The sequence below is a fragment of the Elaeis guineensis genome, chromosome 4 (assembly GCF_000442705.2).
Source record: "Elaeis guineensis isolate ETL-2024a chromosome 4, EG11, whole genome shotgun sequence".
Lineage (NCBI taxonomy): Eukaryota > Viridiplantae > Streptophyta > Magnoliopsida > Arecales > Arecaceae > Elaeis > Elaeis guineensis.
Genome location: NC_025996.2, coordinates 16,249,115 through 16,310,062, shown reverse-complemented (window position 1 = coordinate 16,310,062; position 60,948 = coordinate 16,249,115). Strand labels below are relative to the sequence as shown.

Genomic DNA, 60,948 nt, shown 5'->3' with positions numbered 1-60,948 from the left:
AAGCAAGAGGGATCGCATTAACAAGGGACACCATCCCAGCAGAAAATAATGATGCAATTCGGTTCCAATTCCAGGTTCTGACATCATTTATCAAGTTTGCCAGTGGACAACGCACAAGCCAGAATTCGAGAAGTTATAAATGCCTGATCTGAGCTATCCAGGAAACATGCACTGTTACAAGCTGCCACGGTAGGATAACATAGCTGCATAAATTGGACAAATCTAAAAGGACATTAGATTGTGAGAAATTTAAATCACAGGTTCTTAGTCATATCACTGCGGCCCATAGGGCATTACATGGTGGCTTCTCGTTATTGTTGGTACTATTGTTTCTGCTGTCCCACCCAAGCTAAAGCCTAAACCCTCGACAGACTGAAAGCTCACAAAGCCAGGGCTTTGCTAACAAACCTCCAATACCAGGACTTTATTGATCAGAGATGGAAGCAAAGACTGACATCACTCAAAAGAACCCCTCTTGTACCATCAAAGTGCTTTACGGTCCAGCAAAAAGTCAGGTAAGTACCCCAAGAAAAGATGAGGCATCGATAAGCAAAATTTGAGTCCAGGGATCATCAGAAAGTACCAGTTACATGATTTCAAATCAGAGTGCAGTGTGGTAGACATCAAAAGTTAGCCGATTAAGAAGAATTTATCACCGTGGAAAGCATGTACGGATTCTCTGTCTGATCTTCTCAGTTCTCACCGCACCTTCGGCATATAAATATAGCAGGGTTAACATTTACATAATTTTAACCACGTTCGTTTCATTTGCTAAGCTCACCCTGCTTGTCCAATGGATAGCAGGAATAAAAGCTGATTTCAAGAGTATAGAGATCAAAAATGACTGCATACATCAACTGTGATCCCATGCCGTTTCCAAATAATACAAGTACCAAACGGTATTGCAACCAAAAAGTACCAAACGGTATACAACTCATCCGTTTCTCACATATCAGCATCGCTTGATCTAGCTTGACAAGCATAAGCCACAATAGTTCACTTCCACCAATCATGTTGCACTGGAGTTGCTAGCAGCCTCAAAACACCAGATGATAGAAGCACAAGAATCAAATAGCAAGATGGAAAAACTCTGTTTTGAAGGTCCCAAGGATTTGAGTGAACAATCAACTCAGAAGGTTCTCTTAAACAGAACACCTATTAAATTTAAATTATGATGCTTTCTCAGGGATTTGACTATAGGAATAATTCTGATTTCTGGAAACCAAACCAGCAGTCTCGTTGACTAATCACCTGTCACCTGGTAACCTTGTAATTCTGCAACACGAAGAAATTACATTAACATTCTATCTTAAGAGCATGTTAGGTAGGAATATACATCCACAAAAAATAAACACTTGAGAAACATCGATTGTAGACATTTACTCAAGATTATTGTGCACAATTTCCTTGACAATCAAGATACCAAAAGCTGCTTCAATTTTAAAGTAGCATAACATCATACCTTAATGGTTTTCAGAAGTTCTCTGGCCTCATTATCGTTTTTGAAGTGATCACGGACAGGCTGTGAAGTGGAATGAGCCACAGAGTAAGAAACAAGAAAGAAAAGCAGTCTATATGCATCCAAGGCAGAGAATAATTAGATTATATACACAGTAACTAATACACAGCTGCCACAATTACTGTCAAGTTTTTCATGAGCAAACCTAATTGTAGCAAAAAGTCAGCACAGCATCATCCGGGAGTAGACTACTAATACTGAAACAAACAAGTGAATGCCCTGATATATTGCCAAGGCAATTATGAAGCTTCCTTTTTCTACTGTAAAATACATGGTTTAGGGTTAACTGCAGGCTGGCATGTACCCATTTTTAGGTTTTTAGCATGTGGGCATTAAAGTATTTTTGCAACTTTTAAAGCAAAAAAATGCTTCCTGGAAAAAAAAAAGGTATTTGGTAACAATATCCGAAAAGTGCTTCTACAAGAGGAGAAAGTCAAAAAGCACTTCAGCAGATGCTAGAAAACCTAAAAACCATCCTCCTGCCTCAACACATACTTCCAGGTCTTCTTTACAAAACCTCCAGAATCCTAACAGAAAACCAGTCCTGACCTGTCATCCAAGATGTGCCAGTCACAAGTCCGGCTACATGCAAGGGTTCGTAGTTGGAAAAATGGTTCCATGCCTATCTGTCTTGACATGTGCCATTGAATGCTGGACCAGCATAGATTAATAAACCATAACTCAAGGTTCCATACTTTGATCTCATGCTAGGATGTTGCTGGCATAGTTCGACATGATCGACATGCATGATACAACACACTAACTTCAATCATGCTCAGGCATTCTAAGTTGCATATAACTAAGATATCTCGATTTGATCAAAATGGATTGATCCGCTTATAGAGCAACTTTTAGACTCAAGAACGAAAATAATCATGTATTAAACTATATATGTAAGGTTTGAGCATCAGTCAGCCAACATGCCCATTCTGAGGCTTTTTTTATCTTTGATAAGATCTATGGAATTATTATCTAAGAAACTACATGGTAATTGTTCCATTGGATATATTCAAATTAAAACATCATTTTCAACAATCATGAGCAAGCTTTAACTATTGATAGTGGCTTTAAAGTTTTCTCCGCTATCAGTTCATTAAAGGGCATAATCCTTGGTCAATACATGTTCATCATTTTTATCCATAAAACTTGCATCCATGTGCCCTTTACCATTACCTGAACTTTCATATCTATGTATCACTCCTCACTTCAAACAAAATTCTTTTAGGGGTCGTTCTTTTGTGGGTAAATACCATAGGAAAGTTGATCAATTTTTTCATTGACCAACTTACCCATGTTCTCATATTTTTCAAGATAGGTAAGTTACTTTACCATGAGCAACATTTACCCATAAAATGGGGGAAAGTTTTACCCATCTAGAGAGTGGCTAAATCATTTTCCTATCAGCCAGTAAAGCAGGCATTTAATGCTGTACCTAAAATGCCCATCCTTATTTCCAATGTCTCCATCATTCAATGCTTAATAACTTAGTCAAATCTAAAAAGTATAAGGATATCATGGGAAATATGGATAAATTTTACCAACTTATCCAAGAAAGTAGTAATGTAAAAGAACATGGATAACAAATTCCAAAGCTACTTTCCTATATGTAAAAGAACATAAATAAATTATTTTTCTTTCTAAATATTGTCTGAAAAATATTTATCTAGGAATTATTTTCCTTTCTAATATTGTCTGGAAAATATTTACCCAGGAAAGTATGGATTCTCGGATAAATCTTTTACCTGCAAAAGAACGGGCCCTTTTGGTCCCAACATAATTAACTAAACACCTCAATGCACCTCCATTAATATATACTGCATGGTGCAACTTCTAAGCTCAAGAATGAAGTAATCATATTCATGAAATCAAAAGGCTATATATCATGAATCTCTTATCAAGCATTAAGGAGTTGCATGAAGAATATGAAAAGTGCTATACTGTGCAATGTAAGTGTTTAGCATGCTTGGCATGCACTGGACCGTGGTGTGTTGAGCACTAGCACACAGCTATTACCATGATAGTGACACACGCCAATAAGGCAAACAGTACATACAGTGCTGTATCAACTGTGTCAATAGTCGCTTTGATCCATACAAGGTTAACACTAACCATAAACTAACATGAAAAAACACAAATACTGTAAAAAGATATACTGTCAGCGTGCAATGAAACAGCAGGCAAACCTCTCTTAGCATGTAGGTTAATTTTAGTTGACATATGGTAGGAGTTGAGATACTATGAATACTCAAACAACAATCTTCAGTTTTATGTATTAAACTGGTAATTCAAAAAGACTACAAACGTTATTTAAAAATATGCATTAAATTATATCCAATGTATTTCCACAAAATAACACAATATAAGATCAAAAAAAGAAAAGAAAAGAAAAGAAATGCAATGCAAAATAAAGATAGCGAGCTCAGAATTTCAAAATGCAAGGATAGTAATTAAAACTCTTTTATTAATTAGTAATATTAATTATCATAAGCATTATCCTGTGAAAAATGTAAATTAACATTAAGTTTTAAGTGCTAGTTAGAATATGACTCATAATACCAGCCAATATGGACCAATGTATAAAATATAGGAGATGCAAACCCAAAAACCATGTCGGCAACTTTGCAACATTACAGTAATTATATAATCAAATATGCAACAGATATCTAAATCCTTGATAAGTTGCAGTCGTTGATGCACATAATTCTAAAGCAGCTTTTCAAGATTCTCAAATACACATCCAAACTTTATTTCCATTATGCTGATATAAATGCACACGCCTTTTCTCATCATATCTCACAGAATCCAAAAACTATGCCTTCTAGTATGTTACTGAATGTAGGCCAAGCATACTCAAATCCCATGCTCGACAAGATTTTGTTATCCATAGCTAAAGGTACGGTCTGCTTACTGCTTCCTATACTGATAATTAAAATCAAATAGGTGAAAGGAAAAAAGAAACATTCTGCAGCTCTCTGTTTACCATATTTCAATCGTGCAAAAGCTTAAAATTGATAACATAATAAAAGCAAGAAAAAAAATTGACCAGAAAATAAAGACGACAAAGAAAAACACATATTAACAAAACAAGATGCATCCACATGAAACAAATCAACAGATCTGAGACATTGCCACTTCCAGGGGAAAATAATTTCAGTGCTTCTATTTATTGAAGTGAGAAGAATGAAACAACAAACAAAAATTACCTGCAATATCTGATTTATTGCTTTCGCAAGAGCTGGTTTTACATCAGCTGGATGCAAAGCCCCACTTTCATAGTCCTTGATTAGTTCTTCCATGCTAGTGAATGTCCTGGCAAAAGGAGATATCATCTATGAATCAGCCTTAGACCTTTCAACAACTCCAAAACTATGGGCAGACATTAAGAAAAATTCAACCGAACCAATATCATGTATTCTAAAAAGCATAAGCAGTTAACTTCTAACAGCAATAACACCTGAACAAGATTGGCCTCCATAAGGAATTACATGGCATTCCTATTAAATGAAAAAAAAATAACTGGAGATTTGATTCCTAACAGGGAAATACTATGAGAAAACTTTAATAAATTCCACAGATCCCATAAAATTCGGCCCATAGGTTCCAACTAGGCACATCATCTTTTCTCAATCTTTACATGGACAGGTCACGGGCTAATGTGGTTCAGTGAAAAGAACTCATAAATCATCTTGTCATGTCATTCTATGTCCACATAGATGCAGAAAAAGTCATGAAGCTACAGAAAAAAAATGTGGCAGTATAAATCATTAAAGATCTGACCACAAATACTTGTTTCAAGGATATGGACATCTTCTAGACAAATTATCTCAAAACTAAATTTAATATAGATACATAACAGACAAAAAGATAAAAAGAGATCAATTAACTCACCTGTCTCCGCCATTTTCTGCAGTTCGTACAACCACAAATTTACCAAACCATGGGAAGATGATGTACTTAATGTATTCTAGACACGGGTTTCCTTCCACAATCTTTGGTGGGCAGTAAGCTTTCTTTATCTTCAAATTCACTTCAGCCTACAACAAAGACAACCAACTAGCAAATTGGTCGCAAGACCATGCAACATGGAGAAAAAGGTGACAGATGCGAGAATGTACTCAAACAGCAGTTTTATTACAGCTCGAAATGAAGATAGTAAACATCAAAACAGGAGATTGTAGTCTACCAATGTGGAAAAATGGCATGCTTTTTGTCATCTAAAGCTGAAATCAATATGAAACTGAAACACCAGCAAACTAAGAGGCAGATTTAATATAGTAGCTATTTAACGCTTAAAAATTTGTGGTAACCAAAATGGATAGGAAGATTAAAGTTACTAAGACAAGGTACAAGAAAGAACACTCATTATGGCAAATAATTGGATAATAATGATCAACCATGCTTAAGAAGAGTTCGGGCATGAGTGCATGTGAATTGCATGCAAGCGACATAAAATCCCCAGATAACCTTAAGCATAACAAATTTACTCAACCATTGAGGAGCACCTACCTCCTCATCTTCCATGTAAATGGAAGAAGATGGATCACTTTTTGACATCTTCTCCTGGCCCTGCTGTAAACCAGGCAACATGTCTGCATTTCATCAACAGTTGAGGCCCAGCAGACATTCATTTAATATTGATCTAATAAACTATTGAGCATTGATAGATAAGAAATTAATAGCAAGTAGGATACGATGTGACAGAATAATGGGCTTGTTTTTTCTTTTGATATCATCACAGTACTCTCTTGCAAGCACATTCACTTTTCGTTGATCCATGCCTAACTGGCAGATGTCAGCCTGAAATGACATTTCAATAAAAAGAACTATGTAATATGCTGACAAATCTTGCACTTGTTAGACAACTGGAAGGAAAAGTAAACAAGGAAAAAAGAATAAAAAATGCAACACAATATAAAAATCTATAATCTAGCTAATCTTGCAACTCTTGACATCCATGCAGTAATTCACATGGAGGTAAAGATGTCACATAAGTACACAGTTTTGGATGAAAGGAGCAACCTTCAGGAAGAATATGTCAGCACACTGCATGCATGGATAAAATATCTGAGCTGCAGTCAACTCATCTTGTTCACTTCGACCCATAATCTGACTACACCTGCACAAAAATGTGGCTTATCAATTAGATTTTCATTGAAGTAGGGTCTTGTAAGACTTAAAACAGTTTTTACATACTCCAACACATATTATGATATAAGGCCCGGAATACATGCTAGATGTACCTTATGATCCGTGGAAGTGTATTTCGTCGAGCTATGTCCATTACAAGAGGCCAATATTCATGTGCTCGCCCATTAATTTGATCTGAGGACCACAGAAACTCAACCCTGTCAAGATTCATCCCAACAGCTTTCCAAATCTCAATAAGATAACGACCAACTGTTCGGATTTTCTTCAGATCACCCCCCATTTTATTGTTTAGCTGAGCAAACCAATCTGCGATCCATATTTTTACAGTGCACCCAGCTGATGTCAGCTTATTCACATTTATTGTCTTCAATACACCCTGATGAGAAGCAAAGTACCATAAGCAGAAGAGTGCAAGAACACTTTAAACTTTTCATCTCCAGTAACTTGGATGAACATCCAGAACCAGTTAATCACTTTACAAAATTGAAACAAATAAGGTCTTGCCATACTGCCTTTCCAATAAAAAAAATATAAGTAGAAAATGTCCCGTGAAGGATCAAAAATGGAGGGAAAAAATTATAGGAAAACATAAAACTACAGAAGAAATAATCATATCAAATGCCGTACTGGTCTTCTCATATCAACTTACCATCATTATGTATCCTCAGAACTATATAAAAGTACCAATGTTCCTCAAGTGAAAACTTTCACATTCAACATTCTCAAAATGCAATTATATTGCATATAATAACTATCACGCCAAACACTTTAAACTAAATTTACCAATCAAACCATATGACCTCCCATATCTAATACAGCCTAACTAGACGATCATGGCCAGTGATTTAAATTCTAATGGACTATTCTTATTCAATAACTTGCATTTGTTAAGACTATTTCTACGTTTTACATCTCACTAAAAACACAACCCTTCGGCGCCCATCTCTAAATAAGATATCAATAGTTGACAGGCTTCTGCTTTGCACTCAGACTTTGAAGTATAACTCATGCAGCTTTCAACCTCTCCATATATCCCATCTCTCTTCTAAACCAACATCATAATAAGATTACGCTTTGTCTCTTCCATGCATGTTTCCATGGGACTCTACCCCAACCATGCTGAAACCAAAGTCTGCCAAACAAATACCACTTGCAAATTTTGTACTCCAGTCATAATGTTTAGATAATGTTAGTCTCCAATCATGCTGAACTAATCAGTTAATTTATACCATGTTTTTATTGCTCTCAAAGCATGTCACATGCAACCAAGATTGCTGCTACCCCTTCATGAATCACATCTAGCTTCCCTATATCAACCTTAATTGCCCGTACATTATCAATCATCTTTTGGGGGGCATGGCTCCTTTTTATGCACCATGCTACCATCCTTTGAAACTATGAACGTACTTTAAAGGATAACTAGGATACCCAAACTCAACCTCCAACTGGTCATGAATTCAGAATAGCAGACCTGTTTCACTTTGATGCTTCTTGCTATTGATCCAATCTCCTATTAAAGCAATAAAAAGAAGGTTACAGTCATATCCTAGGATAAAATAATTCACTAGGAAAAAGTATATGATTAGTTAGGGACCAAACTGCACCAAACAGATATATGAATGGGTTTTTTTTTTGTTGGACATAAAAATACGTGACCCCTTTAATATTGGGACCAAACAAAATTGAATGAGCATATTGTGGCAATAAAAGTGCCAACTAGTACTTAATGACAAATAGGACCAATTATGACCAAGTTTTCAAGTCCAGACCCACCAATGCAGCCCTTCCATCTCTGTCCCTAATTTATTGTGGGAGAGGAAAACAAGTATATCAATCGAAAAATGAAGGTATGTTTAATTTTTCCAAGAATGAAAACAGATAAGGAATATGATGAAACCTTCTGAAAAAAATCATCTTTGATTGTAGTACTTGGATGCCCAAAAAGAAGTTTTCACTTTCTGTCCAATAGAACTATTAGCTTTGTGAAATTAAAGTTAAAAAAAATCTCTCAACCAGTACGAGAAGCAATAAGTAAATAAGTTGGACTATGTTTGACTCACCTATTCACTAACACCCAATCTACCTATTTGTTAATACTATACTTTGATCCATAATTATGTTCCAATCTACATGAAAAGAAAATCTACAATTTATTGGTGCAGTATTTTTCACCTAAATCTCATCAAGTTGAGCAAATTTACCCTTCAAGTCTAGGGATTGGCCAAAACCATCCATTCCCCCTAAATGGTTGAATTTTTTAAAAAATACACCTTGAGTTGTAAAAAGAGTTCTGATAGGTGAGTTTGCTATTATATCACAGGAAACACATCAAGAGATGATGGCATATCATGTGAAGGACAACAATACACATGGCTGCTTCCCGAAATTCACTCCAAGTTCAGTAATTATCTATTCAAAACAATTATCTTTCAGAGAACAAGATTCCTTAGCTGGGTATTCAGGCCCTTGAGGGTAGGGAGCAGTTCATTAAGCCCACCACAAATAGCATGGTCCCATCCCAATACCTCAGTGTCACTCCACGTTTCTCCCCAAACAAGTTGGAACAAGATTTGAATTAAGAACTCAAAGGAGAGTATTCGTTCCTCATTTTCATTTTATCCTTTCAGAAGCTATCTAATGGAGTATGACAATCAGTAGGTAGTAGCCCAAGTCGTGTGCCAAATCTGGCACTCCAATGACTACCTATCCCTAACCGCTAGAACAGCCCCATCCCTTCATCATTGATGCCAAGGGCCTCCAACCCCAACAAAGATTCATTACTATCCTAGCCCTTAAGACTTCAACTAGGGAAATGTGGTCCTTGTTGCGCCTTATTCATAACCTAAGGAGGCTCAAAAATGATGGTAGCAACATATACAAGGGGTAGCAATATCCTGCTAATTTAAAGATAAAAGACTAGACTTGTGCAGCTTCAGAGTGAAGGTGATCTTGCAACACGGTGTTGAGCTTGTGAGCTCTGGACCCATGCATGTACATTTGATTTGTATCTCTGGTTCTTCTTTTTTAGTAATTTAAAGAACCCTTTTCAGTGTGGATTTTATCTCATGCCAAATCTGTTCGATCTTTAAGGTTGGCATGCAAGATCTCACAACAAATATTGCCACTTCCTCCAATAAAATTGTAATATTTCTAGAATAATGCTTAAACCTGAAACAATCTATATAGCATGAGATAAAATCCAAACAAGAAAAAGCTTTCTTTGAATTTAAGAAAAAAAAGAAATGGGAGAGAACTGACAAATGAACACAGAAGGGTCCAACAAATAATGGGCTCAACCCTATGCTAGGCATCAACTAATTCATTATAAGTTATACAGGCCTAGACTTTTTACCATGATAACTGTAGAATGAGGCAGCCTCATCTTCTGCCTTTGCCAACAGTGTCAAACCTCTCCAAAGTATGAGTTATGCATGGTGAGAAATATGTGTACCTAATGAGGTTGTTATGCTTGGGCTTGGGATAGGTTGGGAAGTTAAGGCTGTCTTTGGTTCGAGAATAAGAAAAAGCAGAATAGAAAAGTCATGCCTATTAGGATAGTTATGTCATAAGTTATTCATGTTTTTGTTTAAGGTAAGGAACAAGTCTTGACTAAAGGTGCTTTTGTCCATAAAAAATTAGGAGTTGGGAATAAAATAATCGCCTTATGTCAAGATTTACTTATGACAACTTTCTCTTAGAATACTTATATATGGCATAAGCAAGTTTGACCAGCACAGCTATTCCTTATTCCTTTCTTTTGTATAGTTGTTTGCAGGCACAAAATTTCTTCCAAACCTATCATGTACTTTCTGCCCAAACAAATGATACTAAAGAAGTAGTTTGGAAGTGGTTGAGGTTGCTAGTGGGACTGGAACAAGATAGGGTTGTGGTGGTGTAGGCATCCGACAATGCAATGTAAAGATTGGGTCCAAAGTGATGTTGTGGCAACATCACAACTTGGGCTTCCACCTAAAATTGTAATAATCATCAAATATCTTGAAAACAGCAATGATGGGGAAGTCTCTTTGGCAAGCATCCTCCATCTTTACCCAATGTTTTGGTGCATGGATATATGATGCATGATGGGCTCGGTGAACCCCCTTTCCATCCTCAAGGTGGCCCAAAGATCCTCATTTTCTACAGATAATCTTTAAAAGATTATTTCCCATCTTGTAGAAACAAGTCATACGCAACTAGGAAGAAAATAAACATAGAATTATATTTCTCATGAATCAATGTCATCTCTTGCTTGGTCTAGATTGCCAGCATGTCAAATATACCGTTAACATTCTAATCTAATTAAAATAACTATGACCAACAAGCCCTACCCTATCAAGTTGGAATCGTGGATCTTCTGTTTTCTTCATAATTTTCTCTTGCAAAGGACTATATTCCTGGTTAACTTAAGCTTTTCGAATCCATTCTGTATTCTACATTTATTCCTACTTTCATTCCTTCATAGTAGGGAAAGAAATCCAAGTGCCTCTATGAAGAGGTTGCTTTTGTTCCGTCTCTAACCACATCTCCATCTTATGATGGCACATGCTAAATATAGTAGAGCCACACTAAAATCAAAAACCTAGGGCCCATTCGGTACTGTTGTTGTTCCTATGCTTTTGTTTCCCTACAAATTTATGAAACATCATATTGTGATTGCTGTTGGAAGCAGTAAATCTTTGTTGCCAAAAGCTTCAAAAGTGCTACAAGCAATTTAAAAAACAAAAGGGTTTTATGGTACATATTCGTTCGGTCTAGTTCAGTTTTCGTCTTAAAATTTTGAAAAGCAAAAACACAAAATGATAAAGCAGTACCAAACAAGCCTTTAGAAATCAGTCACAACATAATACATGACAACTCAACTAATTTTCCAACCGCAGAAATTTTCATCTCAAATAAAAGTGATGATAAAACAATAGCAAGTTGCACCTGACCTAAAATTTCCTTACAGGTGCAAATATGAGCAGCAATTTAAAAAAAAAAAAAATCAGAGATACCATTGGGCATCACTTTCATTTTTTTTTCTATTTTCAGAAATAGAGCAATAAAAATTATTTTTTTTAATTCTAAAAATATAAATACATTCAGTATGGTCAGTTATTTTAAAAATAAATATATTGATGGAGATGGACACTGTGATAGTTGTAGCAAATGGTGAGGTTGGTGGGTGGCACAATGGCAGTAAAGTGGGAATGATGATGATGGTGGTGTGTTGCCATGTTGGAGGCGAGAGAGCAGTGGTAGCGGTGGTGGTTACAGCAATGGTGGTGAGAGCACCAACACTGTGGCTAAGACAAGGGCTATGGCAATGGTGGTGTGGTGGAGGTGGTGATATTAGTTACAGGATGGTGACGGTCATGGTTGTGGAAGTAGAAACAAAAACAATAGTGCCCAACTTTTTTTTTTTTTTTTTGTCTCGATTTCCATTATCTGTCTTTAAACATAAAAAAACAAGATATAAAAGTGATGCGAACTAGGACATAAATTGCTGAATTATCGCGACATCTTGAACTAGTGAACATAACCATGGTAATGGTAGAAGCCCTCTATACACATTAGTTGTGATTTCTGAAAAAGAAAGCAAAAAGATAAAACATCAAGCCATCTCGAAAGACAAAACCTGGGCTATGTGCATTCTCCCCGATGGTTCAAATCCATCATAGCAGATTGGATTCGGTTTTTTCTCGAGAAGGTTACGAAGTTCATCTTCCTGAATGCATTCCTCTCCCACGCTCCTCACCAGCGCGTACTTCTCTTCCAACGTTAACCTGGAGCCCAAATAGGCGCAAAGAAAGAGAAGAAAGATCTCAATTTTGTAGCAGTTGCCGAACGTAAAGATTTAGATTGGCTTGTTTCCTCTCTCTCTTTATAAAAGAGATTGGATTGCAAGCAGCAAAAGATTCCAAGATCCTTACGGGGCCTGTGCCGGAACGGAGGAGAAAGGATCTAGAGATAGAGAGGCGATATTGGGAGAGGATTCGGCGGCTGAGATCTGCTCGTTTGTTCCTTCCGCCATGGACGTCTCGCAGGAGGGGTGGCGGCAGCTTTGGCCAGGGTTAGGGCTTTGGATCGTTTACAGAGGAAAAAGTCGACAAGAGTCGAGAGGGTCGCGGTTTAGTCCCCGAGGGAAACGTATTTTAGGAAAGCAAGTCTTGAAACGATAAAAATAGAAAGGCTTTACTTACTTGCACATGATGCGCTTAAGATCAATCGGATTTAGAAATCTAATCAGATTTAGATTAGACCATTAAAATTTAATGTTAATAATCCAAATCATTAGATATGCTCTGCTATTTTAAAATTATTCACACATCAGAAATTTGGAGATGTTTAGTCTATATATTAAATAATAAAATATATATATATTTAATTTTATTTAAATTATTTAATTTTGATTAATTGATATATAAATTAAAATTTTTTAAATTATATATTTTTTTTAATTTAAAAAATTTTAATATATTAGGACACATAGATTTGGATCATTGGTGGATTTTTATTATAAAATTTAATCTATTCGAATTTAAATTCAAATTCAATCAATTTGATCCCAACCTGATTACACATATATAAAAATATCATTATATGAATATATCTATCTTGTACATTTAAATATAATAAAATAATAAATAAAATAAATAATTTAATTTATTATTTTATCATAATTAGTATAGATATTAAAATTAAAGTTAACCTTTTGTAAATCTATGATTGGGCAGATTTGTTTTAGATAAAATAAAAAATAAATTAGTAGGTCTCCGTGAAAGAAAGAAAAGGATATGACAAAATTTATTGCCAATCACATGCAGGAATGTTATACCTAGCAGCAGTCAGCATTTGGTTATATTCATCCATAGTGATTATTTTTTCGGACTCCGTGATTGCTGATTTTATTTGAAGTTAGCATTGAAAACCACACATCCACAAATTCGTAGTCGTCAAACTATATTTGACTCCATGATCATGACATTCCAAGATATACTTGGCAACAGCATCAACTCCACCAAACAGATCAACCTTCAACTGGCATAGCCGCGAGATGTCATCAACCAGCAATAGTGTATGCCTCCTCAGTGCACCAATAGCCCAACCTAGACCGACGGATCCAGTGAAGCCGATACAAACAGTTCCTCCTTTACATGGAAAAAGGCACACATGACATGGTGGTTGTACCCTATTAACACGGAAATGCCGGTGCTAGACTACTATTCCAGATTCTATTACTTTGAAGATCACTAGATACTCATCATGAAATTGGAATATAAGAATGTAATCTTGATGACCAAGAAGGTTAAATAGGCACTGATGGATCTTGTAATTCCAGACCTTGTTCTTCTTATCATGTCCTGGAATAATGTAGCATGAGTGCTATCATCAACAATTGTGCAGCCACTGGAAGTGAATGCAGAAATTTGGTTCTCTAAACTGTACAACTTCCAAGAAAATTTGGAAATTACCATTCATCTCATAATATTTAGGATCTCCAAATATCAGATCAAAGTAAAACCAAGCCAAGTTGGAATTTAAGTCATCTATGGGATGATTAATTTATTTAACCATAACACCCCTGACTATTCTAACTAGATTCTTAGTTGTTTCATGTATAAGCCACGACAACCTCACAAAGATGCAGCTACTAAGATAGCTACTTAAAAAGGGACACCGAACCAAGGGATATTTCTTTCAAATACCCATTACAATTGCATGCTTCGATTCCGATTGGGCAATTTTTTGGTGTACCATGACATGGCCTTCAGCTGGAGTAACTTGGTTGCTTTATCTTTTGCAAGATCTAAAAATCTCATTCTTAAGCTGTATCACTATATTGCTATAACAAGCTAGCTTTACTACACACACTGCAGCAAATCCTGTAATTCATGAACAAACAAAGCATATTGAAAGAGATTTCCATAAGCGAATGAGAAGTTGCAAGTTGGAGTTACTGACACAACATGTGTCCAAGTGCTAATGAAGTAGCAGACGTTCTGACCAAGCTTTAAGATTAGTTCAATTTAGTCAGTTGATTAATAAGTTGTGTATCATATATGACACACACCAACTTGAGGGTGTTGAGAGAGGTCAAAGGCAAGGTTGTTTGCTCTGGTTCTACAGTTGTGTTTGTCTGTTTATTTTGTTTTTATTCCCTTAACGTGGCTCTGTTATCCCCAAAATCATAGAGTTGTTATACTTGTAAGCTTGTATATACAGCAGCAACATGCATGACTGGGATCATCTCTTCCACCAATTCAGATTTTAGAGTACACTATAATGCAGTATATCATTAAGACGAATCGAAGTTTGTTATGGGGAAGTCATAAAAGAAGAAAAACCCCAGATTTAGCCAGATTTTTTTTGGTTAAGGTAATGTCATCTGATCGATTCACCACAAAATCAACACAGGCACCATGACCAGTTCCCTATAATAAGTAGCACATGCTCAATGGGTCTCACAATTGCTAAGAACAACTCCATTTACCAATGACTTCTCCAACCTTGATCTTATCCCCACTTTTGACACAGAATTTGAACTCTGAGGAATGATCATCTTTTCCTGGTGATTCTGAAACAGAAGCTTGAAATACAAGAACCACAGTTGACCCCATGTTGAATGCTGCCAACTGCAAGAGTGGGAAAAAAATGAAACCACAATGTAATGCAGTAGAGAGAGGAGAGGAGAGAGAGGAGAGAGGCAGATTTATTGAGACATATCCTACCTCTTCACCCTTCTTAACCATCACACCAACACCTTCTGGTTCATATACTCGTTCATCTGGAGGCTCTGAGTGCAGCAATCGTTTTCTTGGCCGGTTTGTCTTCAACTCTGGTTCAATGAAGAGCTGCAAGATAAAAATATCAGGTAAAAGTACACACGACTAGGGAAAGAGGTAAAAGTTTATGGAAATCAGGCATCATGACAAAAGGGAGACAAAAGATTGTGGAATCAGACACTTTGGAAAAAGGCATGCCATGAAATATCAGGTAAAAAATAACATACTAAATGGTTTGATTTCTGACTCACTGGTTTAATAGCTAAAGGTGATGACATTTTAATTTTGCCTTTCTAACTATTAACCCTGAAGAAGTAAAATGCAGTCACATGATAATGAAGATTGGCGAGATTAACTTTTCCACTTTAAAATTGGAGACCGACGCAGCAAGGTCTTTAGTTCCAGTGCTGCCATACCCAAAGTTGACTTCAATAGGTGGCTGTTCAACAGTTCAAACTCAGGCTATTGTCCATTTGAAAACCTTTCAGATTCACAAGGAAAGATTTTTTTTCCCTTCATATTATTTTCCATAGCCCTGACTTGCTATAACTAAGAATAATGATGTGCCAGCTTTCTGGGCATTTTTTTAGAGAAAGAGAGGTGGGAGACCAAGAGAGAATATATATTCCAAAAGTCTTGATATGTCAACTATCTTCTACTACTTGATAGCTAAACAAATACATGATACAGGTACTTAGAAAATGATAGAATTTAGATACTAAAGTTTTCTGAACTCTGGCTGTATAAGATGCTTCACTAGATCACAATTAGCATCCACTGCATTGCATTATATATGCCACAAATTGCATTCACAGTTGATTGGTATGCATAAACAAGCATAAGCACAATGGCTAGCGATCACATAATGGTAAGTGTGGGAAAAATTGCAACGAACTTTGATAGATCCGACATTTGTAGCACCAATTGCTGCCATAGCTATAAATCCTTCTTCCCATCGACCTTCTAGAACAACCTAGTGGGAAAAAAAATAAATTATAAGAAAATCAGCAATAGACCAGGAAATCAAGCTTATATGCATAAGTTGAAATAAATTAAACAATATTGATTGTGTTTGCTTTGTTGATGAATTAGATAAAGAAAACTGAGTGAAACAAGGTGAACAAATTTCAAAGTCAACATCCCAGAACAGAATGTTGCTGTTGTTGTAGTTTAGCACTTCAATGAATATGTCATGCATTACAATCCCGGCAAGTTCTTTTGCATAAAGGAATAAGTGACTTTGTGATTTTGGCATGAGTTAAAGCAACAGTATTATGCACTACTCCAAAAAGAAAAATCACTATGCTAGATGAAACAAACATGTTTCATACAAGCTAGAAAATGAGGAGGAAAAAGATGTAGTGTTATCGGCAGACAATTAAGACCTTTCAAAAGATAAAAACAGAGATCAGATGATACTTGCTGACCAGCAACAGGAGAAAACGACATACCAGTCACTAGGTGAAGCAGATTGTCTTGTGGTCATTATGTGAATCTAATTTTGCATATCTTTCATCATTGGCATGTCAAAAGATAAATCATGCAAGTTGTCTAGCATTCTCTAATAAAAAATTTGAGCAGGAAGATGTACAGATTTAAAAATGCAAAGACTTTTGAAGGAAGTGAGATGACAAACAAAAGACAATCCAAAAGCTTTGACTTCTGTAGGACAAAGAAAACATTGGTGCACATCAGTTAAAACAATGATATTGTAGGGCTTTTCCTGTTAACTGTTCATTTTTTAAGAATACAGATATGACATTGAAATTGTATTTTTCCGGGATAGTTTTGCATCTTGGATCAAGGAAGTTAAGCCCTCAAGCTTATTCTCTCTCTCGCTTATACATCTTTAGCAAGCAAAATGCACCACCTCCAGCAAGGCTGGTCTCTTATCCATATATATTCACATACATGCATGCATATATAATCAATAGCAATGTCACTGCTGGTTGAGGTACTGGAAGTTTATACATGGTATTTTGTGTCTACCAAAAAAACACACTTTGCATTTTGAACGGTCATATGTTCACCATTTACATCATCTCACTATGATTTTGCATATGCCAATGTTACCCAGGCTGGTGCCTCCGGTTCAGCAAACCATGTCCATTAAGAATAAGAAAATCAAGATATGTGGCAAACTTCTGTGCCAGATTACAAAGAGCAATGAAGAGTCAAACTCTTTGAACATTATGGCACAACAGATAAATTGGTATATCAGCCAAGCTAATAAGGGAAATCTCAAAAATTCTAAATTTCCTTCCTGGCTGAGATAAACCGTTATCCCAGTTCACCTTGGTTGGACCTCACCCACTAAGATGACAAGATCTTGGCTCTTGAAGACCTTGAATTCCATTCTTTTCTTCCTCAGAATTCAATTTCTGTATAAAACAAGCAAATTAAATTAAAAAAAGCATGTCATGGAATATTTCTAATTCTTTTTCTTTTGAAGCAATTATAAATCATCTTCAGAGAGCATTTTTTTGATGTGTAGCAACTTCTTTAAGGGTATTGCAATGACAAACATGCATAAATCTCTATCAGCATTTCATTCTATTCATGTTTCCTAATTCTTTTAGATTGTCCTATTTTGTATTGATTTTATTCAGCTTGTTTTCTGGATGCCTTCTAAAATTTTTTCATTTTAGACATTTCATCAAAGCACACTGTGGGACCAGCAATAATGCTAAACCTTGTCATACACAAGTTTACACAGAACAAGTATATATTTGACAGTTAGAGAGTAATGAATGATTAGTCCAACAGCTGCTGGAAGCTGGATAGCACTACTTGACACTTCTTATGCATTCATTTGCTGACCCAGTGACCCAGAAAAACTGTTAATGCACCTTTCTTCCTCCATACCCATTAAATTAAAATGCATTCTGCAAGTAATTAAAAACTAGGAGTATGCTTTTACTGGATTTATTAAAAAAAAAAAAAAAACTAAGAGTAGGCCTCTCCTGAAGTAATTTACACATTGCCAAAACCAAAAGAGAGCCATAATGGCAGATCTAGCAAAAAGGTAAATTAGTTCTCAGAGATCTTTGATCTAGTAGTTCCCTTTGTTCAACAACTACCATAATAACTCATCATGTAGCTCCTGACCTCCCAGACGACTGAAGCATGTATACAATACCTTACTCTAATGGACCTTATAACGGCTTATCTCAATTTTGACCAACTGATCTCGAAGTCTTATGAACAAAAGCACTTTTCTCCTGTAAACTTCATACCTCCCATCAGTATTTCATTTGACCCACACCTAACCATACTGCACTTCTTGTATTTACCATCATACAACAAGAATGAAGTTTCACCACATTTCATATGCTTAACATGATCTAAATCCCTAATTGTCCTCTATATCATCTGGAGTAGTTCACAGATAAAGTTTTCACTTTTCACCTTCTCTCAGCTTTATTCATTGTATAGTCTACCAAACGTCACAAAACAATACTAAAGCATAAAACTTTCTTTCCACAGCTTTTTTTGATCAATGCAAGTATTCTGTTTATTTATTCTTCATCTTGCACCAGGTATTTTTAACTTCATCGCTCTTATTTTTGACTTTCCAAGAATTTCTCTAGTCAGTCTCTATACTTAAATCCATCATCCAATCATATACCATATTTTTGTACCCCCAAAAAAAAAAAGAAAAAGGAAAATCATACACCATATTTAGTATAGCTCTTAGGTCTTGGCTTCCTGCAACAACAAATCCCTAAAAGATGCTAAATTTTCTTCTTTTGACTTTCACCACCTTATGGTAGATATCTCATTGGCAGTATAGCACACGGGAAAAATGATGTGTAAACAGCTCTGCACAAAAACACCTATATCAATCTGCCTCCTGTTCTACTGAAAAATTGCCAGCTGATATACAAGGATAATTGTCTTTACAGTATTTCTAGTTGTTCAATAGATCTATAAAGAACTGAACATCTGCATTAGGTTAGATGCACCTGACAAACAAAATTATGCCTAATATCATCTCTATTGAAATTCCACAAAATGTTACATAGAAAATATTTAAAAGAGAATCACAGAAAACTCCACAATTCCAAATACTGTTATCTATTTGAAGTTCTCTACAGGAGCTCCAATGAAAAGTCAGAGTTACCCTTTCATTCTCAACATGTAGGTTTCTAATTGTTCGTGTCGCACGTTCATTCAAAGGAAATAGACGGCCTGCAGACATATTAATAGGATCAAAAAATGACGATTATGTAATGAATAAGCACAAAGCAGGTAAATTAGCTATATTGCTTTTCTCCATTGATAAGTGATTCACAAAAGGAACAATTGAACAAAGGAGACATGCATAAATAAAACTAAAGATACAAAAATTAGGCTCCTTAAGAAAATGAAACCAATTATGGAGCCCATCAAGAAAACTGAAACAACACAGAAATGCTTTTGAATATATGAATGACATGACTTTCATTATCTCCCAAAAATAAGCCAAGAGGTCATGGTACACCCACTAACTTCAAATAGCCATTCCTCAAGAACATCCACTAGATGGTAACAGAATTTGCAAAAACAACACCATCAAAATATGGTTATTCAACAATTCCCTGGTCACCTCAGCCACCTCAGGTTCACAATTTATGATACTAACCTCGTGTATGCTGGGAACAAACACAAATACAAAAGAAACAAAAGATACCTGAGAAATGCCGGCGTATTAATACATGCCAATCAATGGGAGAGTGCACTCGATGATAGTCACCAGGCTTTAAATATATCACGCAATAAAAGAGACCTTTCTTTGGGCTGCCAAGAACAATTCAGGTGGCATTGATCAATTGTGCATACTAATGGCAAGTCTTACTTCAAACTATGCTCATAAGAAGAAAATGCTATTAGTTTAAATGATTCCACTAATTAGGCTAGCTTGCACAAAGTAACTAGTAGAGTATCCAATTACAACTTTATAAGATCATAAAAAAAAAAGGGTCTTGAAAGGCATAAAATAGAAAACTATTTGTTAATCAAGTATTGATGTTTTCTTATAATAGCAACAGCATCCTGGATAGCTTGTGGCCCAGTCACTGATTGATGAAATTCTCTAGTTGTGTTCAAGATACACCCTTACAATTTTGAGGTATCAAAAGTTTATGAGCATTTCTCACCTCATGGGTTGGCGCGGTAATTGTCTGAAAGAAGGAAACAACAAACACTATTATGGCTATTCTACAGAGGGATTCTGCAGTGCTAGAGTTGTCAAAATAGTTGATTAAAGAACAGCTAAGCAAAGATGTGCAATGAATAAATAGATAAGGCTTGCGAATCATAGTTTTGATTGCCAGTAGGACTATCTTTTCATATATGAAATATTGAAACCTAAATATTGCTATACATAGATGTCATCACCAACTATATTTAGGCCCCAACCTACCACAAATATAACCCTGTAACATTGACAAATTTCTTGCTTTTGACTGCAAAAATTACCAACTAGGCATTCATAAAGCCAAATCCAATTAGTTAAGAAATGATTTGATGGTTATGGTTACATTTAGATGTCATGTATGTAACTATCTATATGAAGATTTCTGAATTCTGTAGTTATTCAGGCTTCCTAATTAAGGGTTCCAGCTCTATTTGCTAACATCAATCAATGGTAGACTTTCAGATACACAAATAAAGAGCACCAATATAGATGACCCTTGTTCACGTCAACTTTGCGGAATGACTACAATCCTCTACCCCCCTCCTTGCAAAAGTGGCAAAATTACTGCACCTAGAAGTTTGAGATTCCCAGATGATTCACAATTTTAGTATTAAATCAAGTTGCACTAAAAATATCTTGGGAATGATAAACTTGTGTTGTCTAATTGTTTTGATACCACGAAATGCCGCATCCTGTCACATAAAAGAATATAGTTTACTTTTGGCCAACAAAAGATGGTCTTCATTTCTAATTCTAATAATTACCCTTATTTAGAAGAATCCATATTAAGACCCCACCCAATTCTCTTCAATTCATTTTATATCTTCAGCATATTTTGTCCTTTTAACTATCCAATTGACAATGAGATGGTTTATTTCTTTGGTGAATCTGCATTTAATTACTAATAAGAGCAGAGATTAATAGGATTCTTACAACTTTCCCAACTGATCAAAATCTCCAACAACGTATAGCACCGTAGTCAAATTAAAAAAGAATATGTAATCAAAAATCATGGTTAATCTTCGCCAACAGTTTTTTTCATGAATCTTTAATATATTAACCTAAATATATTTAGGAGGATGACAGATAAAATTTCGCTTAAACGCATTATATTATAGGAAACAAACCAACCTGGAATAGCAAAGAAAGAATGAGTATGACTGTCAAGGAAGCTATAAAGGTAAATATATGAAACTTCCAAAATGCATGGGTAACAAGAAAGTACCTCACGGAAACAGGGCCTCGCAATTTAGGTGAAGCAAACGATATTCGCCACCATGATTTTCTGCTTGAATGTTCAGTTATACTCTGTTCAGAATGTTCTTTGCATGTCTCCTCATCAACAGCATCATGAAGCAATGAATTTGCACCAAGAAGAGAAGCAGCAGAATATGAAAATCCTTTGACTTGTTCAATCATAGCCCCTGATCCTCTGAGCTCTCCAAGGCGCAAGATTTTACCATCCACAGGACTGACCTAATAATTCAACCAAATTGAATTTTATTGAAGCCATCCTTCAAAACATTGTTGCTAGAGAGCAAATGATACAGAATCTAGAAACAGCAGCCAGTTACCAGTTACCAGGCAGTTTGGATCTGGATCAATAGGTCTGGACCCTTCTTTGAGAGTGCGGATAAAAAATTCCTGTAGCGAAACATAGTTTTCCAGTGGCAAAGCAGCTTCGTCCAAATCTATAATAAAATAATAATCCTCCATACTTCATTTTGGCCAGTAACAATTTCATGATATTGGAAAAAACACAAGTTTACAGTGATATGAGAATTAATCAATGAGATAGTGCCAAAATCTTAAGAATATTTCGCTCTTAAATTAAATAATCAACAATCATGCATACTTAGTAGCAGTCAATACTCATATTCATATGCAGTAATCATTTTTCTTTCGAACTCAGTGGTTGCCATTTTCATTTGAAGCCAGTATTTGAAACAACATATCTATGAATTTGGTCATTAATCTATATCAAGCGCTGAAATTGATAAGCTTATTTGCATTAAAATCCATTCACATTCTGCTGTATCAAATTTACATTCTAAAATGTCCAAAACTCTGATTAGACAACAGAAATTAATGCCACAAGCTTATGAGGATGTGTTCTCCTGAACCAACCAAAATTTAGATATGCATCAACAATATAATATGCAAAGAGTGCCTTCCTTCACAATTTCTTTCCTTATGATGAAAAACAAGTCACAATTTAGAACTACTATGGTTGACGGTCCAAGTTGAACAACTAAATTTGTAATCTTAATGACATACAAGTGCATCATAGGTGATCACCTCCTGCCTATTTCAAGTGGTCTATCATTGTCACCAATGGAGACATTTAAAGATGTAGTTCTTTACTTTCAACCAAGGTTACAACTACTGCCAGAATGGGATGGTATGAATGGTACTGTTACTACTGTACTATTCCAGTGGGTTACCAGCATTGGTACACAATTTGTCAATACAGGACACAGTCCCATAGCATGTGCTAATACCAGGTACCATACCATCCAAAAAAAAAAACAGTATGAGGTCTGATAAAGTAAGCTCGAATGCACAATAGTGTCATTATACACTACTTCGTGCTACCTGAAGATCTACATTGCCCAAAAAGGACTGCTACATGGTGAAGATCCTTGCACAACTGGAAGTTCAAAGAAAGGGCTTTCACTTACATATACGGTATTTACTGACTGCAATCATTGATATGCCAATCCTCTATTTCTTCATCTTATTCTTGCCCTCCTCAGGCTTCTTAAATAAAATCATGGACAATTTAAGCAGATTCTTGAAAGTGCTCTTAAAGCAAATACAATCCTTCAATAACTGATGGATAAATAATGATAGTTGGTTTGAGCACTACAATGAAGAAAGATATCATTTACTCATAGTTAAGAAAGATAGTAAATTAAACTAACATTCTGCCTATTGATCAAAACATGGATTAAAATCAAATAAATGGCAAGTTTACATGATCTAGATGGTACTATGCAGTTATTTCTAGTTGCCATATGATCAAAAAAATCAGAGTGAGAACTATGGTTTGAAATGTCAGCCCTTGCTGATTTGTGCTGACTGGTATGTACAATGCCAAGCCAGGACTGCCCCCAGCACAGGTTGAAATGATATTTATTAAATCCTTATTTAGAATTTTCATTTCAAAAACGAGCTTTTCTAAATCTTTTTCTCATTTTGCACAGAACAACATGCCCTGTGCTACCAGCACTTAAAGCCTTGCTGAGAACAAACATATCAGTCATGCATATAACACATCATTCTCAAAAAATAAGAAAGGTCACTTGAATCAGACATTAGAAATGCAAAAGTACCCACTGCTTTATGGAGAGCATTATTTTTCAATTATATAATGGAAAGACTCAATCCACCTCAAATCTCTATTTAAATTGCCACCTGACAAACTATTTAGTCATCAAATTTCTAGGCATTTCAGTTCTTTCACTTCATACCACTAGTCACAGGAGATCTTACCCAGTAGTTAGAATTAAAATGGTGGACAAAATGAAGAAGATATGTGAAGAGAAATATAGTTAATAAAAGGTAGAGGGGGAAAAGAAACGAGATAAGGAGGTGATGTCAAACGAGAAGTGGGGAAAGATTGTAGCCAAAAAAAGGGTTAAAAGAAACAAAGAGGAAAGAAGGAAAGAAACACATGAGAGAAAGGGAGGAGAGGGGGAGAGAGGGGCGAACAGAAAAATAGAAAATGAAGTATGTTAACTTTAGCATGTTGTTTTCCAGGATATATCAAATATATATTTTTTTAAGCTTCCTGGTGGCAGTAGTTTATTGTTGCAGTTCAAATTGGCCAAAGTAGTAGTTGACATGTACTGATATGAGTCAGCAGAAATACTAGTTCCATGCCCTGCAATCTTTAGAAAACAATCACAAGAAGCTGGTTGTTACCTCTAACCAGAACATAGAGCAATAATTGGTTATAGAATTCTGTTTAACTAACATATACTTTGACTGGTTGACAACATGGAAAAAAAAAAGTTTTATGCTTTTTTATTGTAGTCAGAGTGGAGTTATTTCTTTTTCCTTTTCTGCAATTGTATATGCTAGTTTATATGGTAACCAGAACATAGAGCAATAACGGGTTATCAATTCATTTTAATAAATCTATATTTCAGCTGTTTGACAACATGGAGATAAAAAAGTTTAATGCTTGCTTTTTTGTATTTGGGTTGGAATCATTGCTTTTCCTTCTCTGCAATTGTATATGCTAACTCATATTATAACTAGTTATATAGATCAGATTGATTAATTCTACTTCTCTTTTTAAGATGAACCTATTTATGAGCTGCACTAATGCCACAACCAATTCTGAGAGCATTCTCACTGATTTATAGTTGTTATCAAGGTTTAAAATCACAGTATGGCCTAGTATGCTTGCTGGCCAATGTGGTCCATAATATGGAGTGTACCAACAGGCCAGCACAGGTTCGATTGGAAGATGGTTCAAATGAGCTGGGAAAAAAAGGAAGTTGTAAACTTCCCTTTAAGCTCAGTACCAGGTAGTACATTGATTCAAAGGCAATGTGGCCAATTCGCTAGTGATTTGTGCTAGGTACCAATTCCTGGCCAGTGCACCAAGTATTTTAATCCTTAGTTGTTGCTCAGCACAAGGGTCTCATCATTTTGCTGAATTATAATAGACTTTGACCAACTGCATAAAAGCTATTAGCATGTCCAAATAAGTTTTCCCTCAGAACTAGACAACTGTTTTTTTCCAATAATAGGTCATACGAGACTTTATGAACCATAAAAGTAAATTTCATTAACATAAATAATCTGCATATTTTCTACCCATGTAGGGTTTGTTAATGAAGGAATTTCTAAAGCAAACCCATACTATGATCTTGATCAAATCCATAACTAGTTCCACTTTTATGAATTGAAGGAGACCCCTCAATCACTAGGAAGCAAAAGAGAGCAGAGATCCTTGGTGTTTAAGTGGAAAATATCTTCAGAATGTAACATCAGCGAGAGGGAAGCAAATGACCAAAAAGATCGCTGACAGCACTACCATAATTACGTGGAAGTAGGCACAAGGGGGAAGGCCCATAATTACCCAACTTGCCCTAAGTCAAGGTATAATGCAACCCTTGAACAGATTTATTTCAGACAAGTGAAAGAGAACTGTTAAGTAGAAAGATATCTACAGATTGCACAAACTTCAAGATTCTGTATAAATTTCAAAAATCCATATCAAAATAGTTGAAGAGAGATTGGTCTCAGGCTGTTTTCTTGGACTCGATCTCGTTACTTGAACTCATTATTTGAGTTTTTTTGACAATTTGATCATTCCATCAATGAACTTCTATATATAGATGATTCTATGTTGACAATTTTGTTTTCTTAAAAAATACATAATATCATTCTTGGCACCCAAAAGCACACAGTATTTTCTAAAGATACATAAATTTCTCATTCAGTTTTATTTTTCTTCATAGATTAAAGCTATTATTTTTTTAAAAAAAATATCTATGAAAACATGTAAGCAGAACAAAATCAGAATCAACAAAGAAATCATTGCAGATTGACCAAAGATTTGTCAAAATAAATGTCGAATGACAGAAGCATCAACACTAACATTAAACTTGACCGTTAAGAATAGTTATATTGTAAAATGCGCAGTTTTTTCATAAGCAGTCAGCTGCAGTATTGCATTTTCTTCTGCAAATAGCAGTCATCCATGATATATGAAATTAACATATGAAAACTTTAAACAATACCAATAACATGAAGAAAAAGGCAATGGAAGCATACTTGAATGAAATGCTCGGGCCCAAGCTTTATAGATGAAAGGACGCAGCCGTACTGGAATTTCCTGGAAGAAATCCAAGCATATTAAGGGAAGAAAAACAAAACATATGCAGCCTTTCTTATTTATATGAAGAGGGTGGCAATATGTAACAAATGAGTAAATGAAGATTTGAAAGATAAACATGCTGTTTGAACAATAATGGAAGCAAGAGATAGGCAAAGTGCAAAGTTAGCCATAAAAAAGAAAATGCCCACTAACAAAGAGCGAGCACAGATGTTGGAGACCAACAAACATCCATTGCCAACATTTCTTTTTCTGCAGTTTAAGAGGGGTACAGTAAAGACATCGTGATTTATTAGCAACAATAAAAAAGTATATATCCTAAAAAACCGGTTACTGCATAACTAGCAACAACTTATACCTAGCCTATCTGATACTTCTGATCAAGATTTATGGCCATGGTTGAAATCAAAAGAATCTTATCTACTGGTTCCATGACCAATATATACAACTACTGGTATCTAGTTTGAAGATATAAAAAAATATGCTTTGTAGTTTGTATACTGAAATAATAACCTCAGTCATCTAGTGTTGTCTAAGAATGACTTTTCAGAAGTGACTAATGCAAGGGCATTGTTAATTGAATGATTCAAAATGCTAAATTGTTACCAGAGGGGAAGCCCAAAAGAGCAACATAGTGGATAATACCAGTAAATTGTAAGAAAGCACATTAGGACATTTTAACCTAAACAATAGGCCAAACCCATTCACATGGAAGGGTCTCATGGATCACAATATCATCTTCCAAAGTTTGGGAGAATTTTACAGAAACCTCTCAACCTAATGTTACTCCTCAAAATCATATCAATACTTGGCGAAGATACTACGGCAACTTGGAGCAAGAGAGGAACTGCATCCTTCTATCTGTGGCGCCATCCTTCTCCTGAGAAACATTACCTAACCTCTAATGGCACCTCCTATGCAATGCTGGATTTAGATTCTTCAACCTTTTCAACTCCAACATCTGCTCTAGTTTGTCAGAAACTTACCTTTAGCAACTAGGAACTGCACTTCCAATATGACTCTATCCAGCATTCGCCGAACCATCCCGAACCAGATGGTTAGGTCATGCCGAACCATACTGGCGGGATACCGATCCGGTTCCGACGTACAAAAGGGCACAGGGCCATCTCAGAGGGAGGGAGAAGAAAGAGAGGAAGAAAGAGAGAGGGGGGGAGAAAAGGAGAGGAGAGGAAGAGAGGGCCTCTGCCCTCCTCCAGTTCAAAATAAGGGTTCACCCCTATTTCATTTTTTTTTTTGGATTTTTGTCAGGCAAAGTCAGCAACTACATTGCCACTTCACCATATTTTTTTTAATAATTTCGGAAGAAGTTGGCAAACCGTTTGCCAGTTTGCCGACTTCTCCCAAAATTACAAAAAAAACAAAATAAGGTGAAGTCAGCTTCACCCAATAAAAAGCAAAAAAAAGGGCGAACCCATATTTTGAACTAGAGGAGGACAGAGACCCTCCTCCAGCCTCGGCCACCCTCAAACTCCTTGACGCTGGCTCGCCAATCATCGAAGAGGTCGCGGCGGCGTCACCATCTGTCTAGAGGCCTCCGAGGGCCTCCAACGATCCGATAAGCATCTTCTACTTTCTCTACTTCTCTCCCTCCGCCCTTATCGAGCTCGACAAGAGCTTGGATGGCCTTTGACGGCCTCTGACGGCTGCCAGAGGCCCTCTCTTCCTCTCCCTCTCCTTCTTCCCCCCTCTTTCTTCTTCCTCTCCCCTTCTCTGCCCTGTCAGTTCAGCCCGGCACAACCAGTACAGACTCATACCGAACCACACACCGGTTAGCTGGCATGGGATCCGATTTCAATTCACTGGTCCTTGCTCTATCATATAAATAGTAACTTATTAATTGCTAATAAAGCTGACTAGAAAATAGAAAAAATAGGGAAAGACAAAGGCACACATGCTCACAATAGGAAAATGACTCAAAAGAAAGAAAGAAATCAGAAAACTAAATCCAGATGAAACAAGATAAAAGAAATAAATACACAACAAAAGTCAGCCAACCTGGAAAATAATGTAGCTATTGAAATTTAAGAATCTCAGCAACTTTAATATAGAAACTTGTACACACCAACCTTAATAGAAATTTCTTTGCAAACCCCTTCCACATGTAATCATAAATGACTATAAGAATTGTGCAAACAAGCATGTACACTATCTATCGCAAAGAAATCAGAATCATTTAGCAGTTTTAGAGGATAGTCCAGAGGGGTTATCTTTCAAGGGTTACCATAAGAAACATCAAGGGAAATCTAGATATGCAACAATCTAAACAAAATATATTTTTTCATCAAGCATAATTGCAATTAAGAGATTAGAAAAAAATGCAAAGGAATAAACTGGGATGCACCAAGCAATAAAAATAAATGAATAACAAACTACTGCAGAATGAAATATATAAATCTGGAAACTGAAAGATTTTAAATACTTGGAAAGCAGAATGATGATTTGATACAAACCACACTCATTAGAAATCCCCAACAGCGTGACATAGAACGCAAAGGCAAGAGCCTCAGGAATGAAGCCTGTATTTGACCAAGTAATAAATGTCTTAGTAAGAACTATAATTTGGTATGCAGTATTAAGATATAACCGCTTTAAGTTAATTTACAGAAATCACATGCCGATGCTGATAACAATCCTACCTTCACATCTGGTGAGAACTCAAGTTCAATTCCTTTCTCCTTCATATCTTCGACCTACCAATGAATATGCCAGGTGAGTGCAATGATATATGCAGCACATAACCAATATTTTGCTAGGTGAAAGCTTGTGCTACTAGATAAATTGATATGACAAATTTAAATCAAGCTTGCAAAATTCATGCTTGAAGGAAAAGGTATGATCCTTGTTCCAGCTTCACCAGAGAATACAGACAACTTTAAATTTCAAAAATTGTGTGGTCTAACTCTGATAAAAACTTATCTTTTTGTAACTCCTGAGAAGAAAAGGCTTCTAGTTGACATCCATCTCTAGATTTATCTCCTTGCGCAGTTTATCTTCCTCATATAACAAGCATTTCTCATTGAGTATCTTAAATCTACTGGGAGGCTATGGTTCATGATAGCTAGAAATGTGGAATGGATGAATAGAGGCAGCACCTAATTTATCTCCTTAAAAGACAGCCTCATTGAGTTATATCCACCCAATCATACAATAAACATATCATCTTTTGTTGAAGTAAAGAAAGTACATGACTGCACAGGAATAAGAAAGACTACTTGCCTTCTTGTCATCGTAGAGGCGCCGAGCATGGAGAATGCCAAGCATAAGAATGGTAGCCATTGTTGCACCAGGTACCAGAAGAAAAGTACCTGCAAGCATAATAAAAAATAGAATAAGGCATGCAAAAAAAAAAAAAACTAGGATGAATCAGTAAACATGCTTGTGGACACAAGCAACGTCACCAATTATTGCAGATTATTTATGTCAATAAAGAATATCCTGACACAATGCTCGGTTTTATTTGCCTCAAACCAGCTAGCATTTCCAACTAAATATAAATTTCAGAGATCTATACAGAACTTCTAGTGTGTCAGAACTCAGGAGACATGATTAACAATTTAATACAGCAGAATTGACAGAAAAAAATCAAACTGAAGCAACCAAACTGTTATCTCTTTAAGCTACAACTACTCGAGAATATATTTTCACATGCATGTTGTTGCGTCTATGTCAATCCACTTTTCCTCTGTGGAATTAAAATTCACCCGTGCCAAGTATAGTATGTGCATGAAATTCAAAGCCTAGCCTCTATGCAATCATCCTGACTACCATGAAACAATCATCGTATTTTGTCAATGAAGTAAGATAAACTTGTTTAGATAGAAAATATATTATATTCGGGGAAGAAAAGTTCTGAATATCTGTAGTTTGTTTTTTTATCAAACATAAGAAGAATCTTGGTTGCCAAGATCAAGAGCAGATATGGGTGTGAGAATGGGAACATAGATACTTCTAAGAAGATTCCGAAGCAGGCGCATCACTCTAGATAGAAGATTCCAGCTATTAAGGAAGAGAGGTGAATGGGGAAAGAAACAGAAATATGAGGTGGCGTTATTTTTGTGTGTGCACAAATTAGAAACCGAAATCAACAAGGTTAACATATAAATGCCTCGACCTTTTTTTTTTTTTTTTAACTTTAGAAGTATGGCTATAAGGAAACTTCATGATAATTAGCACACAAAAACTTCCAGAGCAGCATCTACAAACCTTAGTAGAGCAACATCAGCAAGTCTGAAAAAAAATGGGACTGCATGAGTAGTAAAATATTAGTATTTCTCATCCTACATCAGATCTTTTAGCTAAAAAATCATCAGTCTGCAGCAAATAAAGAGGAGGAGGTGGAGAAAATAGCGACAGAGCATGCTTTCAAAAAATCTGACAAAATACCAAGGCGTTAAATCATCATGAAATGGCTGCTACCTTGAGAAGAATAGCACTTGATCTAACCATGACAAATAAGACAATTTACAACAGAAGCGGTCCCTGGTTTACCCTGATCATTTGCATCAAGCCAGAAAAATCGTGATACTAGATAGCAACTAGAGCATGGCACGCGCAATGCATGTGATCTGGGAAATGCCGAGACCTGCGAAATGTGGAAACATGTGACCACACAAAGAGACTTGGATCTTTTTTCCTACGCAAACAGATCTAAAGGAGGGGAACACAGACAACAGAAGCACCTCATCAATCGTTTAGTGGGAGTTTGCGCTATATACTGGATTACAAATCTAATTTACTGCTTCAATAAGCATTTCCTAACCCCAAGTGTAACTAACATAAGCTTGGAGGAAGGGACCTCCTTCACTATGTCACCACACTTCCGCCATAAAGCTTCCCCACATCACTAAACCCGAACCAATGAGCTCTATGTCCACATATTGCATTCGCCTGCAAGGATTAAATGCTAGTTCTAGGTGATTCAAATGGGAATCAAGCAATCCAGTGATATGGCCTACAGAAAAAGGCTCAAAAATGACCGGCATCCGTTGTAAGCCATAACCATCTGTTCTAAATCTTTACATTCCATCTATGCTTTCGCTCTGAAAAAAATTCTCATACGGTACGAAATTCCACTAGTTGAAACATTAAATTTCAATGTGGTGCACAACTTGGAACAAATAGAAAAATATTTTAGAAATAAACAAATAAAAAGAAGCATGGGCTCAAAATTAAGAAAAAACAGCAGTACCCGAGTCGCCGCCGCTGCCGCTGTTTCCGGTATTGAAAGAAGAACGAGTCGCGTGGAGTTCTCTGGAGAGGGTGGTGTCGAGAAGATGGCGAGGGCGGGAGAGGTGGCGTAGGTGTCGGAGATGGTGGTGGGGAAGAAGAGGCCATCTTGGGGTAAGCCTAAACTTCATTCTTTCCAGCGTTTCTTGGTGCCCGGAGTTCGGACAGGAGGATAAGAGCCGTCTGGGAACCTCCGGTCTCACTTGCTGCCCATTTAATGGCACGTGAGATCCACGTGACTCGGTGACTGATGAGGTGGGAAAGTTTACGCCAGGCACGGATTATCAAATTGTTTCCGATGTGATCAAATCCGGACGCACGCTCAAACTTAATTCTCAAATCCATATACAGCTCTGAACCAATTTATATCAGGATACCTACTTCCTACCTGCAACTTAGCAGCCTGGAATAAATTCGCAGGCGCGTCCTGGTAAAAATGGGTTTCTAACGACAGTGTCCTGCCATTGACTTGATGGGTATAGTTGGTTGTCTAATTGGTTGCAAATCATCTACATAGCCTGCTTAGATATTTTCATAAGATTAAATTGAAAATTCTATAAAAATTATATCTGTTGACCAATCTAACTTTCATTTTCTAAAAATCTATTTAAATGGAGTTCATATCTTATTTTTTGGGCTGCAAAAGGAAAAAAAATCTTCCCTTTATATTCTTTTTGGAGATAATTACATCTCCTTCACTTGATATTAGGCCCACTTTCATTAAACTTCCTATGATTTGAAAAATAGTACTTAATCCACCTACGGTCAGATCCGTCAAATACAATCTTATTCCGTTACCCATCTACACTATAAAATAGTTGATCTTGCGAAGAAAGCAAAATTAATTTGTTTCCCTTCCTTTTTCCTCTCTTCTTCTCCCTACTTTTCCTTTTCTCCCCAATCTTGACCCCTGCACCTGCCGCTAGTTCGTCCTCCCCCCAATGCCGCTCCCCACCTACGATGCCACCCCTCTCGACCATCCGACCTTCGCTTGCACCGCCCTCCCCCACTGTGTCAGACACCTAGACCCTATTTTGGATCCTTGTTACCTACCGCACTGACATGAATTCATGGTCTACTGTGGCACTGATGCCAACCCCACGGTCCTTCTTTGTAGCGGGGGTGATCAATGGCTAGATCTTTGTGGTTGGGGGCGGCGATGGAGGATCTCAGTGGTGGAGTGCTATGATCCAATAGTGGATCGATGGTTGTTGGTGGCATGAATGCACTACGAAATATGCGATACAATGTGATAGTAGTGGGGCAACAGATGTACGTGATGGAAGGATAGCGATAGCCTTTCTACGTGTCACTGAGAGCAAGGTCTACGACATGGATCGGAATGCATAGGAAGAGATGAGCGAAGAGATGTAAGAGGGGTGGATGGGGGCCAGCACCATCTTTGGGGACCACCTCCTCCTCCTTCCACATCCTCTCCCTCTATCCCAATCATCGCTACCTTCATCGCATCGTTGCCTACTACTCCTGCCTCCTCCTCTCCAAGCACCACTACCTCGCTGTCCCTCCCACTGTCAACATCTCCTCCCTAATTCTCTTCATCATCGACCCCTCCATTCCTCTCCATCATGGCGTCAATGAGTCTTACTCCCTTTTCATTGCTCCCCTTTCCTCCTTCGACTCCCCCGCCACCACCTAGGGTGCCATGCGCTTCCTCGAGACCTTCTTCCAATTGGTCTGAGGCAATCTGCTTGCGGTTTATATTAGGATCTCCATCTTCAATCACTCACTCTTCCCCCATCACCTAGGTTGCCATGTGCCTTGAGACCTTCTTCCAATTGGCCTAAGGCAATCCGCTTGAGGTTCCCATTGGGATCTCCATCTCTGATCACTCACTCTTCCCCCATCACAGTCTCCTCCTCAACATCGGCTGCAGTTTCTATTCCATTTCCAATCTCCTCCACACCATTTGCACCATGAGCCACAACAAGCACAATGTCTTCCACTAGCACCTCACCAACTTTCGATCCTTCCTGCTCCTCCTACCCTCCGAGCCTGACCTCGCTCTCGAGGGTTATGATTTGTCGTTCATCATCTTGAATCCATTTTATTGTGTAGGTGGGTATCGAAATAACATGATGTCTGATGGATCTAACCATAGGTGAGTTAAGCGCTACTTTTCAAACCATCGGAGGTTTAGTGAGATTGGACCTAACCTCAAGTGGAGAAGCTATAATTATTTCTTTTTTTTTTCCACAAAATTTGAGTTGGATGAAGTTTGATTGATATAAGGCCATGCTCAAATAAACAATCCAATTCATCAATCCTAAGACATTTGCATCCTAATTTTATAGAAATAGCCAAACAGATCCTAATATTTTTTAGCAATTGAGAAAAAAAGGAATCCACACACACACACACATATATATTACTTCAAGAAAAAATCAAAATATATCAGTTGATCGAGATGCTGCTGAGTGCATTTGACTGTACATATTTCTTGATCAAAATAATAAAGAATCTCTTAATATGAAAGTTAGTACCTCCAATCATAATCTGTGATATTTAAATCTGCTGTTAAGTCAAAACTTACTCATTTTTGTTGTCTTTTGCCCATACATCAAATGAAACTAAGAATATTTAAAGTTATGATACCATGTTTCAGTTTGATCTAAAGTTTATAAATATCCAAATTAGCTGATATTGGATTCATAAAAGGATAAAATATTTAGATTACGACTAATAGTTTAGAATTGTGAATTATATAGTTTATACAACATTTTTGCTTGTTGACCATATTTTTGCCGTTCATTGTTTCATGATTTGAAGCATATGGATCTCAAAAAAAAAAATCAAGCTTTTATATATCTTAAATTATATTTAATGATGCTAGTTTTCATTTAGAGAGTTCCACAGGCCCACGCACGCACGCACACACGTGTGTGTCTTAATAATATATTGCTTTAGTCTTGATCCATCTCAAAATGTGGATGAAGCATCGTAAATAAACACTTTCTATGAATGTTCATTACAATTGATAGATAATGTTGTTTATTAAACTATTGCATCATGTGATTTTTTTTGTTTCAACTTCAAGCCAGGGGTATGTCTAGACTATGGTATTGTAAATAAATTTTTTTCATAAATATTTAATAGAATCAATATATACTATTTTTTTATTAAACTATCGCACTATGTAGTTTTCTTTTTTTGATTCAAGTTCAAACTAATATCTAAATCACTTGAACAATGTTGCATATTATCACTAACTAGTCCTACACCCTTGCGATGCACGGAAATTAGGATTAAAAAATTATAAATGATAATAAAAAAATTAATATATTTATTAAATTATATAAAATAAAAATAAAATATAGTTAAAAATGAGAAAATTAATAATAAATAATAAAATTAAACTCATATAAGAAAAAAAATTAAAGAATGAAAAAAGAAGATCTATGTATCCAATGTTAGGAAATACCAATATATTCTTATATTTCAGAAAGCATTTCTTATTGTTTTAAGTATCCCATATAAAGGTAAATAGGCATTTTTAGGTTCAGTATCATCATTTAATTTTCAATGAGCAATTAAGCAAAAAGAAAAGATCTAATGAGGAAAGAAAATAGTGTTTATGCCAAATTAGCTATTATAAAGCAAAAATGAAAGATCCAATGAACATCACTGCAAAAGAGTAAGTAATTAAGCAATCATCTAGAAAAAATAAAATAAAAAAATTAACAAAAAATATCATTATTTTATATTTCTCTAAAAAAAATAAAGACACTCTAATAATAAAATTCTTCATATTGCACCTCAATCTTTTTCTTGCTTAATAATTTTTTTCTATTTGATGCAATTAGAAGATAATTCAGCAGTCAAATCTTTATTAAATACTTCATCACCAAGCCTCTTGGTAGGAGTAAGTTTCTTAAGAGAGATCACACCACTCTCATTTTTATCCTGTTCAGAAAAAAAAAGACTTAAAATAATTTTAGAATTTCATGTACTAATTAATCATCACATCGTATACAGAAAAGATCTCAAACATAACGATAATAAATTAATTTTATTTTTAATTCAATAAAGTAAGCACTATCAAATCTTATCAAGACTATTTTTATTTTCGAAATCATCATCAAAACTCTGAGACTGTTTCTGCTAACACAATCTTGTTGTAAAAAATTAAATAATTGAATATAAAAATCAATAATAATATGATGATTAAATAGATAAGCATACAGAAATTATAAATATATAAGCAGAAAAAAGTAATATTATACTGAGGAAGAATAAGGAGCAGCACTAAAGCAATACAGTTAAAGATAAAAAAATTAATAACAAATAACAAAATTAAACTAATATAAGAAAAAAAATAAAGAAAAAGCAAAGGATGAAAAAATAAAATTGATTGTAGTTAAAAGGGCAAGTCATTTGGGCCGAATGTGTTCAAATCTTTTATATCAACTCATGCTTTTGATGTAATATGCACTTTCACCTGTAATGAATATAAGTAGTACATGCTTCCAAAAATAAAATTATATTTCAGATATGTTATTTTAATTTTTAGTAATTTAAATTTTTCACAATAATTATTTTCATTAATAAAGTCTTAACAATAGAACCGTCAAGATTTTTTTTAAGGGAGGAAGCAACATCCACAGTTAATTTATCCCATAGGCACCATTTCATCTTAATTTTTCTGTTTGAAAATGATACTTATTCATAATTTAGAATATATATTTCTAGACATATAATAAATTTTCATTTTGAAATACTTACCCTTCTATTTTCTTCTTTGATTTTCCATCTTTTGTTTTATCTTCAATGTCTCCCACCCCAGTAAGCAAACCAATAGCATCTGAAACCATATATAACTATATAAATTTTAAATATCATTATCATAATAGACAAATATGATTAGCATAACAACAATAAATATATAGATCTCATTGTATATATCAATTAAATAAGGATATTCCTTTTCGCTGGCATTTGAAGTAATATCTTCAAAAGACATGAAGGAGTACCAAGTAAGGAGATTCTTGGAATCTTCACATGGATGAACAAAGGTCTTGTATTAGAAGTTAATTTTGTAACGATTCATCATGATTCTAAAATTTTTAGATAGGACTCTAACTAAATAATGATCCAGCATATATACATTGCCTTTAGTCAGTAAGAACTTAAACTTATAAACCAATATACTCTTCACACTTGTATGTATCTTTTCATCCTAATGAAGTAGTTGGAATGATTAACATAATAGAAGTTAAACCATGTATACACAATGATAGAAATGCATTAAATCGAATACAAAAGATAAGAAAAAGAGAGAGAGACCAGGAGTGTTAACCTGGGCAACATTACTGATAGTTCATTAAAAATATTAATTTAACAATACTAAATCTTAATAATTATTTACCAATTCATCCAAAAGCATAAGCAAGTACAGTATGTGATTTGAATCAAAGATGAGAAATTTAAACACTATAACATTTTATTAGAGAGAAGGTCAGACGATGTGGGGGGTGGTGGTGTGAAGGCATACAGAAAGCCTCTAATGCAAGAAACTGATTAGAAGGAAATGCTCAAGTTTCATATAACATCTTAAATAGTATCTACTGTTCCTATGATGTGAGTTAGTACCACAGTTTCATTGATCAACAGAACTTCAAATTTATTCAAAATCTAATAGTGCCAATGAGGTAATGACCAGATCATTAAAGCTTCATCAATACTTATAGTTTACTATGTCCCTCACGATCCAGATTTTCAACATGAACAGAATGAGTACGAAATTATCAGTATTTCTAATTGATCCAGGGGTGTTAACCCATACAACATTCACAATAGTTCATTAAAAATATTAATTTAACAATACTAAAATCTAAGTAGTTACTTACCAATTCATCCAAAAGCACAATTTCAAGGATGTATTTTTTTTTTCGGATTGAAATGGAATGGAACCGCCCACAATCTTATTATTCTAACCTTAATCTTCTGTGGTTCATCAGCAGTAGAAATATCGTTAATATGATAAATTCTTTAGGCCATCATCGATATTGCAATTTTGCCAAGGGATCACCAATGTTGGTAGTGAAATTCTCGTGTGGTTCTTTATTATTGTTAAGGGATCAGAATTATGGTTTTAAAAAATAATTTTAAATTTCAAAATATAATTGTTAATTTTTTAAAAAATTTTAAATGTTGGTTGATGGGTTGGTAGAGGAGAATTTTAAATTGAGAAGATAATTTTTTTTTTTAAAGCTGAGATTTTATTGAGATTATATTTTCAGAAAAAAACAGATGGTGGGAGTACTGTGTAAAAAGGAGCTAAGGAAGAGATTGGAGATTGACATCCCGATGATCGACCACCATCTCAGACCATGCTTGTAATCCAGTGGACCCACAAATCCACCCGCACTCTACCTCGATCTCCATCACATGTGTAGAGGAGAAAAAAAATAAAAAAAAATAAAACTCATGCATACTTGCCCTTAGAAAAATAGAGATTTGAAAGAGAAAAATTAAAGATGGAATTATAGATTCAATATTAAAACCCTAATTATAACACCTATGAGCTAGAAAAATCAAATCATTGAAAATGAAATCCAGAGTAGTAAGGAAGCGAAAAGTATGGGACAAAGGTATTGAAAGAAAGAACGTTGACCAGATCGAGATTGGTAGCCAGAAGGTTGCATCGGAGGTCTCTCCATGCCCAACAGCCAACTCAAGAGACGGTCCATTTGTTGATGAGTGAACCCTCATCTATTTCGGATCCAACGATTCTCATAAAACCCCTCTTAACATCTTCAAAACACCCTCATCTCCGCACCACATCGGATTTGCACTCAATTTGGATTCTGAAAAATAAAATAAAATAAATTTAAATCTGATATGAATATATAATTTTGATATATATATATTTTAAATTATAATAATTTTATATTATTTAAGTGTATTCAATCTGATCTAATTTTAAATTTTAATATTGGTTGATGGATTGGTTGAAAAAAAATTTAATTTTAAATTAAGGAGTCAGATTTCAAACAATCAGATTTAAAGAGAGGATAAAATCTTTTTTTTTCAACTGAAATTTTCTTAAGATTATATTATTATTTATATGTATCCAATCTGACCTGATTTTAAATTTTAATATTAGTTGATGGGTTGATATAGAGAAATTTTAAATTTTAAATTAAAGAGTCAGATTTCAAATGATGAGATATAAAAAGAGAATAAAATCTTTTTTTTTCAGCTGAGATTTTATTGAGATTATATTTTCAGATGATGACACATGGCAGATTCTCATTGATTATACTTCTATTTTTATATAATATATTGATATACTCAAGCCCAGACCGAACCTGGCCCGACCCAACCCATCCGTCGATCAAGCCCAATTCTTATACGGCCCAGCAAACTTTTTCTAAGTACCAATGGAGAGGGTGGGTTCTCCAAGACCATCCATGATTGTGCAACGGTCACGATTGGATGGCTTCACCGACTTGACCCTTATGCATCTCAGTTGGATCCATTCAATCACGACCATTATGCTAATAATAGACAGTCGTGATTGGAGATCGGTGAAAATTTTTTCATGCTGCATTACCTCCCCATGAGCTGAGTTCTTTACCCAAATAATATTAATTTTTTTTTATAAAACTAATGCACCCTTCAACTTATTTACAGAAATGATGCAAAACCATAAAACGCCATTTCAAATGATATTTTTTTGATAGAAAATGTTATTTGAAATAGTGTTTCTTTGCTCCATGTCATCTCCCCCCGAGCCCCCGTGGAATTAAAGGATCAAAAAAAAAAATCACCATTTGTAATGGTGCTTTTGAAAGCGCCATTTCAAATAGTATTTTCAAAAGTACCATTTCAAATGATATTTTGAAAAGCACCATTTGACATGACATTTTCAAAGACGCCATTTGAAATGACGATTTAAGGTCCCTTAATACCCCTTCTTCCCTTTCATTTTTCATTCTCCGCCCATTCACCACCGAACCTTGCCCTTTCTCCGCCCGTTCACCGTCGATCTCCATCCGTTCTCTGTCGAACCCCGTCTGGTACGTTCTTCCCTCCCCTTCGATCTACCTACCCGTCCCTTCTTCCTTCAATCTATCGCTCCCCCCTCCCCCGCCCCTGGATCCGATGCCCTCCCGTCATGCCACCCCCTGCCCTGGCCCTCTCGAGGCCCTCCCACCATGCCACCCCCTGGTCCCCCTCCCCTTCCCCCTTTTCACCCAACGCCCACCTGCCACTCCACCCCCAGTTCTCCTCCTCCCCGCCCGACCGTCACGCCACCACCCCCCTGGCAGGTCCCTCTCCCCGCTCGAGGCCTTCCCACTGTGCCACCCCTCGGTCCCCTCCCCTTCCCCCTTCCCCCTTCCTGCCCAATGCCCTCCCACCACCCACCCTCGGTTTCTCCTCCCCCTCCCCACCTGACCTCCTATCGCGCCACCCACCCCCTGGTGGGTCCCCCTCCCCACTCGAAGCCCTCCCGCTGTGCCACCCTCGTCCGGTGTCTTCCCGCCAACCCCCCTGCCCCCGACCATCACCACTCATTTATTTTTTTATTTTTTTATCTCATTATCATCATTATTATTATTTATTTGCAATGTATTAGAGGTCTCTAATCAATTCGGTTAATATTATTGTTTCTTATATTTTTTTTAGAAATAGACTCGGACTTGATTTAAAAATGGATCCGAGGCTAATTTAAAATTTTTAAATATGTTACATTTCATAGAACCGTAATCCCGTCAGTTGATCAATATAGGATATTCTACAACATCCGTATAAAAATATATGAATAAATTATAAAAATTTTTCTAGGGTTAGATCGAAATTACCATATGAGTTCAACATTTTGAAAAACTACACCTACATCCCTAACGTCTATAAAAAATCTACATGTACTCCCCTAAGATGGGGACTAAATTATAGATTTTTCATAAATATCGGGGTGTAGGTGTATATTTTTTAAAATATTAGACTTAAGTATAATCTCGACCTAAACTTAGAAAGATTTTTATAATTTAATTATATATTTTTATATGAATATCATAAAATATATACATTGGTCAATTGATTGTTCAGTTTGGATAATTTAAAAATTACATTTAATTCTATAGGTAATTACAGTAATCAAACGATACGTAGAGAGTTTAAGAAAAATTTTGGATAGCATTTTTCTTTAGTTCTCCTCACACATTTTTAACTGTGTGGGAAGAACTGAGAAAAAATATTATCAAAATTTTTTTCGATCCCTATTGCATATCGTTTGATTACTATAATTAACTTATAGAATTGATGTAATTTTTAAATGGGATAGGACCTATCTTTACATATTAGTTGATGATAGGATGCATTTATCATGTAAGTCATTTGAAATGATAAAATAATTATTAATATTAAATTTTTTATTTTGATATTGTCATAAATTTTTTTTGAGAAAATAATCGTACTCGAGTTTGTCTACTATTGTATTACGATGGCATAATACAGAATGATGAAGTTGGCGTGCAGTACAGTCACCCTACAAATCGGATGATTAGGATATTTTCATTATTATCACATCAAAAATTATTGGACCATTTATACAGTAGTATTCCTATAGACAAAGAAAAATATGAAATCAAATTGAAATGGAGATCTCCTAATCTGTCGGGATAGTTAATACAGAGCAAGTATATCTTAGTTCCAATTAATGACGATAAAGATGTCCAAAAAATACTAATATTTTTTTTAAAATATTCAGAATATTAATTTTTAGAATTATATATTGAAAAGAAAGATATACCGAGCTTTGGGTACTATAGTCAGTTTTTAACTCAAGATGGCAATACTCCTGGGCCTTCCTTACCTTTCGTAACTCCTATGGTACAAACTGATAATGTCGAGGTCATATTTGTAGAACAATATTCTACTACTGCTGGCCTAGTTGTCCAATTATTTAAAGTCTTATAGTGACTTCTCCTATGATATCTTCTGCTATGGTGATTTTTTCTATGGTAGAAGTCGTAGTAAGTGCAGGATATGACACTCGTATACGGGATAATTACTGGATAAGTAGTGAAATAAATTTGATAATTTAAGTTTTGAGTCAGATGAAAGTGAGGATGAAGACTATTAGATGGAGAGGATAGTAGCAGTGATGATGATGATGATGATGAAGATGGTGATGAAGATGTTCAGCCTGATATTAATGTGAGAGAATCTCAATCTCATTTGCACGAACCCTCATAATTTTTTAACAACATAAATTTAGATAATGGTGGTTGTGTTAGCGCTGATCGAAGATTGAACTCTGACTATCAGTTTTGGAATTCTTCGATGACTGAATTTTCTAAAAATTTAATGTTTAAGAGTAAAGATTATCTAAAGAGAGCTGTTGATCTTTATCACATCCTGAAGCATCGAACATACAATATAGTTCAGTCACATTCAAAGTTATGGTCCATACGATGTGCATCATCAGATAATGTACAAAATTATAAATGAAAGTTTCATGCTGTATTGTTGAAAAAGTATGGATATTTTAAATCATAAAATATGAGGATCCTCACACTTGTTTGTTTATGGGGTTGAGTTGAGACCACAAACATATCAGTGAAAAGATGATTGGCATACTAGTCTGACATATTATTGAGAAGGATCCTGGTGTTAGAGTTGAAGCTATTGTAGCAACCGTTAATGATCAATTTCAATACACAGTATCTACAAAAAAGCATAGTGTGGAAAGCAGAAAGCATTGATTGATATTTATGGAGAATGGAAGCCGTCTTATGCTAAATTATCCTATTATATGACTGTACTCCAACATGCAAACCCCGATACTGTTGTTTCATGAAATTTTTTTCAAATTATAAATTTCAATATTCAGATTTTAAATTATATTTTTTGAACTTTCAAACCATCCATCCAGGGTTTTAGGCACTGCCGTCCTGTAATCATTATTGATGACATGCACTTGAAAAGTTTAAAGGTAAGATGTTAATTGCAATAGGAATTGATCTAGATAATGAGATATTTTTCTTAGCATATACTATTGTAGATGAGGAGACAACTGTCAGTTGGAGTTGATTTTTTTTCCAGCTCAGAACACATGTCATCAAAAATAGAAATGGAGTATGCTTAATTTCTGACGAGCATCCAGATATATTAAATGCCATTACAGATGAGTCTATTGGATGGAGTCCGCCATGTGCCTATCACTGATACTGCTTAAGACATATCTGCAGTAATTTCAACACTTACTTTAAAAATGTACAATTCAAAAGAATAGTATGGCAAGCAGGAAGTATTCGTCAAGTTCGCAAGTTCAACTTTATCATAGGTAGGATCAAAACAGTAAATGAAGAAGCTTGGAGTTGGTTGTCTAAGTTAGAAAAAGAGAAGTGGACATTGGCACATGATGATGGCCTGTGCTATGGTATCTTAACTATAAATTTGTCGGAGATTTTTAACAATATTTTACGAGGAGTTAGAAATATGCCAATTACAGCTTGTATTCAAATAATATTTTATCATTTTATGAAATATTTTAATACGAGACATGTCCAAGACTTAAGATATGTACAGAAGAATTCAAATAATCTTTTTACTCCTCATGTTGCTATTAAGATTGCTGAAGATCAAGTTAAAGCTAACCAGCACCAAGTAACAGCGTTCAACCTTCAAAGAGGCATATATAAAGTGCTTACGAAGAGAGCAAGCACAGAATTACGAGGTGGAGAAAATTTTCATAGTGTTACTTTAACTGAAAAAAAAATATTTTTGTGAAAAGTGGAGCATGTACAAATATCCATATCTACATGTTTTAGCTGTGTACCAAGAAATTACTGTATATTTTAGTGGAATTGTGGATGATGTATATATAATTACAGCGTATATGAATACTTGAAGTGACGAGTTTAATCCATTACCACATAAAGATTATTAAATGCATACACGTATGTTCAAATATATTCCTGATCATCATCGTTTGAGACCCAAGCAGAAAAAAAGATCAATATCAATAAGACTGCGAAATGAGATAGATGATAGATAAATAAGAAGTAAGAATCACTATGACATTTGTAAGGAACAGGATCATGATCGCCGTCGCTGTCCTATGATACTTTAACATACATCAACTTTAAGCAGTGAAAGAAATTAAAGACCTTGAAGATATATTTTTAATATTATTTTATATATTTTTATGGGATAATATTTTCAATATTATTTTATATCCAGAGATGAACTGTATTGTGTGTTTAAGTTATATTATGTGATAATATTGTGCTACCAAATATTTACTAGTAATGATTAGTAACATCATCATTTTCATGCATTGAAAATTATATTTCTCATGAAATGAATGGCTATCATATTTTTCATGCTCTAATATACTTGAGATATATATCATTGTTTTAGATTCATTAGCGTGTTATAGCTTACGATCCACGGCATCCAAACCCTCGAGACAGGAGTATTCTTATATTGTAGGAGCACCATCAGTCACATATTATTTTAAATGGCAGTGTAAGCATTCCAATCATACTCTTACTACTTATATTTTTTATACAAAAATTTTTGTTAAAGTCATATACGTTATCTAATTATTATATCTTATTGCAGGAGTCCAGACACCTTCGACTACGACGATCCGATGCTGACTTTTGGAGGACAAAGCATATCCCACCTAAAGTACTTGATTATTTACGATATCTGAGATTCTATTGAGTGTATGAGATTGGTCACATATAAATGGATGTTGGTCTTATTACTGCATTGCTTGAGAGATGGCGTCTAGAGATATACACATTTCATCTTCCATTCGGTGAGACGACCATCACGTTACAGGATATTAGCATCCTTACCGGACTATCAGTTGACGACGATCCAGTTACTGGAGTTGATCTCACGCTTACCATTCTAGAGTGGCAGGCTTTGTGCTTACAATTACTAGGGTTTGAGCTCGAGGTCCAATTTTTCGATCATTCACGACTGAGGATAGAGTGTTTAGATGATTGTTATCGATATTTGCACATTGGGGATGATGCACCAAATGAGATGGTGTAGTAGTATGTCGGGGGTCAGATGCTGTGGTTGTTAGGTGGTGTTCTATTACCTGATACTTCATCAAACAAAATGAAGTTGATGTTTTTACCATTATTGAAGAATTTAGAGTTCGCTCGTAGACTCAGTTGGGATAATGCAGTACTAGCTTGCTTGTACAGGGCTATGTGCTGGGATTTTTATGCTGACCAGAGTGAGATTGATGGTTATTTTATATTATTACAGATATGTAAATTAAAAATTTATATTTTTAATATTCTATTATAGCTCTGATTGGGTATATCATGTATGATTTTTTTTGAAATTTACAGATTTGCATATGGGAGAGGATGCCAACTATTAGTCCTTTACGATGACAGTTGCTTGAGATGCCACCAGAGCAGCATGACCCTGATGTCCCATTCAGACTAAACGGACTGTTGAGATATAGGTATAAAAATATTGCTTCTTTTACTTAAAATTTAGTACTATTTTTAATCCGATAAAATTTATTTAACATGAATACACTATCGAAGCAGATAGAACGTTGCATTCAACGTTCACCATGTATCGACGAAAGTGGCACAGGTTTATAGGTGCCAGTTGGATACATTAGTTGATACGTATAGACGAATAATTTGATTTATTTATAAATATCATTTTACAGTATTCATAATCTATTAAAAATTTAGCTTACTGATTTATTTTTATTTTTAACTTTATCAAATTTTATGAGAGCCATATACAGATGAGATATTGGCCATATTACCGCAGATGTGTACGGTTAGACATGACATATGGACTGCTAGGGTGCCACTTATTTATTTTGATGTGGTATAGTATCTTTCTGATCATGTGCTACGGCAGTTTGATCAGATTCAGAACATCCTAGAGCAGTTTGATACTAGTCAGAGACTTCATCATATTGATCGACGAGAGAGAGCTCGTATTGACTGACGTATTAGACATGCAGAGTACATCATCATTTGGAATGCACGTTGAGATCATATAGTTCATGGTGATCACATTTTGAAAGCCATCCATATACCGAGGACTACATGGCTTGATTTTTTAGCATTACAGTGTGAGTCATTGGACAGGCTCGGTATGCAGTTCCAAGATACGAGGGTGAGAGTTATGCTGTGTATTTTTTGATAAGATCACGAAAACTATACTTTATATCAATATCTTTACTTCTAATAATTAAGATTATAAAATATTTTATGCAGTTCTATTATATCTTTATTTTATATTTTATAGTATATTGCTAACTTTGTTTTTATTATGTTGGACACTCGTCGTACTTTATCTACGATTGATGAGGATGAGCAGATTCGGATATTGTGTGAGATGGAGAGATCATGTTCACAAACATTGGTGGCGATTGGCGTTAACCCAGATAGTTGTGCGCCTTGGCATGGAGCAGCCAGTGTGCCAGATATGAGATATACGCTGTCACCATATGTTCCATATATACCATCACCGTATATTCCGTAGATGTCATCACTACACGCTGCACAGATGCCATCACCTTTTGATCCACAAATGACAAGATCTTCTTCTTCCTACATGTCCCAGATGACATCACTGGGTCCCAGTTGGCCACATGAGTATGACACTTTCTTTTTAGGCCTATCCTAATATCTAGATGAGGGGGTTGAGGGGTCACTCAGCCCGTAGATGCTCCGACAGCACCAGTTATTCTTGAGCAGCATGACCAGCAGACGTCCACTGATATAGGGGAGGAGCTATCACAGCAAATATAGGAGCAGGAGCGATCGGTGAGGACTTTCATGACAAAATCTAAGCGACCACGGCCACCATGACGTTCTTATGGGATTTAGTATTTTTTAGATTTGTACTTAGTATTTTTGAGACTTTTATTATACTATTTTTTATACACTTGACGTTTTTATTTTATTTTATATTATTAATTATTATTTTTATCAGAGATTAGTTTAATTTCAAGTGATCGGATGTTATATTTTTTGGATATAGATACATCATGTAGTCTCATTTGTCTCAGAAGACTAGGAGAAAAAAAGTTATGCTAAAAAAATCATAGAAATGACTTTTCTTCATTCCACGTCATCTCCTCCCCCCGTCTCCCGTGGAATCAAAGGATTAAAAAAAAAAAATCATTTGTAATGATATTTTTCGAAAACTTTATTTAAAATGGTACTTTATAATTTTACATTATTTCTGTAAATAAATTAAAAAATATATTAATTTTATAATTTTTTAAAAATATTATTTAAGTAAAGAACTCACGTGAGCTCACCCGGCCTCGAGTACGGTTCGACTACGTTGTTCCACGAGCGACTAGGATTGTCAACGGAGTTTCCTAGACGACGAATCCGGGGGTTACCGCATCCAAAATGAGGTTACGAAACAAGAGAACTTGTTTCTCACTGCAGGGACTTCTATTTGGGGAGAAGTGGGGGGACTTCTGACCCGGACGCTTCCCCCTCCCTTCCCTCTTCTCGGGCCCTAGCCTAGGGTTTTGCTCCAGATCTGACTGCTTTCTAGACGGTTTCTCAGATCTCTTGGGATCTACTCTCATATATTTGAGAGAAATCTTGAGAGATCAAAGGAAGGCAGAGATCAGGAGGAATTTGGAAATTTCCTTTTTTTTTTTTTTATAGAATATTGTTCTGGTTGTTGTTGGGTTTGTAAGGATGGCGGAAAATTCAGTGCAATCGCGGTATGTGAAGCTAACGAAAGATCAAGAAGTGCCAGTGGAGGAGATTCGCCCTGGAGAGCTGAATCAGCCCGTTCGTGTTCCCCAGGTTTGTTAGAGTCTCGATCTTGGATCCTTTTAATGATCAGATCTCCTAGAAACGTTCCAATGCAGTTCGTTTGTTTTGAATTCTGACCTTGCTCTGGATCCGGTTTTATTCTGTTTATTTGGTGGAAACTTTAATACTTGCCGCTGATTATTTGGCACCGCCATTTGGGCCCTTCTTTGTGACATTACCTATTTGTCTGATCAGTTGGAGGTTCATAGATGTAACGAGTGCGGGCAAACCTTGCCGGAAAGCTATGAGCCACCAGCAGATGAACCCTGGACGACTGGAATCTTTGGCTGTGCTGAGGATCCTGAGAGCTGTAAGATTTGCCTCTTGTTTTATATGTTAGAAGTTGGAACTGTGTTTCTTGTATGCTAGTACATTGTGGAACATGGTATGGCCGGGTTACTGAGAGGAACATTTGGTTTCTTGCGCGACTATCTGGGATAATTGCTGAGTGGTTTAATTAATTCTGTAATGTTTATATGCTTATTTTTGGAGCAGAACACATAATTGCTGCAGAACTAGTCTATGTAAAAGAAATTCGCCATTCCTCATGACAACCTTTTCTGTAACTCATGCTAGATGTGTTTTGATGTATTATTTAGGTTTTTGAGACACTATATTCATTTTTAGACTAATTATATCCGCTGGCATGATTTGTCATAAAGCACATTCCTACTAGGAAAAGATTATGAGTGAAAACATTGCCAAATTCACAAGGTTGGTCATTTTGGACAAAGTAGCTATTGCAAAGATAATGAACTAGCAGTGCCGTACTTTCTGAAGCTCCTAGTTTGGACTACTTAAAACTAGTACACCTTGTATATGACCATATAGGGGAGACCTGGTAAAAATGCCGAGGGGGGTGTTTTAGGTTCCTGGCTAACATATTTATGTGATCTCTCTCTCTCTCTCTCTCTCTCTCTCTCTCTCTCGGTTTGAATGCGGTGCAGAGAGGTTGCTGATCTAGCAAGTATATCACCTGTATAGGGTCCAATTCCAAGTCTCCAACTGAGATACCAAGCTGTTTCACTTCTCCACATAGAAGATATCCCTCAGATACCACAATTTGACATTGATAGTATCCTTTACAAATGTTAATTCCACTTGAACTTTGAATGCTTTAGCATTATCTTGGAATTTCTGCACAACATCAATTTTATGGTACTTATGCTGAGACTTCTATTCACTTAACTGTGAAGATAATGCCAATTTGGTTTATTTATTGGTTCGTTTATTTTTTTTGGTGTACTTTGGGAGCTTGGAACTGGCTTTCATAAGATGGATATATATCAAATTAACATAATTAGAAAGAAAATATATAATTTAAGCCTGTGGATAGGTATCATAAAGGCATGAATGCCTAATTGCTAGAATGATCATTGGATTGTAGATCATACGGATGGATTTGATTTGAAAGAACATGGTTTTTCAGAGATGAGCAAGATATTAGATAAGCAAGACATCGAGAGCATTAGGTTTTGGAGCACTTGGGATATGAGTAGGACTGGCAAAATATGATCTGACCCGTCAATTTGACCCATATTCGATCCGCTATAAACAGGTTTGGATTTAGGCTAAACGGATTTGGGTCATAAACGGATCGACCTATTTAATCCGTTGAATAATTGGATCGGATTTGAGTTTTAGATATCTGACCTATTTAATCCGTTTAATATTCAGATCGGATTGAGTCAGATGATTCATTTAACATGTTTAACCTATTTCTGATCCATTTAATCCGATCTGTTTAATCTGTTTAACTCATTTAAGATCCATTAAATTTGTTTAAAATTTGTTTAACCTATTTCTGACTCATTTAATCTGATCTGTTAATCTATTTAATCCATTTAACCTAATTTGACCTATTTAATAAACGGATTAAATAGGTCGGGTCGGGTTACCTGTTTAATAAACAGGTTGGGTTCCAGTTTGAATTTTTGATCCGTTTAATAAACATGTCGAGTTTGGGTTGATGGTTTTCTGACTCAACTCGTTTATGATCCGATTCGTTTATGATCCGATCCGACCCGATTGCCACCCCTAGATATGAGATATGATTGTTAGATGGCTGGAATGCATATGTGTATGCATGTGCATATGTAAATGTAAATGCGTTTTTATTATAGATGTGTATATGTTTTTTGAGTGCGTTCTCTATTTTTGGAATTGCAATGAGATTTGAAGTGGAACATCCTTTTTGAGCGAGATAGTGCTAAATTGTTTGAGATAGGAGGATTTGGACTAGAAGACTAGTAAACTTTCAGCATGCCACAATTTATCGACCTACTAATGGATGGTGTTAGCCAATTTGCTTGGCAAATAATGTATCAGACTATGAAAACTTAAGTGGTTCATAGTATTTACCTTGTTAACCACCGTGGATTATCTGAAGGAGAAGAGGCATCCATGTGGGTAGTGGTGCTGCTCATTTGAAGAGGTAAACGTAAAATATATCGTGCTCTTCCTAGTTGTGGCTTGACATGGAGAATCAAGGGTAGTCTATTGTTCGCATGTAATGGTCTACCTCCAACTATGAGATATAGTGAAGGCATGCCTTCTTTGTCATAGTTTCTCCCAGTGTGGTAGAGAATGAGATTATGAAAGAGAAGTTCAGAAAATAAAATAATTAAGGCATCAAGCTCATGGAGGACAAGGATTAAGCCTTCATTGGTGACGATATGTCCATATGAACTTAAAACTAGCTTGTCTGAACTAAGGATGGTGTTTTATTGTGGTAAGACAAAAATCTTTGGTTGATTTTTTAGTTTTTGACTTGTTTCTCTTTGTACAAGATTGCGGATTCTAATACTTATCTTGAGGGTCCATTTGGTTGGAGGTAATCTGGCATGAAAAAATGAATTCCATGTTAGATTTTCATGTTTGGTATGAAAAATGGAAGAGAGAGATGGTAAAAAAATAGTGGGTCCTATATTTATTTTTCAGAGAGAGGATAAAATAAATACCATGGGAGGTTGGTATTTGATAAATTCTCGAGTGGTGGTAATCCATACTTAACAAAAATACCCCCAATAAGGCTGCATATGTAATCATTAAATTTATTTTAATGTATTTCTAAATTCCTTCAATAAATAGCTTTTGCAAAAAAAATTAAGATAGAGATGGCATTATGCAAAGGGCTATGTGATTATAGTCATTGTATAAAAACTAATTGGAGATGACAATGCTATCCTAGAATTAAAAAAATACTTTACGTTGAGGGGTATATTTGTAAATTTTGTCATATTCCTATATAGGATTACCTCCAATCAAACGTAGTAATCTTTTTCTAATGTCATTTTCTGAAGTAATTTTTCTACCAACTAAACATAGTAAAAATTATTTTCTTTCGCAATCATTTTCTCAGATAAATGATTCCCATGAATTGTCATAATTTGACACATCCCGATCAAACAAACCCTAAAAGTAATTGTTCATTGGTGCATCACTTGTTTTTTCTTCTAAAATGTTTCTCCTTGATTTTCACAAAACAATTTAATTCTTGCTGCCCGTCAAGAGGGAAAAAATCGAGATTCACATAACTTAAACGTGGATCGTTAAATCAAGGTCAAAGAGAAAAAGTCAAGGATTAAAAAAAAAAGAACTTTGCTCAAACAAAGAACTGAAACAAATTGAGGTGGGATGGCACGGTGTTTGGGTGGCGAAGGTTGAGATGTCAGCAAAATAAGGAAGATATGTAAAGCAATTTTTGAACAGTTAATGATATCTCTGACTTCTATTTTAATGCCACCAAATATATATTTGGAAAAGGAGTTGATTGACAAAAGTTTTCTTTGAACTACTCTTGCTGGAATTGTGCTTGATGCTAAGAGAAATTTATGAATATCATCAGGGCTAATATAAGTTCACTTTTCAGATTTACTTTTGATTTATTCTTCGAAGTCTTTTAAGCATAGAGGCTTACTTGGGAAAGAATATTGTAAGTTCTCTCCTTCCTTTCAGTCAGTGATGAGCTTTGCATCACTATGACTGCAATTAGATATCTTCTAGGAAATTTACATAGATTAAGATCCTCCTTCAAATTGGGTGAAAAATATGTATCATAATTACGTGGCCATGCTGCTTTCGGAATAAGTGTGAATTCTGGAGTTTCAAATCAAAATTTTCAATAAACAGAGGCTAATTGTATACAGTTTTCTTTTTCATCTTGTCTATGGACTCAACCAGGATCCCAACATGTCCTCCTTTCCGGTATCATTTCTTAAATTTTCTCCAAATTGGATTTACTCTTCATGTAGATCAGATTGCTTGATATATTTCTATGTTAGATGTTTGCTGCACCTATAAATGCTTGAAGATCCCTGCCTGACTGCTTTAAGTATCTGACTGTATTCTAAATCGACAAATCTCATGTGTTCTTGGTCATGGAATGTGAAAAGCTTAAACAACACAAGACTGTTTGCAATGTTTTGGAAGCACTCTAATTTTTTGAGGAGCAGTTGGATGCTCTATCAACAGAGTTCAAAGTATCTGTAGCTTTCATTAGGGCAACACAAATGGTTCTAGGTAGTAAACTTGATGACTGTTAACTGGAGATCTTACAGTTCATTCAACAGAAACTTGACAAGCCAATTTATCGTGGAAGACTTGAACATGATAGAAATGAAGTTTGCTGAAGATTTACCTGCTGATGGTCCAGAAAAGAAACATCATCCTTGATTCAAGATTAATGATTGCAGATATGATGAGTTATATACAAGTCATTCTACCATGACTCGAGGGATATGAAGCCTCAAAGGTGAATTGGTGCTTTTTACTCAATTATCAAAGGACAGTTGAGCAGTTATCTAATAGTCAAACCAAAGATTGAATCTTGGAGATCCAGTGATTGTGTGATGGATACAAAAGTCGATGCATGAATATGAAAACTAGTCCATTTAAATAGGAGAAAAAAATACCAGTTTGTTCTATATTTTTGAAATTATTTGTGTATTATAAAGTCCCAAAAAGTCAAACAGGTTGCTCAGGATTCAAACAAGTATTCTATTATTTTGGAAAAATCATATGTCTACGTATTTTGTAGATTCTCTTCCCCCCCTCCATTCCCATCCTTTCAGTTGATTGATGAGGCCAGTATTACTACAGCTGCACCTTTTTCTTTTTATGTATGAAAGCTAGATATACTGGGAACCTTATTTAAACTATGGTTAAAAAGATATTCTTTAGTGTAATTTTATGTCTGATATATATTGAACAACATTTTTTTGCTTATTTTTTTTTGAAAACATTGGATTTCTTGTAGTCTTCTTCTCCTCTTAATTGTGGACTAAATGGAAACACCTATTCTTACTTTTCCCCTCTCTTCTCAAATTTGCTCCAAAATCATATTTAATTTTCATTATAGCAGATCACCTGATTATTTTTACATGAATGAGCTTTCCTTTAGCATGCACTTTTGAGAGTAAACAACTGCATAGCATGAAGTTCGATGCTTAAAAGTTAAAAATTCATTTAGCTAGAACAAACATTGATCTTTAGATTTGTGTAGCTGACTGTTAATTAGCAGGTTATTTGGTGACCTCTTCTCTCTCTCCCAGAACCTAATTTCTTGCTGGAGTGGCACTCCTATTTGTCTTTTCAGAGTAGAAAATTTGATCAAATGTTGAACATTCTAGAATGACAGGCAGTAAGCCTCCTTTCTAAAATGTCATTATTAGGTCATTGTCCCATTTCCGAATCCTTACAATATTGGTTCTCAGCATGCTGATGTAAGCAACTAAAGACTACTTAATTTCATTCCCCACATCTAGAAAATAACGTAAATCAACATATTTTTCTGAACCCATGAGATGACTTTTTTGTCTCAACAAATTCTCCCTCTACACTTCTTACCTTGTCCGGTGGAGAAGGGCTCAAGTCTCTCAACAAAATACTCCCATAATATCCCAAAACATATAGAAGTTCCAGCTTAAGGGGTAAGTCCTTGAAAAAATTGAAGAATTCAAGCTTTCTGATTCTTTGTGATTCCATGACAGAGAAAACTATAAAGTTGTTAACACAAGAAGTTTAAAACTACTCTTCAAGGAATTATTGTTTATGCTATACGGGAAGAGGGTCAGGAGCTCCCACGCACCATGCAAACATTTCAGATTAAAGGGCAGCATAGCTAATGTATAATGCATACAACTTGATTAGAAACATCACTTGAACTTATGATTGAATATTTTCTAATGAGACCATAATGAAGTTATTTATTCTCCTTGTTCCACTTTAACAGATAGGTCAGGAAATAACAACGTGAAGATTTTTCTTCTCTCATGTTTACTCTTGGAACAAAAGCTGGCTTTCTGCTGTTTCTGTGTTTCTTTCTCTAGTCCATGTAAACTTTGTCCAATTTATTCAGAAACAAATACGAAAAAAAGAAGAAGAAAGTTTGACTTTGAACTTGAATGAGTCTCGATGTACCTTCAATACAAGTCTGGATGTTCAAATCTTTATAATGATTTTACCAATATTTTGTGCTTAATATGGCAACACCACCAATATCACAAACAGGCATATTACAGCTGATTGCTAGTGCATTAAGCACATTTTCAAAATTTCTTTAGTATTATTTTTTCAAGACCTTCTGAAAAAGTCTGGATAATTGCAGGTCTATCTTGTTCAAATATCAGGCATGTACTTTTATCTAAACTAAGATGGAGCCATGGAGGGGACACATAAGCATGTAAAAAATGGACCTTTCTTTTATGGGAACTGATTTTGATCCTTAAAGAAAAAAAACCATAGAACTCGACAAAGAGCTCTTCTTTTGGATTCACTTATGTAGTTAGAACAGGAAGATGTAGTATAATGTCTGTTTTGCTCTGTTTTCTGCTCTAACAACACCCAGTATAATGTCTCGATTATGCTCTGTTTTCTGCTCTAACAAAACCCAGTATAATGTCTGTTTTGCTCTGTTTTCTGCTCTAACAAAACCCAATTTAATCTTGCCTGCTCTGATGTCGTAGACCCACATATTCTTAGTTCATAACCATGCAAGGGATTGTCAGTTATCTCTATTGATTTGTGTATCTATCATAAAACAAACATATATCATGTAATATGGGGTATGACTCAAGGATTAATTAAATCACTCCTTCTTTGTGATGATAGGTTGGACTGGATTATTCTGTCCCTGTGTATTGTTTGGGCGTAATGTTGAGAGACTGAGAGAAGATATACCCTGGACAAGACCTTGCACTTGCCATGCTATCTTTGTTGAGGGTGGTATTGCACTGGCAGCGGCTACAGCTGTGTTGCATGGCATTGACCCAAGAACATCATTTCTAATCGGAGAAGGGCTGTTGTTTACTTGGTGGATGTGTGGAATCTATACTGGTATTTTCCGGCAATCACTGCAGAAGAAATATCATCTCAAGGTGAACCTTTTTTTTTTTTTGCTCTCTTAAATGCATGTGCTAAATGCCAATCTAGAGTTTTGCAATAGAAGCATTGATCTCATTTTTTTCACTGAAAAACAAAAGGAGACCTGCATTTTGTTGCATTTGTAGCTTTTCTAGAATTAAATAGAAATAAATGATATTGGAATTATACACATTCATTATTTTGCCAAGGGGTGCACATATTCTCTTATCTTTCTAGATTTGTGGACTCTTGTTGGAAATACCTTGGTTGACTTGTGCATGTGCATTTTCCTTGAGTATATGATATTGATCCTTTGGTGACCATTAGGTTAGGGGATAAAGGCTGCTTATGTGTTTTCTTTAATGAGTTTGCCTATTTCATGTACATGCAATATCTCCACAACCTTGACCATTGATTTGGGTTGGTTTAGGTGTTTTTTAATGTGTTTTTGTAGTTCATCTGTTTCTAAGTATCCAAAAAGCAAAGTGTCTTTAAAATATTTTCTCACCTTTTCATACTAACAAGGCGAGATACATTGTCATGGAGGCGATTCCCATCTGTTCTACACTGGATGTTTCTAATACTTTTGCTCGAATACTAGCAGGTTTTAGCATCAGGCTTGACAGACTGTCTCTGGGTTCTCTCAGCTCCAAAAATTAGGGTTTAACATCAAGACTGTACATGGATGTGTCTGAAAGAATTTATTGCAAATTTGTTGAACTGATCTAAGCATTCAAAGTGTTAATGTTCAATAAGTTTGACAGTAGAGACAGATAATCGAAACACTTATTGTCTATGAAAACAACAGACAAGATCAAATGTGGACGCACACTGTGGTCTCTTCCACCATTTTTCTCAAAAAAAATGTGGACATGTGATCCACAGATGAAAATGTCTTATCGATGCAAACAATGCATCCAAAAAAAGAAATGAAAAACGAATGCACAGTCCTAATATTTCTCATGTAAATTTTGTATTCATTAAGTATGTTGTTAGATATTTGTTTTATTTGTTCATGTGTGTTGTATTTCTACCTTTAGAAAGTCATGATTCTTTTCTTAAAGGAAAAAAGAGTACTCGAATTATCAATACTGATTTATTTCAGTGGCTTGTTCCACAATCTAACCCCAGCTGCTGATGTTCCCGGACATTTAGTGGTGTAGTTTTCTCTTCAGTTTCTATGTATTTACGAGGCACATATATGAAGCAAGTTGATGGTTGAGATGGAATCAATCATCATTGGTAACATGGGAGGTATTTGGCCCATCACTTGAGCATCTGCAGTTATCATGCATTTTCTTGGATGCATCAAAGTTGAAGAGAGAACCTTAGTGAGATAAATATAGAGATGTTAATGCTAGATATTCATGATCTTTTTCTCTCAGGTGCTGATGTTTTTAACTGGCCAAACTTTCATTAGCAGTTGTCTACTTGATAGTTTGAATTGCATTATGGTATCAGCACCTTCCTAAATCATTTCCTAAAATTTTGCTTGCATGTGACTTTGACCTGCTTGGGTAAGGTTTATCCCATCTATTGGTCATTGTTGATTAGTATCTTGTAATGCATTGCAGAACTCTCCATGTGACCCCTGCATGGTCCATTGCTGCATGCATTGGTGTGCCATGTGTCAAGAGCATCGAGAAATGAAAGGTCGCCTGTCTGATAATGTTGTTATGCCAATGACTGTCGTGAATCCACCTCCAGTGCAGGAAATGAGCATGACTGAGAATCATGGTTCCACAGCCGCTGATACAGGTGCTCAACAAAATGAACATGCCAATTTGGAGATACAAGCTTTATAGATAGGGTATTCTGTGATGGATAAGATTAGAGGAATTTTGTGAGAGAACAATGTTTGCTGGCAAATTAGCCATTCCCTTCTTTCTTCTTTTTTCTATCTGAAAAATTATGTCACCAAGATACTTTGCTCGATGCCTAGTTATACCTCAAGAGCTTTTCTACTGTCATTTTAGTTCTTTGTTGGACACAGAACTGGGGCAACTCTATAAAAACTATGGATCTGTTATTCATGTAAAGATTAATATCCAATGCTTGTTGGTTCAACTTCAAAAAGATTGCAGCTTTGTTAGAGTTCAGGCAATGATTTGGCATTCATCGGTTCGCATAGGCTTGATGCTCTTTTCTATTATTAAAGGTGCTTAAAGGGCTTAACGGGTCTTGGTATGGCTGAATTGGAACCTCATATTCAAAGTGATTGAACTGGACTAGAAGTTTTCTCAAGATTTGCCCATATCTTTGAACAGAATATTTGGGCATCTTTACATTCCAATGCTCTTGCATCTGTTGTCTTTCTGAATTGTTGATTGTGCCCTTTGGAATCATGCATTGCATCTATTCTACTGGACAAGTGGATGGCACCAAAAAATATTTTACTAGTTGAATCCTTTTCCAACTATAATGGATTCAAAAGCAAGATTTCTCTAAAATCCTTCAGATTTTTGTTAGTTTGGAGGATAAGTGCTGCAATGTCCAGTTATCATAGCAAAGAAAGGTGTTATGCCATTGGAAGCTATAGTGGTGGTGCATTAGCTTAATATTAGAGTTAAAATTATGCCTCAAATCGGAATACAAAGTAACATGTTCTAGTTGAAGGGTGATTTGTGATTTTGTGAAAGCTTGGTATTGGATGGCCAATTATTTTGTGAATGGATACTATTTCTAATTATTCTGCATCAAAGAGCTTAATTCGTGTGCTAAATGTATTGACTCTTTTAGATCGATGAAGTAAATTGACTCAATGTGAGGAAAAAAATAGTAGATAAGTAGTGCAGTAAAAAGTGAATAAATGGTTACAATTATAACTATTTTGAGTTTCTATTTTATTATTTTGAATGTTTATTAAATAGAGACAAAAAATATCATCAAAAGCTTGTTTGGACAGGATTATCTTTTGTCTCAAGTGGCGAGATGGAGTTTGATTTCAGTTGGCATCAACTCTTCAAAAGTGGAGCGAACATAGGATAGAAGGTGGCGGTTAGTTTTTCCTAATCTCTCTCTATCGATAAAAAAAAAAAAACTAGGATGAACATGAGAATTGAAGGGAAGTTTTTTTTTTAAATATTATAAATAAGCAATATAAAATAAGTCCCACAGGAGGGTAAAGCCTCATAAGTAGATATTGATTTTTATTATTATAATAGGGAAACCTCTAGCCTGAAGGAAGAGGGCAGGAGTCCACTCCTTTTTGACTCTATCTTTGTAGTAATTTTCAAAATGCTATCACATTCTAAGTAATCATTCAAAATGCTTGATCTTTTTGTTTAGCCCCTTTAAATCCCCATGCAGTGCACATGATAAATAGTGGCAACAAGATCTAAAATCTAATTCCATTTTTTCTATAAATTATGTTTTTATTTCGCTTCTTTGTGTATCTTCTCATAATTGTAGTATACAATCATATGCATGGTTTAGCCTCTTGCAAACAGCTTTACTTATTTATCTTTTCTGACTTCTCATTGCAAACAACTTGATCCAGCATCCCCTTTCCCATCTTAAAATGCAATTTCTTACATCTAATCTACCTTTTCTTAGTTGTTATTTTTATTTTTTATAGTGAGATATTTATATAATAGTAGAAATAGATGTATAGAGACTGATCGCTATAGCTAATCCTCATTGGGCAAAAGAACTTGAAACAGAAAAAGAAAAATATCATTGAATCCTATGTCAAATGGTACAACTTTTTGCCACTTCAAACAAAAGACAGCGTTACATTTTGAAGGGCTTCTACTCTCAATACTTAGCCTCCACGAGTAATGACTCAGTTTGCCATGAGACTTGGGTAGAGGTGGACGAGCATAGGGTAGCAGATGGTGGAAGAATGACCAGGGTTTGCGCAAAGGGCTTGGATTATATCTTGAAAAAGTCTACAGTCTGTTCGCATTTGCAAACCGATGATTGGTGTGCACAGATGACCTAGCCCCTCCATCCAGCGGTGATTGGCACACATGGAGCCCCCCTTCTCCCCATGCATGACCCCCATCCAGCGGTGATTGGCACGCACGGAGCCCCTCTCCTCCTCATTAGTGATCCAATCACCGCGTGCGGTGATTAGATAGTTATGTCATATTTATCTAAATTGTTCAAATACTTTTAGAATTTATCTATTCTTATTTTCTTAGTATTTTAATGCGCAGGTAAGCATACACGATGATATGGCAGATGATGACTGTCCGACCATGTGGTCATCGTCTGTCATGTTGTCATCGTTTGCCACTCTGCCACATCGTTGCGTGTGAGTTAAAATGTTAAGAAAATAAGAATGGATAGATCCTAAGAGTATTTGAACAGTTTAGATAAATATCACATAACCACTCAATCACCGTGCGAGAGGAAGGGGGGTAGAGAGAATTTTTTTTAAAAAAAAGATGAGGGGTGGGGGAAATAAAAAGAAAAAAAAAAGAGAAGAGAGACTTTGTGCACATCAATTACTATCTATTCGTATATGCGAACGGACTTACTATAGATTTTTCTTACATCTTCCATACGAAAGAATGATCGATCCTCTTTCATCACATCTTGCACAATTCTCGAATTGCTCCAAACCCCTTCATTTATTTGCCTGTATAGATTTTTAAGCGGCTAGTATGCGTCCCAACCGAAGTAGTCCAAATTATTGCCTTTATTGAGCTATGGGTTTGGGCACTCACCAGTAACCGCTCCACAAATGTTGCTCATCCACATTGCAAACCAAATCTAGTCTAGTTTACCTTGCCATGTCATAGCCGTCACTAGATTCGTCGGTCCCATTCATGTCCGATTCACTTATCTTATATGCACGAGTCTCAAAGTCGTACGTGCATGATATCCGTTATTAAGTGAAAATTGTACAATATTCATGTCCGATTCACTTATCTTATATGCACGGGTTTCAAACTCGTACATACATAATACCCGCTACTAAGTGAAAACTAACTTAGGAACCGATGCAATACGAGTTCTTTATTCAAATAATATTATTTTTTTTAAAAAATTAATATATTTTTTATTTATTTATAAAAATAATATAAAATTATAAAATATTATTTCAAATGACGTTATTTCGATAGAAAACATCATTTGAAATAATATTTTTTCACTCCACATCACCTCCCTCCGGGCCTCCGTGGAATCAAAAGATCAAAAAAAAAAATTATTGACATTTTTGAAAGCACCATTTGAAATGGTGTTTTCAAAGATGCCATTTGAAATGATGATTTAAGGTACGATCCTCCTCCCCCTCCCCGTCCGACCTTCCGTCGCACCACCACCCCCCTGGCGGGTCCCCCTCCCCACCCGAGGCCCTCCCGACGTGCCACCCCCCGGTCCCCCTTCCCTTCCCCCTTTTCGCCCGACACCCTTTCGCCACCCCAACCCCCGATCCTCCTCCCCCTCCCCGCCCGACCTCCCGTCGCACCACCACCCCTTCTGGCGGGTCCCTCTCCCCACCCGAGGCCCTCCCGTCGTGCCACCCCCCCCCGATCCCCCTCCCCTTCCCCCTTCCCGTCCGATGCCCTCCCGCAACCCCACCCCCCGGTCCTCCTCCCCCTCCTCGCCCGACCTCCCATCGTGCCACCACCACCCTGACGGGTCCCCCTCCTCGCCCGACGCCCTCCCGTCGTGGCACCCCCGTCCGATGCCTTCCCGCCGACCCCCCTACCCCACCACCACCACTTTTTTATTTTTTATTTTTTTATCTCATTATTATTATTTTTTTGCAATGTATTAGAAGTCTCTAATTAATTTGGTTAATATTGTTGTTTCCTATATTTTTTTAGAAATAGACTCGGATTTGATTTAAAAATGGATCGAAGGCTAATTTAAGAATTTTAAATATGTTGCATTTCATAGAACTGTAGATCCATCAGTTGATCAATGTAGGATATTCTACGGCATCCATATAAAAATATATAAATAAATTATAAAAATTTTTTTGAGGTTAGGTCGAAATTACCACATGAGTTCAATGTTTTGAAAAACCTATGCTCACATCCCTAACATCTATGAAAAATCTACACGTACCCTCCTAAGGTGGGGACTAAATTGTAGGTTTTGCATAA

At 35.8% G+C, this 60,948-nt stretch overlaps 3 protein-coding genes across 5 annotated transcripts; 1 reads left to right on the top strand and 2 right to left on the bottom strand.

Moving 5' to 3' along the window:
* Positions 1 to 744: 744 nt before the first annotated feature.
* Positions 745 to 12,798, bottom strand: LOC105043671 (tyrosine--tRNA ligase 1, cytoplasmic). Its single transcript, XM_010921313.4, has 10 exons — positions 12,580 to 12,798; positions 12,285 to 12,432; positions 6,760 to 7,043; positions 6,539 to 6,635; positions 6,211 to 6,316; positions 6,026 to 6,108; positions 5,408 to 5,553; positions 4,723 to 4,828; positions 1,463 to 1,522; positions 745 to 1,275 (listed from the first exon to the last, which is right to left on the bottom strand). Exons 1-10 carry the CDS (start codon positions 12,678 to 12,680, stop codon positions 1,255 to 1,257), a joined length of 1,152 nt encoding a protein of 383 aa, XP_010919615.1. The 5' UTR covers positions 12,681 to 12,798; the 3' UTR covers positions 745 to 1,254.
* A 2,125-nt stretch (positions 12,799 to 14,923) lies between these two features.
* On the bottom strand, positions 14,924 to 31,913 carry LOC105043672 (phosphatidylserine decarboxylase proenzyme 1, mitochondrial). Of its 3 annotated transcripts, none has more exons than XM_029264139.2 (13): positions 31,675 to 31,907; positions 29,703 to 29,791; positions 29,123 to 29,176; positions 28,937 to 29,002; positions 26,405 to 26,465; positions 22,193 to 22,302; positions 21,837 to 22,087; positions 20,571 to 20,594; positions 20,105 to 20,211; positions 19,556 to 19,623; positions 16,328 to 16,405; positions 15,379 to 15,501; positions 14,924 to 15,282 (listed from the first exon to the last, which is right to left on the bottom strand). In XM_029264139.2, the coding sequence occupies exons 1-13, from the start codon at positions 31,841 to 31,843 to the stop codon at positions 15,121 to 15,123; spliced, it is 1,362 nt and encodes a 453-aa protein (XP_029119972.1). In that variant the 5' UTR covers positions 31,844 to 31,907; the 3' UTR covers positions 14,924 to 15,120. The 3 variants fall into 3 exon arrangements, 2 of the variants coding, with proteins under 2 accessions (XP_029119972.1, XP_010919616.1); XR_012140677.1 differs by lacking the exon at positions 14,924 to 15,282 and adding an exon at positions 17,727 to 17,813 and having other exon boundaries at positions 15,444 to 15,501; positions 31,675 to 31,913; XM_010921314.3 differs by lacking the exon at positions 20,571 to 20,594 and having other exon boundaries at positions 31,675 to 31,905.
* Positions 31,914 to 47,124: 15,211 nt separating this feature from the next.
* LOC105043673 (cell number regulator 6) lies at positions 47,125 to 56,962 on the top strand. Its single transcript, XM_010921315.4, has 4 exons — positions 47,125 to 47,515; positions 47,720 to 47,834; positions 54,635 to 54,900; positions 56,461 to 56,962. Exons 1-4 carry the CDS (start codon positions 47,405 to 47,407, stop codon positions 56,689 to 56,691), a joined length of 723 nt encoding a protein of 240 aa, XP_010919617.1. The 5' UTR covers positions 47,125 to 47,404; the 3' UTR covers positions 56,692 to 56,962.
* Positions 56,963 to 60,948: the final 3,986 nt, after the last annotated feature.

Excerpts from the sequence above, each read along its gene's own strand:
- LOC105043673 (XM_010921315.4), top strand. The coding sequence starts at position 47,405 with ATGGCGGAAAATTCAGTGCAATCGCGGTATGTGAAGCTAACGAAAGAT. Across the intron at positions 47,835-54,634 it reads TGCTGAGGATCCTGAGAGCT|GTTGGACTGGATTATTCTGT; the intron begins GTAAGATTTGCC and ends TTGTGATGATAG. Across the intron at positions 54,901-56,460 it reads AGAAGAAATATCATCTCAAG|AACTCTCCATGTGACCCCTG; the intron begins GTGAACCTTTTT and ends AATGCATTGCAG.
- LOC105043672 (XM_029264139.2), bottom strand. The coding sequence starts at position 31,843 with ATGAAGTTTAGGCTTACCCCAAGATGGCCTCTTCTTCCCCACCACCAT. Across the intron at positions 29,003-29,122 it reads AGTTCTCACCAGATGTGAAG|GCTTCATTCCTGAGGCTCTT; the intron begins GTAGGATTGTTA and ends GGTCAAATACAG. Across the intron at positions 20,212-20,570 it reads TTACCGCGCCAACCCATGAG|CCCAAAGAAAGGTCTCTTTT; the intron begins GTGAGAAATGCT and ends TGTTCTTGGCAG.
- LOC105043671 (XM_010921313.4), bottom strand. The coding sequence starts at position 12,680 with ATGGCGGAAGGAACAAACGAGCAGATCTCAGCCGCCGAATCCTCTCCC. Across the intron at positions 6,109-6,210 it reads GCCCATTATTCTGTCACATC|ACATGTTGCCTGGTTTACAG; the intron begins GTATCCTACTTG and ends GATGAAATGCAG. Across the intron at positions 1,276-1,462 it reads AACTTCTGAAAACCATTAAG|AATTACAAGGTTACCAGGTG; the intron begins GTATGATGTTAT and ends TTCGTGTTGCAG.